This window comes from Diadema antillarum, unplaced genomic scaffold (genome assembly GCF_040938485.1).
Source record: "Diadema antillarum isolate AM-2024a unplaced genomic scaffold, OU_Dant_1.0 seq00000367_RagTag, whole genome shotgun sequence".
Classification (NCBI taxonomy): domain Eukaryota; kingdom Metazoa; phylum Echinodermata; class Echinoidea; order Diadematoida; family Diadematidae; genus Diadema; species Diadema antillarum.
Window position 1 is genome coordinate 1,841,985 of NW_027271368.1, and position 72,089 is coordinate 1,914,073.

A 72,089-nucleotide genomic window follows, 5' to 3' on the forward strand; every position below is an offset into this window, starting at 1 on the left:
AACAGTGTAAAGTACATGTTAATATTCACGATAAAACATTCAAAAAACATAAAACTTTCTTATTTGTGTTCAGTTAAAATTACTTCAGATGAAGAATCATGTCAATACGTACATACATTTATTTATAATAATGGTAGAGGTATAATTTTTGTATAATTGTTTAATTCAGGTTATGAATTTATGTTTTTAAATGTTTGTTCTGTGGTATAATTGTGAGCTTTATAGATATAACACCGTAATGCTTTTGTTTGTTGTTTAAGCAATTTGGCAGTTATTATGTACATGCAAAATAATTTGTTTGATTGTTGTAATCATGTCTTTGTTTATCAATAAAGACATGATTAGAATATCAAATTATTTTGCACGTTTATGATAGCTATCACACTCTTTGAAACAAAAAAGTAAGTATGGCTACAAAGCTCAAGTTTATACTACAGAAAAATATTAATGAAATAAAATCATGACCTGTATATGATTTATTCAATAATTATACAAAAATAAATTATAGTGCGTGTAAATGACCATACAAACAATATATTAATTGTATAATTCTGATACAAAATGTGCACGTACTAACTCATTGATTATATAGTATTTAGACACATAATTTTTGTACATTGATGAGAAACAATGATTTCAACAGAAAGGGGAAATGTGAAGTCCATGAAATATTAGCAGCGTAGTAATGAGCTACTGGGAAAAATCCTGCAGGCTAGAGTGTCATTGTTCCTAGAGTACTAGATTATATATATATATATACATATATACTCCTAGATGGGTCATTTGGAAGACATTTCCATTTGTTTTATATGCAAATTTTAAAATACATGTTCAATGGCAATTTACGCAATGGAGACACGAAAATTGTCTCCTTAATGACCAGTTGTCTCCCTAATGAAGACACTTCCCCCCAATATGTCTCCCTAAGGTGCCAACTAGGGATATATATATATACATACATATATATATAAATATATATATATACATACATATACATATATATATATGTATACACATATATATATATATATATATATATATATATATATGTATGTATATATATAAACATATATATATATATATATATATATATATATATGTGTGTGTGTGTGTGTGTGTGGTGTCCCTCATTTCGGGGCAATGATTATTAAAGCAACATTCGTTGTATCAAGGAGTTATACTAGGCTAAAAATCCCCTTGGTTTATACATCCAGTGGGGTTCCACTAGACAAGTGGCATTTGGGTGTATGTTCCCGATAAATCATATGAGAAACTAATGAATGACTCTTTCATTTACACATTATAGCGTTTTCGGCTACCTCCTTCATCTAATCCATTTCACTTCATTGCATTTCAATTTATTTTCATATTTCGCAATGAAAATACTCAGATATAACATTTAAATAGAATGATGCATATTATCCAGCTTTGATGCACAAGAAAATGTTAAAAACATAAGATTACATGACATGGTGGTTAGTGTATACAAATTTGAATCTAAGTTAAATCTGATAAGCTAATAACCCCCTTAGGCTCAATGCATTCATATCTCCATATAAGGATGCCGACATGATTACTCAAAAGCAATTTTTTACTTTACTTCATGCATTAAAAAAAATCAAAAAGAAACACGCACTGAATGGCAGAAGTTTCATCGAAATCGGACAGCAGAGAAAATTATTGAATTCTAAATCATTGCCTCTCAACCCATGAACTGCCAAAGGTGTCTTTGAAACTTCTGGTTTTGGGGTCTTTCCAACTTTTGAAATTAACTTAAAAATATCACATTTTCAGTGTCTATGACATATTATATACCATTCTGAAGAATATAAATGTAAAAGGTTTAATGAAATAACCTTATTTTGATGACAATCATGCCAATATCCAATGCCAAATATGAAATTTAAGAATTAAAAAAGAATTGAAAAATATTACAATTTTTAGTGAAAACATATATTTCTCAAATTTCACAGGTTAGTTTTCGATTTTTTTAAAAATTTAATGTTGTAGATAAAGCATTTAGGTCCTACACCATTTTAGCTTTGATATTTAATTTTTATGATGGAACTTATTTTCTTTTCTGTGTTACTTTGATAAAAAAATATATATATCCTCGGTTGAAATATCTTGAATTTATACATGAAGATACCAGCTGATATCACAAAGGTACAAAATGCACTTTTTGGACCACTTTTATGGCCCTCAGCAGTTTATGGGTTACTATTCCCTAGTTCTGTCGAGCAAGATATAAATGTCGCAATTTTGGGCGATGATTAAGTGCTGTTGTGTTCCCCTTCCCTTTCATCATATCCAAGTTACTGCAATTCGCCGACAGAAAAAGAGAAAATTTATAAAAGATTGTGTGCCAGCGAAAGGGAGACTTGCGAAACCATGACAGCACCAACTCATTTAATCGGCGTCTCTTTCGGTGATTACTATAATTATTTCAAGGAAACATTACTCTGTAAAGTACCTATCTGCTTTCCGTTCGCTGGTCGTTCTGATAGTCCAGAGGTATAGTCAAATCCAGAACTATTGTTTAGTTTCATCCAAAGCACCAAGTTTTGCACACCTGTAGACTGATACTAGCATATTCGAAACATTTAGGTTTTGAGAACTTGAGAATTCAAGCCAAGAGTGCTATGGCAGACATTTTCCAAAACGCACGCTGTTCATTAGTCAAGTAATATGGTATATGCAACTACATGTATATTTACAGTAAAGCAAGATCAGTTAGATTACCGACAAAACTGATAGGCCGAAGTGTCATTTGGTCCGCAAAAAAAAAAAAAAAAAAAAAAATGGCGGCGCAAATTACAGGCAAATATCCCGATTTAGTGAGAACTTAAGGGTCAAAATCTGACACTCAATTTATGTATTATATATCATAAACACTGGAAAACACACAAATGAACCAAGTACACGCAGAGTATGCGCAATCAAGTTCATCTGTAAGTAGGCCCTATTGGCAATATCAGTGCATATTGCCGGTAATTGTAAATAAGATATATTATGTAGATTTCACGTACTTTTCTTGAAAAAAAATAAGTCAACTTTCTATCTAAACCGAATGGTATAAACATTTCAAGAGACAAATATGCTTCTAATGATACATATTCTTCAAAAATCGCACTGGCTTTCCCTGGCAATTTTGGAAACCACTTAAGTCCAGTTTCGCTGAGAAAAGTTTAATCTACATTTTGATCTACAATTTGGAGCTTTAAGAAAAAAATTCTAGCGGCGTTTCACAATGCCGTTAGACTATATGAGAGATTTGTCCATGCATGCTAAATGGTTCGTTTATAGGTAGAGTTTACTCTATCATACAATGCCACCGTTCCATCCAAACATGGAGTAAATTTTCACTGTAAACTCTCCCAATGATATAAACTCGAACTATAACCCCATGCAGTTGGGGGCTCTAGGTTTTATTTCTGTCGTGCACATCTCCCTTTCCAATGTATCTTGACCAGAACTTTCATCTGTAACTTTAAGACAGAGGTGGAGGAGTTCAACTGGCAGAGCATGCCGGAAGAGTACACTAACAACACCGAGGAGTCTATACTTGTCAACTTTAATAAAAAGAGGTTGTTACTTTACTATCATCAATTACTGACACGTGACTGAGCCGATAAACAAGGGGTATTGTTGGATAGCAAAATTTAACATGCATGAAAGTATATGGCGAACGAGTTAAAACAATCGTTGCGCACTGTACTCTGAATACTTAGCATATTGATTTTAAAAAAATAATTCTTGCCTTACTTTGAAAAAAAAACCAGAAGTTTACAGTGTCACATATTATACTGCATTGTCAAAACAGTGATACATACCTAAATCTGATTTTGATAAAGCCTTAACTACCCCGTTCAGCCAGGCTTTGTTCTTGTCATATAAGGGAACTTGAACATGGTATGGAATGACATTTCAAGAAAAGCTTAAAGTTGTTTGCTTGCATTTATTCAGTTTCTTTAAGTTAGAACAAAATAAAATCACATCATTGCAAGAATTCAATTCATTATTAAATTACAAAGGAGCAGAAGAAAAGAACAATCTAATGTAATACTACAACAATTCTTCTAAAACGTTTATGATTATCAAAATACTATGATCTTAAAATGATGAAAGGCAGAAGGCCTACTTTCATTCAACAAAGAAGCAGGAGACGACCAACATAAGCGTGGCTTGGCAGGGCTGACGGCCTCATGGGGAATTTAGCTCAAGTTTGTCTCTCACAAGCATGGCAAGTGATTATAAAATCACCTATAAACAGATAAATGGGAAAATGTAACACATTGAAATCAATACAGAATTCATGAATATGTTGCACGACATAAGACACTTTACATGGAATTCTTTTAAACAAAAGCTAAGTTGTCTACTTTGCGATACAATTTTGTTTTCTTTCCATTGTCAATTTCTGTGTTTCTTATAACCTCCCTCATTTTACATTTATGATTAAGATGGACAAATCTCCTATTTTACTTCTGTTTTCCGTCATTTTCCTTCTTTCTTTCTTCCTCTTGGCGACAGGAACGGAAGTGTCCCCACCAGTAATTGCGCCAAGGTCCCCCAGTCTGTTTGGCTTCAGCCACTCAAAATATTCCGTAGGAAATTTGGGTAAGAAAGACGAGTACAATAATTGCTGAAGCTCCCAATCGCAGAAGTCAAGGTTTTCGGACCAATTAACTCAGCGTTCCCCACGAACCTCTGAGAATTGTGTTGTTCTTTGTAAATCGCTCCCAACCCTGCATGGTCCTTGTGGACACATCTTACATGCATAGAGGAACATGTTGGTGTATTTTTAGGTAGATATACAGTGGAAACTCAGTTGATATATAACGAGATCTTTGGGACCAAGACAATTAATTTGTTCTTTATATCAGATATCTTGTCATATCAGTAGTCAATAAACAATACAAAACAAAGGAAATTAATTCATTGGGACCGGCGAAATTAGTTTGTAATATCAGTTATTTTGTTATAGATCTCTTTATAACGAGTTTCCACTGTCAATATGACTTGTCCACTGTATAAATCTTAGCTGTCCTCTGTTGTCGATACTTAGTAGGCGTATTAGGCGTCAGCTCACAACAAGACATTCAGAAAGCATGTCACATGGGATCGTGACGAGTAAAATGAAAAATCATGTCAGCTTGTATACAGTCTTCAAATAATTCATTACTATACTTTTTAAGTGAAAGTCTCGCGCTACACATATTTTCGCATGCAAGAAGGGCCGGAGTACAGACGACGAAGAAGGTATGGTAATTTCGATTGCTTCTTGCTGTCATGCTAAAACCTTTTATTTTCTCCTTTTCACTATTGTAAATTTCTTATGTTTTGTTTTGTTTTTCACCATTGTTCTGTTGGGTACACACGACTCATCGACTCATCCATGTATTGAAGCGGCAAGCTTAGCCTTTTAGTGGACCACTCTTTTTCCATACCTACTTTATTGTTGTCCTTCAAAGCTGCCTATAGGTGTTCTCAGTTATACTTATACTCATATCATATCTTATTCTATACTATGCGATTCACTTTTAGTGTGGTATTTCTATTTCCTTGATTGAAATTAATCAAAGTATGTGATTGTTTTAAAGGGATAGTACAGTTTTGGTGGAGGTGAGAATTGGGCTTTTAACTTTTTGCGAGATACCAAGAAAACACTTATGAAATAGTACAGAGCATACCATTTTAAGAGGAAATTGAAGTTTACTTGATGGAAATCGGGTTTGGAATGACGGAAACATCCAAAAACAAGGTAAAACAAAGCGATTGTGTGAAAGTGTGGGTCCCACACTTTATTAGAATTACTCTTTTTGGATATCTCAGCTATTTCAAAACCAATTTTCATCAAATAAACGTTGAATTCCTCATAAAATTACATGCTCTTTCATATTTCATAAGAGGTTTTTCATTATCTCACCAAAAAATGTTAGAAATCTGAAGTTAGGTCTCAACCGAAACTGTACAATCCCTTTAAGCTTGCTTCATATTGTATTATACTTTGTTTCATTTGTTGTTGTTTTTTGCTTGATGAAAAAAAAATCAACTGAACTAAAGTGAAATCCTTAACATGTTGAGGTTAATAGGAAGAGTACAGTAAAACAAAACAGAACGAAAGAAAGCCTCGTCACAAACTAACAAACAATAACTAACTAACTATAACTAACTAACTAAATAGACAGATGAATAAATAAGGTGAATTTTGTTGTTGAACAGTTTGTAAATTAGACAGGGATGTAATTTTCGTAATCTAAGACACACCTAATGGTTTAAACATGAAATATCGAATAAGAGAGTTGACAGTTATACACACACACACACACACACACACACTCCTTTATAAAGTCACTATTGCTGAATGTTCACAATTTTGATAGAGATTGATGTGCAGGAGTATAGGCCTGATGCGTTCATATTGAGTCAATTTTAAAAAAGAATTTGACTGAAACATATTTGTTCAAGCGAATGGGAGACATCATGTAACTGTGACCACAACCATTATAACTATCATAAGAAACAATCTGTGGCACTTTAAATTATACAACTGCTATTTTGGGCAAGATGTTAGCAAAACTTCCAATGTTTTCTACATTGTTTTCTTAAAAGCACTATTCGTCCACAACCGTTCAAACATATTGAAGTTGATTTCCTGGTTTATCTAACACAATTCAACAATGGAATTGTAATAAAAGATATATTACGCATGAACATTTTGCCATTCACCTTCTTTTGTGTGGTTGTTTGTTTGTTTGTTTTTTGAGCTAAAATCCAGATGATATATAAATTTTGTTGTTATAAAGTATCATCTAGTATATAAAGTACCTATTTATGTACCTTTGTTATCTCTATTGTTTTGTTACGTCTGTCAATGCTATCCTTTGTTTATACATTAAGAAAGTGATAACGCATTGCTTTATAACATGTTATAAAGTCATCTAGACCATGGGATGGAATTTCACTTCAAAAACTGGAAGAAGCCATGCATGTTATTGTGGAGCAAATATTTATTTTCTTTCTTCATGATCCACGTGAAGTGAATTTTTCGTGTATTCTAAGTCAACAATGCTGAACTTCATGATTTGTCAACAGACCAGAAGAGTATATGAGAGGGATTCGTCGGGCAGTTCCGATTAAACGCTTTAATATATTTCATGAGAATTAAAGATTTCATCAAGCATGTTAAGTCTTGATGTTGAAAATGAATGTTATCCCGTGAAAGTCGCACACACTAACACTCAGTGAAAAGTGCAATATTTGCTGATTTGGGCAAAACAAATGGAACATGATTTGGGTTTGGATCTTTTTTTTTTCTTTTAAGAATCGAAAGTTTAATTTCTCAGCTGTACCTCCAGTTCAAAGTCCCCATCATCTGAGGTAAACACGGCACGACTTCAAGAGGTTATGAATTGTCATGGGGGACTTTTTATTAGGGTAAAAGTTTCGTGTTGATCTAAAATGGGAAACTTTGCTGGTTTCTTTAAAGACTGTAAGAGTGCTGTTTGTAATGTTACCTAATTTGTTCCGGTTACTTGCATCAAAATCTCTAATCTCCAGCACACTTTTGAGCGCATTCACTCTTCAACATCGATTTATTCAAACCCTTTTTCTCTTCTTTTCTTTTTATCTGGTGGTCAGCCATTCTGCTGTTCTTTACGTCCGTTTCTGGATGTGAATTGGAACAAATTATAATGATATTGGGAAGAGTAGGCTCTTGGGAGTTCAAAACTAAAATCAAACAGAGCAGTGTATATCAGTGAAGTCAGCGTTTGTAAGAAGAAAAAGGAGGACTTTGTTGCGTATATCGAGTTGTCATCGGCTGTTACCCGTGACGCCAGTGCGAACAAGTTGGAGGCTGTTTGCTAGAGTGACGCAGCCCATACCTCCATCGGCAAAGTTGGCCATTATCCTATTAATTGATCACTGCAACATGTACGCCCAAATTGACACCACCTTGATCCGCTGCATTGGGAATGCTGTTGGAATGACTGTACCGAGTGTAAAAAGACAAAGGCGAGAGATAGTAAGATCATTATAGGGAAACCCTTACCACTCGTCATGACATCGGGATCGGATTTAAGGGATGCGATTCACACTCTGACCATCTTTCAAAGGCTTGTAACCCAACGACGCCATACTGACTCGTATTGCATTTTCAGTACCCCTTTTCTCTTTCTCTGAAACTGATTTATTGAGATTATTAAATGATTACAACGAAATCACTTACCCCGACTCCCGACTACTATTCTTCCGAATTCCGGCTTAATTTTACATTTCTGCGTGGTTATAAAATTTTTTTTGTTCATTATTACACCCGTGTGGTGCAAGCACTTACTGCTACAACTTTTCAACCCTCTTTGGGGGGGGGGGGGGGGGGGCGGAGGGGGAGAAAGAGAGGGAAGAGGGACAGGGGTTAAGAGAAACGTGATAATGATTGTTGATTGGTGTCGGAAATGGGGATAGCTCCGGTAATTCAACAGGATTGCTAACAATTGCACTGGTGCACTTATTGAATCCCTGCACTGAACATCTGCTGAGTTCTGTCAAATTCGTTAAGCCATTCGTGCGAGAGAAATTATCTATTTATTACACAATCTACTCCATATTACCTTAATGCTCCTCTGATGTAGGGCCTACCTGACGCCACTGTAAAGGCAACACGACAATTACATTTTCTCGTGCAGTGATTGGTTGTACTCTATCTTGCACCGTGGCTTTTTCTCATTGACATTCTTTCTATTCGCTATAACTGCACACCGCAAAAAGTTGGATAGGAATGACAAAAGAAAAAAAAAATAGTATGTCATCAAAATATGGGTGATAAAGTGCCCAGCCTGAAGTTTGGAAACCACGAAAATTTTGTCATGATTTTTGCTTAAACTGACAAAAAAAAGAAAAGAAGAAGCTCAGTCATCATGTTTCGTCTCACATCGCCATACTCATTTTCAGAGTTCTTGACTTTTATAGTCTTCGGCAAGTAGTAAGATCTGGTTCTACGATATTAGTTTCTGTGAGCCAAGCATTCCAGTATTATTGGATATTCGCGAATTATATCTCATCTTATTTCACTTTGTCTCGGAATTAACAAAGAGTATAACACTGATATCGATGCATGAATGTGGTTGAGTGTGATACTACAGATAAGGTGTAATTCAATCAATTCTTACTTAATAGTTTCCATGATTTAATGAGGAGGGAAAATACAAGAGAGGAATGCGAGAGCATCATGCTATTAAAATGCATCAAGATGTTACTTCTCACGTGACCGCCATATGCAGCAAACCTTCGTAATAGTGTTGAAGACCTAAGAGGTAATATTATCATTATCATTATTGTTATTTTCACCATGGTCATTACATCGTCATTATTATAATGACATTGTTTTGTATAACAACACTGTGAAGGTAGTGAGCAGAAAAACGACAGGTTGCGAAGAAATACATTTCAAGTAGTGATAACGAACAAGTTGAAAGGAATGCTCGACTCGCATGAAGGGGGCGTGCCAAAGATGCCGAAAGTTCATGACCACGTGACCGCTAGCTCTTCGTAGTGGTCACCAATTCCGAAAAAAAGACGCTCTAGCCGTTACGATATGATAGAAAGGGGCGGGGTGGGGATGGATAAGGAGGGAGGGAGGGAGGAAGGGAGGGAGAGGGAGTAAGTGGATGACTGTCGACAGGAAAACGGTGTTGCACCGCAAGATGATAAAGAATATTTCATTCCTTGAGGCTCATATGCCAAGCCCACCACTGCTCCCCATCAATTCTCCGATTGTTATCTCTCACGAAGGTGAAGAGAAAAATGCTTCTGAATTTCGTCACAACTACTTATCCCACCCTCTTTTTTTCTTCTTCTGAGCTGAGTATGGCTTCTAGGACTCTTCACTCATTACCTAATGACCTACTCCCATGTTGAGGATCGTAACGGATTAAAGAAAATGCGCGCCAGTTGCTGTTCCATGACGCATTTACATTCATCCAGTATATCTAAACATAATGACAATAAATCATAAATACGTAGACAATAAAATGCAAGGCTGGAGAGCAAGCCGACAAATTACCCCCTCCCATCTCCATCCAAACCCTTCGTAAGAATAATCTCAGAGTCAAATCAACTTTTATGGATGTTCTTGACATGTAGTCTTGGTTCAAGCGCTAAAGGCCTGATTTGTTGCGAAGGCGAAGTACAATGTACCAGTAGCATTGCCATCTGATGCAGTCATCGTTCACTTCGCCAAAGGCTCGTAAACTTTTCGGCATTTACCCTGAAATACATTACCCTTGCGAAACGTAAGAACAGACCCATACATATGCGCACACACACACACACACACACACACACATACTCACAAGAGGTACATTGTGGGGGTTTTCCTGTATGTCGTTGTGGGGGTGCCATAATAGGTATAAAAACACATTGTGAGTGTATGATTTTTTGTTGGTATGGAACTGTTCTATGGGGGCAATTGTATGTATTGTGGGGGTGATTGTGTGTGGTACAGAACCGTTCTATGGGGGTAATTCTTTGTACTGTAGGGGTGATTGTGTGTGGCATGGAACCGTTCTATGGGGGTAATTCTATGTACTGTGGGGGTGATTGAGTGTGGTATGGGACTGTTCTGTGGGGGTAATTCTATGTACATGTACATGTACTGTGGGGGTAATTGTGTGTGGTATGGGACTGTTTTGTGGGGGTAATTCTAGGTACTCTGGGGGTAATTGTGTGTGGTATGGAACCGTTCTGTGGGGGTAATTCTATGTACATGTACTGTGGGGGTAATTGTGTGTGGTATGGAACTGTTTTGTGGGGGTAATTCTATGTACTCTGGGGGTAATTCTGTGTGGTATGGAACCGTTCTGTGGGGGTAATTCTATGTACATGTACATGTACTGTGGGGGTAATTGTGTGTGGTATGGAACTGTTTTGTGGGGGTAATTCTATGTACTCTGGGGGTAATTGTGTGTGGTATGGAATTGTTCTGTGGGAGTAATTCTATACATGCACATGTACATGTACATGTACATGTTGTACTGTGGGGGTTATTGTGTGTGGTATAGAATTGTTCGGTGGGGGTAATTATATGTACATGTCCATGCACTGTGGGGTGATTGTGTGTGGTATGGAAATGTTCTGCGGGGGTAATTCTATACAATGAAATACAATACAAACTTCAAAAGACTTGCATGCTCTGAATACATTTTAAGTGGATGTTACCTTCATCTGAATTTAATCCAGGGATTAAAAACAATACTTTTTTTTTCTCCAAATCTAGACATTTTCTGTTATGAGTGTAACAAGTTCTCTACCATCTAATGAAATACAATACAAACTTCAATAGATTTGCATGCTTTGAATAAATTGAACCCAACATAAAAAGGATGATCAAACTTTATGCACCATTTTCCTCTTCCAGGCTGATTTACATGTGTATGGAACATATTATACACAGAATTGCAATGTTGACTAGATTCTGGCTTATTTTTTGCTGATTTTTAATTAGATGTTATCTTCTTCTGAATTTAATCTGGGGATTAAAAACAATACTTTTCCCCTCTCAAAATCTAGACATTTTGTATCATGAGTGTACCAAGTTCTCTAAAATCTAATGCAACACAATACAAACTTCAAAAGGTCTGCATGCTCTGAATAAATTGAACCCAACGTACAAAGCATGATTAAACTTTATGCACATTTTCCTCTTCCAGGCTGATTTGCATGTGCACGGAACATAAATACAAGGAATTGCAATGTTGACTAGATTCTGGCATAATTTTAGCTGGTTTTCAAGTGGATGTTTTCATCTGAATTCAAACCAGGAATTCAAAAAAAAAAAAAAAAATCTCCACTAATCTCCAAATCTAGAGATTTTGTGTTATGAGTGTAACAAGTTCTTTGACATCTAATGAAGTACAATACAAACTTCAATAGATTTGCATGCTCTGAATATGAACCGAACATTCTGTACAAATTATGATTAAACTTTATGCACATTTTCCTCTTCCAGGCCGATTTACACGTGTATGGAACATATACAATTTATTCCTTTGTGCGCTTGCCTGTATGACAATTTTCGAAGAAATTTTCACAATAATTGGGGGGGGGGGGTTGAAATTATCTGTGCATTTCAAATATGCAGTTAGGTAAAATCATCCAGAGGACATTGTTAACCAATTATGTAAGAAATGAGTGTAAGTCATATGATATCAGGTAATTTTTTTCAAGTAGACTACCAGGTAATGTTATATTTGACACTACTCCTCTAGAAGAGGTTTCGTCTATTAAATTCTTAGGTGTTTGTGTTGATAATAAGTTATCATGGAAGTGTCACATAAACAATATTTGTAAAGTAATTGCACGTAACATAGGCATAATGAATAGATTGAAATATTATCTTCCTTCTTCGGCTTTGAGTACGCTTTATTCAAGTTTGGTATTGCCGTACTTGAATTACGGAATTCTTGCTTGGGGGAATACATATTCGACATTGTTAGATAAACTTTTTCTTCTGCAAAAGATGGCGCTCAGAATCGTTTTTACCCTTCATATCCGAGCACATACTGACAAGCTTTTCCTTGAGCACAAAATTCTGAAAATAAAAGAGTTGTATTTGTTTCAACTTGGTCAATTTATGTTTAATTACAACTGCAATCATCTACCCAAAATATTTTATTCTTTATTTCACCGTAACAGCCACGTACATAATTATCCCACCAGACAATCTAAAGAATTTCATCTTCCCTTAGTTAGAACTGTACACACTCAAAATACATTTGTTTATACCGGACCCAGATTTTGGAATAGCTTAGATAATGATCTGAAAGAATCTGTGAAGTTAATTACATTTAAATACAAACACAAAAAATATTTGTTTTCTAAATATACCAGTTAATTTTGTTCAATGAAAAAAACCCATCATGTTTCACTTTTCCTTGAGATTTTGTAGTGTGTCCACAGACCTTTTCCATCCCTCTCCTTTTCCTTCTCTATTCTTCCCTGCTCCTTTTTCCTCGTTCTTCGTTGTCCAGTATCTGTCTGAGTGCATTTCCTCAAATTCTGTTATTTCTGTGTATTGTGTTATTGTTGTTGTTGTTGTCGTCGTTATGTTTTTTGTGGCCAATTGCATATCTTCCTTTCCGTTCAATTTTCCTGGCACACCTGGCCCCATAGTGTCTGTGCCACAAATGTGATATGTTATATAGTTTATACGTTTGCATCCTAAAATCCTAGAAAGTATTGTTCATAGTATCAACATTATTATATCAATGAGTAAAATGTACAATAGTATATAGAATAATTTAAAATGAATATGTCTCATTGGTATAACAAATTGGTGCTGTTGTTGTTTTGTTCCAGTGTTCAACGTTTTACAAGCGTGTTTTCCATCATTGTGATTATTTACTATTTTTGTTGCCATGACAAAGTGCATCGTTTCTTTTTTACGACATCATTCGTGTATAATATACTTCATATTGTATTGAAAAAAAATCCTTTATCGGACGAGTGTAAGAGAAATGAAAAAAAAAATTGTATCACTTTGGATTATGTCAACTTTTTCTTTTCTTTCTTTGTGATGATGGAAATAAATAAACTATTGAATTGAATTGAATTGAAGTAAGCGTTGTTTTCTACTGGACAAGTGTTGTTAACAGCCACCAAACCTGAAAACATTTTTCCCCTTCACACTTGCATACAATGTAATTGAAATGACATGAACACGATGAAGGCAAACACACAATTCTGGGAACATTTTCATATTTGTTTTTTTTTGTAAAAATTCCATATTTTCATGGATTTACCCTTAAGTGAATGTCATTCATGATCAGGATACAAATTTGGAAAATGAAGGCAAGAGGTTACAACAGCAAATGCAGAAAAAAAAAGTCCTGAATCAGCATATTTTGCTAAATCTTTGGCTGAATATCAATAAAACTTTCAGATATCATCAGATGCACATTTCCAGTAGGCTTTTTTTTTGTATTGCAAGCATATCTTGTACTTGATTTTGATTACATAAATTTCAATGTAAATTATGTGACATATTTACTCTTTTACCTTTCAAACTAAGCTAATAATGATAATAACAGTGTATAAAAAAAAATCACGCATCCTCATGTGCCAATCAAAGATGAAATTGTGTGTGTTCATCTGACCACTGATAATAGTTTGTTGAGTACATGTATTTAAAACTGGTATTGAAGTTAATCCACTCTACAAGTGTGAATAAATTATGTAATTGGCTATTTACAATGTAGGATTTCCATGCTTGAGACTTCTAGCACAAAAACTCAAGACCTGAAAATGTAATTGTTTTGGAGAGAAATCAATACTCAACTCAATTCTGTAATCACATGAAAATATGTTATCTACATGTGAAGGAAATCTCTATTTTCAATAGTGTGTCATAAAGGCAAAAAATCTGAATTTTATAATTTCCCCGAATGGCTCTATTACCAGAGTCAGGATCAACCCTGAAATAAAACTCACATGTCTTGTGTAAGTATGGCAACTTGCTCCTCAGACAAATTAAGCAAAGTTTGTCTGCAACTCATTGCACATGTGCAATGATGCCTGGTTTAATAAGGCTCACACAAAGTGTAATGCGTGTTACCGAAAGACACTATTTTTAATATCCTAAATAACCAGATTTCAATTAAAGCCACTTATAATTTTCTTCTACTAATGCCTTAGGTAAAAATAGTAAGCAATTGTAAAATGTCCAAATCCCCACTTCACACTGAGTTGTTAAAAATCGTAACATGTGTTACCAGTAACGCCTGTTACCATACCTAATGTGGTTCCTGTTGTACCAAAAATTCAACATACACCATCAAAAAGTTAGTGTAATGATCTAGAGTAACCCACTGTTAACACATTCTGCAATTAACAAACTCCAAGGAGTAGTCAGGGAAAGCAGCACAAATCACTTGTGATCAGACCAAGATAGCAAAGCTTAAGGGAACGCTGTACACCATATTCATTCACCTGTAAAATATTGATTTTTAAGTCTACAAATAAAGTGCTAGTAAATTTTAAGTATAAGTTTGCATTTGTTGTGTAGACTTGTAAGCTACATATTTTGCACAATGCTTACTGTATCATGGGTACGTAGATATGTGGCATTCAATTGTTGCGTTTCCTTTCAATACTCTTTAAATAATTCAGTAACCACAATAATTTCAAAAGAGAAATAATGATATTTGGATTCACCGTCATACATGCTTTAAATTTATCACAAATCATTCGCTGCAATAAATAGCTACACACGTATGTGAAATAACACGAACAACACGAATAACACCAGTAAAACTCAGGCGTTTGGTACAGCGCTCCCTTAAGTGCGATTACTTATCTAGCGCTAACCCTGTTGGCAAAATTCACATCAGCCATTTCTCTCCTTAATTCCCATAAACACTCTTTTGATATGTACTTGTAATATAGCATCACAACAGGAGCTCATTTTTGGTGAGGGGATGTACAAAGTCTCAAAATGTTATGAGGTAGCTAATTTACATATTTTGCAACAAGAATCCCAATGAATCTGACCACTTGCACTTTCCCATCAAGTTACATCCCATAATACATCTCACCAGGTCTGAAAATGAGCCTCAAAGCCAGAAGGCATATCAAATGTGCAAATTAGGTCCCTACTTTACATATTTTACATCATGATACACAGCAAATCTGACCACTAGCCCTTAGCACCTTCCCACCAAGCCCGGTTCCTCAACTTGCCTTTGACTATGTGTACGCATGTGCACTCTGAATTTCAAGGAAAAGGGGATAATTTTTCAAGCCTGTATGCATTTTCGTCCGTGATATTTCAAAAATAGAGGGAAATTTGTGTCCCCAAAATTTGAGAAAGGGTGATTTTCCTAATCCAACAACATCGCAAGTACAAGCCACTCTCTCAGCCCATTCTGATTTTTACTTCCATAGTGAATAAGTTTTTAAAGATAATAAAAAGTTTTGGTACCTCAAAAGCTTCCCTGAATTTCCTTGTCTTGGTTTGTGTTTCATGTTAAAGTACGTTGTCTGTGAGAATTACTCGCCCCAAAGTGCTCTCATGTCTTAGTAATCATGCAATAATGGTTTCGTACCAGAGCCGACGCTGACCAGCGTCGATAAATATTGTACGAAACCACTGACTGCGACCAGCAGCGTGCAGCCCATTGTACGCATAGCTAACTGCGACCAGCAGCCCCATACGCATAGCGTAATGGGGCTTCGCAATGTAGCATTCAGGATCATGACAGAATTAGTATCGCGGGTAAACGTCAACTTAAAATCCAAAACATTTTTCGATTTGAAGACTTACCAATTAAGTTGAAGTATTGAAAACAGGCTTCGAACAACGTTTGGTTCTGCCAATAGTCCCTTTCTGTTCGAATTGATGACTGAATGTGACTCGGTCGAGAGGACCTTGGGAGAGCTACATACACTGGATACCATGGCCAGCGCATGCGCACACAAACATCTTATCCGTTCATGGATTTGAAATTTGTGTGCATGTGATGTGTTCGCATGCACTGGCTGTAGTATTCAGTGTACTGTATGTAGCTCTCCTAAGGTCCTGTCAACCGAGTCACATTCAGTCATCAATTCGAACAGAAAGGGACTATAGGCAGAACCAAACGTTGCCCGAAGCCTGTTTTCAATACTTCAAGTTAATTGGTAAGTCTTCAAATTGAAGAATTTATGGGATTTTAAGTTGACATTTACCCTGCGATACTAAATCTGTCATGATCCTGAATGCTACAATGCGAAGCTCGATTACGCTATGCGTATGGGACTGCTGGTCGCTATGCGTATGGGGCTGCTGATCGCAGTTAATTGCATGATTACTAAGACATGAGAGCACTTTGGGGCGAGTAAGTCTCACAGTGTTAGTTATATGAAAGGTACTTTAACCTGAAACACAAACTAAGACAAGGAAATTCAAGGACACTTTTGAGGTACCAAAACTTTTTATTATCTTTAATTTTTAACTTTGTTTTCTTAACATATCAATTGCATTTACTCACAGCTATAATAAAATAAGATTTTCATTAATAGTGTAAAACCAAATCTACCTGACTGAAAACTTTCATTATTTACGGTGTATTTGAAATATCACAAATATGGACCCATGGTTTTAAAAACTGTCCTTGAAATATTAAAAATAGGGTTATATTTTGAAGCCAATTTGTCCTTGTTTGGAGGGAAAAAAGGGTCAAAGTGAGTCCTAATGTCCTTGAAATTGACTAAAATAGGGGGTCATGTTGAAGTTTTGGAACGAGTTAGGTTACACTTTTAAATACGCATTTAAAGGGTGTGTACAGTTCTGGTCAAGGTGAGGGTTTAGCTTTTAACGTTTTGCGAGATATTCAGAAACCAATCTATGAGATGTCAAAGAGCATGCAATTCTAAGGGGTATCAAAAGTTAATTTGATGAAAATCGATTTTGAAATGGCTGAGATATCCAAAAACAAGGTGAAACAAATAGATCCTAATAAAAGGTGTGGCCTGTCGCCTTTTATCATTACAGTGCACAAACATTACAACGAACACGGTTATAACGAAATTTCGTTATATCGAGGTAAAACTTCTGGTCCCAAGATTATCGCCATCAAAGTCTAAGGTACAAAATTCGCTTATAACAAACACGGTTATAGCGAAATTTTCGTTATAACAAAGTCTTTTCCGAGCACCACTGACAAAGAAATACAAAAGAAATGTGTTCCCTTATAACGAAATGCAGATCGCTTTCAAAAATACGTAGTGGAACAAGCATTTGTAGCGTCTCTGCATGGGCGAATGCATCACATCACTGTGTGTTCACTTGGTGTGTCACGCACAGTTTCCGAGAGGAACTTTGCATTATTGTAATACAATAATCTGAAAGAGATTAACTATTTGTGTTATTGTTCACATAGCTTCCCAGTGTATGACGAGTATTCAACAAACAGAATATCATATATGCGTGGCTTCCTTGTTTTCGTTACATATTGATTTGTTCGGTTATAAGACAGAAACCTGCCGGTCCCGAGCATTTCGTTATAACGGGAGTGCACTGTATCACTTTTTTGGATATCTCAGGCATTGAAAACCAATTTTCATCAAATAAATGTTGAATCCTTCTTAAAATTACATGCTGTTTCATATTCTATAAAATGCTTCTCATTATCTCACTTTAGGAATGCTCAAAACATGAATCCCCACCTCAACCAGTACTGTACAGTCCCTTTAAGGGACCGGGCCACCAAGTTATACCTCACCATTTCTGAAAATGAGCCACAAAAAATATGCAAATTAGCTATCTTACTAGAGACCATAACCACCATTCAACCAAGTGATCTCGCTTTTCACGTTGGAAGAACCTACTGAAGAGGGGTGTAGCTGTATTAAACCAACTGACTTTTGACTTTATGTTCCCTACTTTTAGCTTCCACATATTGTGCCTCCTTTGTTTTTACTCTTTGGCTGCGCATTCTTGACTTCTTTCTCCTCTGGTGTTTTGTCCTTAGCAAAGGAGCCCGCAAAGAGTCTTTTTAACTCTTCAATTTCATTCTCTGTCCACCTATGCCGTGCCTTGCATACTCTCTTCATCTTGAAGGATTTTGCCACCACGAGCTGCAAAATAATTAAGAACAATGTTTAAATTCTTGAAGATTCAATGACTTAAATTACAAACAATAGAGCATAAAAAATCCCTCAATTACTCAACAATTGCAAAAATACTGAAAGTCTAATACTAATTTGTGTAGATAAGCTTAAAACTTCCCACCATGATTACTAAACTGCAAGAGGGAACCTAAAATTGTTTTGCTATCCTTGGAAGTCAGGTAAAAATAAACAAGACATTGATAGCGATGTAAATTATTATGCTGTTTACAATCAACTAGGCAATGTGATTACAAATAAAATTCAATTCAATTCATTTTATTTCCATACTTCTCATTTATGGACATTATAACAGAAATCAAACAAGTTCTTTCACCTTGTAAACAACATGCAAAACACAACAATATACATGGTGATAACACAGTAATTATATGTAATAACTGGTCAAATTTGAAATCGAGATGGGGTTGATCAAAGAAAAGTATGGCGGGACCTACAAAATCTTAACATCGCCTACAAACTGAACAGATATCTCTGGGTTTTAACTAGGGACGAGTGGGGAAGCTTTTTTTTATCCGACTTGAGGCAATCCAGCAGTTACCTTATGAAATCCAACCCGACCAAGCCCAATAACCTGGAGCTATTTCCTCCCGATAGCGGCAAACAGCGCCGATGGTTTACCCCTAATGGGACCAAGCTCAACCTAAAAATCTTTATAAAACGTGCCCGAACTCGACCCGATTTTGGTCCAGTCCGTGTCGGTCTGTGAAAAACAGACAAATCCGAATTACACGCGCATCTCTAGATTTAGCATGGAATGTTGCTCCAGACTACTTAAAAATTGTCTCATCATCAGTTCAATAGTGTAATGATATTACACATAAATGAACTTAGCTACATATAGTTGTGTTTTGTGTTGCAAAATATTAGCAAAGTACATGCATGCACCTAAATCATTACTGAACAGATGGCGAGACATATTTTCAGTAAAGTGACCCTTACCAGTTTCATCCACATCTTCACAGTCAGGCATGTCTGGATAATAGTCTTCTTCTGTCACTTTCTCAGGTGCTGTCACTGTCCCACATTCTTCATTTTCCAAAGACACATCCAAGATATCTAAAAACAGGGGAAGAAGTAACTTGGCTCTTATAAATGAACCTGTACCTTAAAAGATATTACTCTTATCTACTATTGACTATATTTGAAGTGATACCGTAGCCTGTAATCAAGTTTTTGAATTCTTAGACTTGACTCTGGTCTGATGATTTTGTGAGAGAATAGTGCAAAAATGAAAATTTTAGGCAATATCCAAAAAGTTTTGTTCCCAGTCAGGCTTAATTCTATTTCTTTTGCTTGTACTGTTTAAGTGTAATAAAAAAATAAAAAATAAAAAATAAATTTAGTGGATCTCCGCCTTCGCATTCGCTACATTCAGAGACCGTAAGCCATAGGCCGCTATTAAATGTCATTTCAGCCTATCTTACAACTTGACTTCAAATGAACTTTGACCTTGGTGACCTTTGACCTCATCAACAACTAAAGGTTATCATGTTGCGCCTATGATTCTAGTTAGGTACCAATTGGACTTTGCCATCTGGGTAAAGTTCACCTCTTTGTAAATGGCTGACGTCCACTAGAGCGCCGACAAGATTAGGAAGGGTTGCGGAAGCAAATTGTGTCACATCAGCATCCTTTCCGTGTCAGACATGAATAAAAGTGTGAGAATTATTGTTTCCTGCGACATGACTAGGAATATCTGCGTATTGACTGCAGACATTCCAGGGAGTGTCTTGGAAGGGCGCGAAATGTCGCGGTAAATGCTGATCCTAGCAGGACAGTGCGGACACATCTAGGATTACACCAGGAGTGGTTAAAGCAAGGACTAAAACAATCAGGATGACTTTCCGACAACCATATAGATTCCCAGACAATATGAGGACATAAGGTTATAAATTCAGCGCCGGCTCTAACGAATAAGTACACGGGTGGTGAAGACTGTGGTCACTGCTTGCATTTGCCTGAACAACCTCTGCAGATATTGTACTGTTGGTATTATAATATACAGGCTTTGGCTTTGGCTTTTTACATAACTCGGACATTCACGGGTTCTCAGAGAAAAGAGATGTTCAGCTGCGGGACTGGGATGGTGACCGTTGCTTCCCTTCTTTAACTTGTTTTATTTTGGCATAATGCTGAATTTTTAATGCTGAATTTAAGTACAGTTCGACATTGATTATCCGGCCTCCTTTTATCCGAAAATCTCTATTATCCGGACGCGTTCACGCTGTGAAGGACTTCTTTTTTTTTCATTCAAATATTGAGAAAAAACAGTGACTTTAAACTCAATTAAAATTTCTACAAAACTCACACGATTTAGCTACAATATTCTCAACAGAACTAACATAAATTCACACCACATTATCATCGTAAATGTAAGCAGTCATGATCTATCGGGACTACAATTTTGCGCAGGCTAGCATAGATTACACACCGTTGCAGGGTACGCTACCAGCCTAACTGCCAGTGCACTGGGACGGCAGCTTGGACAGTAGCTATATACATTAACATTGTGTCACCCATATCTAACTGGCCAATTCGCTTATCCGGATGAGCGCCGGTCCTGACATGGCTGGATAATCGAGGTCGAACTGTAGAATGTAAAACTTTGCTCAACATCATCTAGTCTCTTCCGTCTCTTGACTGCAAATGTTCACAGCGGCTTCATGCACTCGCTCATATAGATCCGCATCAGTTCTGCGCTTTCCTGAAACATCTGCCTGGCTTCTGCACACTTTCGCAAAGTTGCCCGCACCGCGGAGGCTCTCGGGAGCATTTGTGGGGGAGACGGCAGTCTAACAGAAAGGCGGGATGTCCTGACGACGTCCGCACAAATATGCAGACAAGTTGCCGAAGCCGTCAGGAAGTTCATTTCCGAGTCAAAATTTCGATCGAGAGCAAATTTGGAATTTTTGCTCTCTCCCGAACATGCGGAATCGCCGGGAAGGGTTTAGGAATGATCAAGACAGTGAGTGGAATCTTTCAAGAAAATGCGGATGTGTCACCGAATGAATGCGGATGTACTAAATTAGCATTCCGCGTCTTGTCCGTGCCCTAGTGCAAATGAGCTCCTTAATATGCATCTGCATAACATCAAGAGTTAGCATAGGCAAGTCATGTTCCCACCACAACCCAAATACCAAGTTTCATCAAAATCAGCCTTCTGGTCAAGTTCACCTTTTTGTAAAAATTGTGGATGACAGACATACATCCATTCTTCATCTACCCATACATATGACAACCAAACGCTAAGTGTGCCTTCCCAGCTATGCTGAAGGCCCACAAGAAGAAAACATATATTTTTCTTAAATCACAAAAAAATGGGTGCTGCATTTTTTTTTCTGGAATGAAGGGAAGATAAACAGATAAACATCAGTTCAAAATTGTCTCTTTTTTCCTCTGATGAATCTGATACATAAATACAAGTATCAATTTCAACCACACTTATCAAAAATATTCCAAAACTAACTGCAATGAATTCCATATACACTGTGCCTCTAATAGCTCTTGGTTACCACATGTAAGTTATTATGAAAAAAAATCTGAATTGGCTTCTAATGTCAATTTTCTCACCTTCCATGGTGATGTCCGCCACATTCTGTCCTCTGTATTTCCCTATCTTGCAATTGTCAAGGAGCATCAGTATTTTTGCCAGGTCTAATCTTTCGATCAGGTCGCTAGTAGATCTGTAGAAAACTCTGTGCACGTCTAGAGTATGGCCCAGGTGGTCAGTTAGATACCGTTGCTGTTGATCAGTGATATTCAGTACCTAACATGTACAATGAGAATGATAAAAGTTGTATGCTTTCTGTAGTATATTAAGGGTTTCTGACATTTGCAATCAATTTCTTGACCTCAAAAACATATATCTGGACACTTAAATCATCTTCATACTCCTTTGGATAGTGAATTTATTATTTTTTCACTATATTTTGACCGACGCACGGCAGTAATTTTGCCCTCCCCCAAAATCAGTTTTTTGGCTGACTCCATCTCATTTTTCATCTGATTTTTTACTGAAAGGTGTCAAAATGCTCAGTACGATAAGCTGCTTCAAATAAGCAGGGACCATAAGGATTTCGAAACATGACCCTTTTTACCCCCTGTATAGCCCACCACTCTTGTACGTTACAATTACTGTGTAATCTCCTCTCAATACCCCGCCATCTACAAAAAAACAAAAAACAAACACAAAAACAGAGCAAACACTCTATCAATGGATAATGAACTAGTGAACATGGCAAATAGAACATATTTTAATGAACCAACACATTGTAAGAAAATTAGCCAAAGGAATAAAGCCAGCTATGGATTCAACCTACCATGATGTTTATTGCCTCTACAGTTAACATCATGGAATAATGTCATCAAATACTCACTGTCAAAATTAAAAAAAAAAAATAACTAATTGTAACTTCTGGCATTTCCGAGTGTGAGCTACCAGGCACTTGAACTTTCCCTTGCTTCACATGACTGACAATGTTTTTATTTTAGTTGCAAACAACTATGAGATCAGCAAAGCTGTCAAAAAGTAACAAGATCTGCATGCAGGAAATATTCAAATTCATGAAATTATGTCATTGAGATGTTTTCATTGCAACTGATTGACAAATTGCCCTACATCAACGTAAATAGGCACTGAATTGATCAGTGATCAATTCAGTGCCTATTAAATTACGTCCATATAGGGCAATTTGTCAATCAGTTGCAATACAGGAAATATGTCCATGACAAATGTCTTGGATTGACAAATGTCTTGGATTGACAAAGGAAAGATTTGTATTTTTTCAACTTGGTCAGTTTATGTTTAATTACAATGTAAATGAAATGCACTTCCCATTATTTTCAATTCAATGTTCTCACGGAACCAGTCTTTTCATGATTATCCCACTAGACAATCTAATGAGTTTCATTTACCCCTCCTGAGAACTTTATTGGCCCAGAATACATTTATATACACCGGTCCTAGATTTTGGAACTCACTGAGCTGTGAAATAAAAAATTCTCCATCTTTGTATTCTTTTAAGCGCAAGTTGAAATCTTTTCTATTAAATCCTCTCTGATATGTTTTTCCCCCTTAGCTATAGGTTTCGTCAACCTCAGGGTTCATCATCCTCCCACCAATCATTCAATCATTGAATTCATTATTACGTAAAGAAGTAGCCATCACAATCCTTGCTCAGCTGCATGCAGCACCAACTCTATGAAACACATTCTCTACCATCCCCTGTTCCATTCTCCTTGTTCAGCGTGTAGGCATTCTCTCATTCTCTCTTTTTCTTTCTTTCCTCCCATACTTTTCATCTATTCTGGCAAGTTGTGTCATGTTGTTGTGTTTCTTCTGTTTTGTCCTGTCCTGTCGTATATCATATTTGTCACAAGTGTTTGTAAATAAGTAATTCATAAGCTTTATGAGTGGTTCACAATCTACAAACTTTGCTTTCTAGCGGACCTCTCTATTCTTTCTTCTTTTTTTTTTTAAACTGAAGCATGACTTTGTATTATTATTTTTTTTTAGACAGTATGCGCTCTTATGTTTATGGATATCCTTTATTTATTGCAAAGGCAAATGTTTTTTGTTTATGATGTAATACCTGATTTATCTTGTGTTATGTTTTTGTTAAAAGAAAAAAAAAGAAGAATGAAAATGAATGAATTGAATTGAATTGAATTATTCAGCTATATAAAATCTCTCAAAAAGCTTTAGAGTCTCTCTGGAATGGCCTCTTGAAAGCACTGTTTTTGTTACCCACTACAATAATCAGACCGCTCACAGCTGTAGGAGTCAGACATCAATGTGTCATTTCACCACAGCTTTTTAGATGATGTTTGCACTGCATGAATGCAATATTGGGGTGAACATCTTCAGACAACATATCAACAATCTGGAAAGAAGACACTGTTTAACCTCGTCCACAAAAGCAGTTCAGCCTTCAGATTAAAGATAAATATTGCAAAAACAGAGATTCAAGCCATCTCTAAAGAAACCACCACATATGACATTAGCATCAATGGAACTCAAGTAAATCAGGTTAAAGAATTTGTCCATCTATGAGGGAAAATCAGCCACAACAGTTCACACACACAAGATATCAAGTTATGCATTGGGAAAGTGGTTGGAGAAGTCCAAAAATTACATTCAATCTGGAGACCTAAAGAAATTTTCACCAACACAAAAATGGAACTCATGAGGTCCTTGTTCAATATCATTATACAGAGCCAAGACATGGACCATGAGAAAAGAAGACAATAACAGACTACTTACTTTCAAATTATTATGTCTTGGAAAAACTATGGGAGTAACAGAATTGGACAAAATCAGAAACAAAACAATTAGAAAATCCCTCGGCTGGAGCAGAGTTTTGAACAGAATATCCAGAAAGAGAATTAGGTAATACTTCAGCCACATGTGACCCTCACACTACCCTAAGCTACCCTGGAAACCTGGCAACAAGGGAACAAACCAAGAGGAAGACCACCTAAAAGATGACCAGACTGCCTTGACTACCCGCAATAATTACCAGTTCAAATGCTAATTTGGTAGGAAAACAGGAGGAATTTTTGTTTAAGAGATATTTTGAATGCCGAAGACAAAATTGGAATCAGTCAAGTGGAGTATGTTTAAAAAGTAACCCAATGAAACTTGTTTTTGGATATTAAATAAGCCCTTAAAAAAAAAAAAACATACTGCAAGCTGAAATCAGTTACAGTTCATGGTGACTTTTAATATCACACATACTGAACTGATTCTTTCATAGGTAAGCTGTTTTGCTGATAACTATTAAATACGTATTTCGCAAATATTATATTTGTTTGTTTGCTTTGACTATAATTATATTTACATTGCAAATTAGCCGGATTGTTTTATTACCAATTTACGTCTATTTAATAATCGTTGGTTGGTGAAATATATCATTTATCGCTGTCCTACATATTCGGAATGCAAGTGTAGACGTATATGTATCTTTTTATTTAGCGATATCCAGTATGTTATATATACTCCATACCGCGGTATCTATTTATGATTTATGATTTATTACGGAAATATTATCACGAGAGCTGGTTGTTAATTTGTAAACATACGAATATACAATGTATTTGTTTTTTTTATATGATGATTGTTTATATTCCGTCTACATGAGTTTTATTATAGCGGAACTGAACTTCTTTTATTGTGTAGGTGGCGCCTAATATGTAAACGCTAACGGATCGGCTGGCGAGGCGCCGTGGATGGTGTATTTTGCTTATTAAGGAGGGAAATATATTCTATGCGTATCTTTTACTGTAAGAGACATATCATAACATACTTATGACCTGTATTGTTATTTATTAATGTATGAGTTTGTATCATATGATAATTATTGTTTTAAATATCTTTCTGTTTTTGTTTTATATTGTACTTTCAGTTGGTTGATTCAAGATTTACATCGTAAGATTAATTATGTGTCTTGGCGTGCTGTTAGGAAATATACAAATTATTCATTTCATTCTTTTCTTATTACATATTTACAGACGTCATCTTGTGCTGTGTTGGTTTTCGCTCGTTGGTTTTCACCTTTTCCTTCTTTGAATATATTTTAAATTTTCTACGATATTTATAGTTTTCATTTTACCTGTAATTATTTTAATAAATAAGCAATAACTTGAAATTGGAAATATTGTTTGAGTTCTTCCTTTTCACCTCTTCTTCAAGTGTTTGAATCAGGGATCCCATTGTTAATGTATGTGTTGTATGGTAGTGTACGTATTTAGTCTGTCACAGTTGCAAACTCAATCCAGCTTTGTATGTCACTGTGAGGGTAAAAGCTGTGTTATTGTGGGTGTCTACAGTTAGGATTCTTAAACTAGCTTTGCAAACTCAATCCAGCTTTGTATGTCACTGTGAGGGTAAAAGTTGTGTCATTGTGGGTGTCGACAGTTAGGATTCTGAAACTAGCATTGCAAACTCAATCCAGCTTTGTATGTTACTGTGAAGGTAAAAGCTGTGTCATTATTTGTGTCTCCAGGTAGAATTCTAAAACTAGCATTGCAAACTCAATCCAGCTTTGTATGTCACTGTGAGGGTAAAAGCTGTGTCATTGTGGGTGTCTACAGTTAGGATTCTTAAACTAGCATTGCAAACTCAATCTAGCTTTGTATGTCACTGTGAGGGTAAAACCTGTGTCATTTTGGGTGTCTACAGTTAGGATTCTAAAGTTAGGATTCCTTACATACCCAGACTTCAAGAAACCCTTCATCCTTCAGACTGATGCTTCACTTGATGGATTTGGAGCAGTTCTTGTCCAAGAACAGGAAGACAAAGAGAGGGTAATCGCATATGCAAGTAGGAGTCTTCAACAAGGTGAACGGCACTACCCTGCTCATAAACTGGAATTCATGGCATTGCACTGGGCTGCTACTGTGAAATTCGGGGATTATGTTTATGGCCAACGTGTCATTGCTGTGACAGACAATAACCCGCTGATGTATGTTCTGAAATCTGCCAAGCTTGATGCTCACGGTCAACGATGGGTCAACGACCTTGCTCAGTGTGACCTGGAGATTGTATATCGCCCTGGGAAAACGAATGACAATGCAGACAGTCTTTCGAGGATCAAACGCCATGAGGTACAACGCCTGCTGGATCAAGCATCAAGAGAAGAACCCAAAGCAAAGGTTAACACTGTCCAAGCCACTAGTGATGATGACTTTTCTTCCATGCTGTCCGGAACTGACCTTGCACAAGCTCAATCTAAGGATGTGGCAATTGTTAGAGTCATCGAGTTAATCACGAAGGGGCACAAACCAACCAGGAGACAAGCTGGAAAAGAGTCCAACCACGTCCGGAAACTTCTGGGTACATGGAATCGTCTCGTCCCAGTCAAAGGAGTGCTGCACTATCAACCTAGTATGAAGGAGGGTATTGAGACTGTCCCAGTCATCCCGAAGTGCTGTAGGAAGAATGTCCTACAAAGTGTACATGACCAGATGGCCCACATGGGATATGAACGAACTCTAGACCTAGCACGAAGACGCTGCTACTGGGTAGGAATGGCCTCAGATGTCAAGAGACATCTCCACCATTGCAGGAGATGCACCCTCAGGAAGGTAGCAGAACCTCAAGGTAATACTAAGCTTACCAGCATAAAGACTTCTCGCCCACTGGAGTTAGTGTGTCTAGACTTTCTGAGCCTCGAAACTTCTGGAGGGGGTATTGATAATGTTCTGGTCATAACAGACCATTTCACGCGTCACGCCCAAGCCTTTCCAACTCGGGACCAGACGGCACTAACCGTGGCAAGGACCCTCTTCAGGAAGTACATAGTACACTACGGTATCCCAGAGAGGATTCATTCGGACCAAGGAAAGTGCTTCGAGGCAGATATCATCAAAGAGCTGTGCGAACTCCTTGGTATGGAAAAATCAAGGACGACACCATACCATCCACAAGGAAATGGTATGACGGAACGCTTCAACAGCACACTCCTGAACATGCTGGGGACTCTTCAGCCTTCCATGAAGAACAACTGGGCAGAACACGTGGAAACACTCACCCATGCATACAATTGCACAAAGCACGCCTCAACAGGGTTTTCACCGTTTTTCCTCATGTTCATGAGAGAACCCAGGATTCCACTTGACGGAAAACTTCACAGAGAGACAAAGAAGGAAAACAGAGAGGGATACTGCGATTATGTGGAACAAGTGCAAGAATCTCTCGAGGAGGCACATCACCAAGCTAACACGAATGCACAGGATTCTCGAGCAAGACAGCAGGCACACCATAACCAGAGAGTGCGGCCAGCAAAATTTTCTGCCGGGGACATTGTGCTCGTGTCAAGCAAAGGTCATCGAGGACGTCACAAGATAGCAGACAGATGGGAAGAGACCCCATACGTTATTGTTCAGAAGATCGCAGACTCTCCCGTATATGTTGTTAGGCAACAGGGCACAGAAAAGGAGCGCACCCTTCATCAGGACATGTTAATTCACTGTACCTTCAGTCTCAGTGAACAAGAGGACGACGTCAATGACTTCGCCAATGACGCAAACGACGTGGATGACGAAACAAGTTCACTCTCTTCTGATGAAGATAATCTTGCTCCTCTCCAATCCTCATAATCCCGGCCAATCTGTGTGGATACATTAGTATATGCTTCATTTAATGTACGTGTAGTTATCTTCACCATTATTGATTATATCTATGTTGCCAGGGATGGCAACCTTTAAAGCGCTGGTGAGTGTCAGGAGAAAAGATTATAATGACAACCATGTATACATGTACTATATGCTGCTATAATATTTGTGGTGTATTCTATTTTTTCGTTCATCATTGATATTGTTATGCATAATATCACGGATTCCTGGACATGTGTACGTGAGCCAATTCACTTTTATGCTTATATAAAATGCATATTTTTTTGTGTATATTATATATTCTATATTATGTAATGAGTATATGATATTATTCACTTTGCCAGGAACCGTAATTATTCCATTGGGAATGAGTGTCATGGAACAAATTTGTTGTATAGATGACATTCCTGATATTTGTGCTTGTAAGATGTGAATATTTTTTTTATTTTTTTAATCATACGATTACTATTGTTTTATGTTATATTGCCGGGGACGGCAATTATTTTAGGCGGGGGTGTGTGTGGGAGGACAGGATTGTCCCCTCCATCAGCACCATGCGGCGCAAGCCCCCGCGGTCACCATGGCGGCCTGGCCAAAGGCGCCTGTTGTTGAGGAGCGTGGTAACCGCGCGCCTTATTGTTATCACAGCGCAAAATTGTTATTACCTTCTTATACTTTAATTCATTGTTGGATTGACTCGCTAAGACTGCGGACATGAATTTTATAACACTCCATCTTGTACCGGATTTTGTCATAAACGACGAACTGATTCTTTCATAGGTAAGCTGTTTTGCTGATAACTATTAAATACGTATTTTGCAAATACTATATTTGTTTGTTTGCTTTGACTACAATTATATTTACATTGCAAATTAGCCGGATTGTTTTATTACCAACTTACGTCTATTTAATCGTTGGTTGGTGAAATATATCATTTATCACTGTCGTACACATTCAGAATGCAAGTGTAGACGTATGTATCTTTTTATTTAGCAATATCTAGTATGTTATATATACTCCGTACCGCGGTATCTATTTATGATTTATGATTTATTACGGAAATATTATCACGAGAGCTGGTTGTTAATTTGTAAACATACGAATATACAACGTATTTGTTTTTTTTATATGATGATTGTTTATATTCCGTCTACATGAGTTTTATTATAGCGGAACTGAACTTCTTTTATTGTGTAGGTGGCGCCTATTATGTAAACGCTAACGGATCGGCTGGCGAGGCGCCGTGGATGGTGTATTTTGCTTATTGAGGAGGTAAATATATTCTATGCGTATCTTTTACTATAAGAGACATATCATAACATACTTATGACCTGTATTGTTATTTATTAATGTATGAGTTTGTATCATATGATAATTATTGTTTTAAATATCTTTCTGTTTTTGTTTTATATTGTACTTTCAGTTGGTTGATTCAAGATTTACATCGTAAGATTAATTATGTGTCTTGGCGTGCTGTTAGGAAATATACAAATTATTCATTTCATTCTTTTTTTATTACATATTTACAGACGTCATCTCGTGCTGTGTTGGTTTTCGCTCGTTGGTTTTCACCTTTTCCTTCTTTGAATATATTTTAAATTTTCTACGATATTTATAGCTTTCATTTTACCTGTAATTATTTTAATAAATAAGCAATAATTTGAAATTGGAAATATTGTTTGAGTTCTTCCTTTTCACCAAGTGTTTGAATCAGGGATCCCATTGTTAATGTATGTGTTGTATGGTAGTGTACGTATTTAGTCTGTCACAATTGCAAACTCAATCCAGCTTTGTATGTCACTGTGAGGGTAAAAGCTGTGTTATTGTGGCTGTCTACAGTTAGGATTCTTAAACTAGCATTGCAAACTCAATCCAGCTTTGTATGTCACTGTGAGGGTAAAAGTTGTGTCATTGTGGGTGTCGACAGTTAGGATTCTGAAACTAGTATTGCAAACTCAATCCAGCTTTGTATATCACTGTGAGGGTAAAAGCTGTGTTATTGTGGGTGTATACAGTTAGGATTCTAAAACTAGCATTGCAAACTCAATCCAGCTTTGTATGTTACTGTGAAGGTAAAAGCTGTGTCATTATTGGTGTCTCCAGGTAGAATTCTGAAACTAGCATTGCAAACTCAATCCAGCTTTGTATGTCACTGTGAGGGTAAAAGCTGTGTCATTGTGGGTGTCTACAGTTTGGATTCTTAAACTAGCATTGCAAACTCAATCTAGCTTTGTATGTCACTGTGAGGGTAAAACCTGTGTCATTTTGGGTGTCTACAGTTAGGATTCTAAAGTTAGGATTCCTTACATACCCAGACTTCAAGAAACCCTTCATCCTTCAGACTGATGCTTCACTTGATGGATTTGGAGCAGTTCTTGTCCAAGAACAGGAAGACAAAGAGAGGGTAATCGCATATGCAAGTAGGAGTCTTCAACAAGGTGAACGGCACTACCCTGCTCATAAACTGGAATTCAAGGCATTGCACTGGGCTGCTACTGTGAAATTCGGGGATTATGTTTATGGCCAACGTGTCATTGCTGTGACAGACAATAACCCGCTGACGTATGTTCTGAAATCTGCCAAGCTTGATGCTCACGGTCAACGATGGGTCAACGACCTTGCTCAGTGTGACCTGGAGATTGTATATCGCCCTGGGAAAACGAATGACAATGCAGACAGTCTTTCGAGGATCAAACGCCATGAGGTACAACGCCTGCTGGATCAAGCATCAAGAGAAGAACCCAAAGCAAAGGTTAACACTGTCCAAGCCACTAGTGATGATGACTTTTCTTCCATGCTGTCTGGAACTGACCTTGCACAAGCTCAATCTAAGGATGTGGCAATTGTTAGAGTCATCGAGTTAATCACGAAGGGGCACAAACCAACCAGGAGACAAGCTGGAAAAGAGTCCAACCACGTCCGGAAACTTCTGGGTAGATGGAATCGTCTCGTCCTAGTCAAAGAAGTGCTGCACTATCAACCTAGTATGAAGGAGGGTATTGAGACTGTCCCAGTCATCCCGAAGTGCTGTAGGAAGAATGTCCTACAAAGTGTACATGACCAGATGGCCCACATGGGATATGAACGAACTCTAGACCTAGCACGAAGACGCTGCTACTGGGTAGGAATGGCCTCAGATGTCAAGAGACATCTCCACCATTGCAGGAGATGCACCCTCAGGAAGGTAGCAGAACCTCAAGGTAATACTAAGCTTACCAGCATAAAAACTTCTCGCCCACTGGAGTTAGTGTGTCTAGACTTTCTGAGCCTCGAAACTTCTGGAGGGGGTATTGATAATGTTCTGGTCATAACAGACCATTTCACGCGTCACGCCCAAGCCTTTCCAACTCGGGACCAGACGGCACTAACCGTGGCAAGGACCCTCTTCAGGAAGTACATAGTACACTACGGTATCCCAGAGAGGATTCATTCGGACCAAGGAAAGTGCTTCGAGGCAGATATCATCAAAGAGCTGTGCGAACTCCTTGGTATGGAAAAATCAAGGACGACACCATACCATCCACAAGGAAATGGTATGACGGAACGCTTCAACAGCACACTCCTGAACATGCTGGGGACTCTTCAGCCTTCCATGAAGAACAACTGGGCAGAACACGTGGAAACACTCACCCATGCATACAATTGCACAAAGCACGCCTCAACAGTTAGGATTCTAAAACTAGCATTGCAAACTCAATCCAGCTTTGTATGTCACTGTGAGGGTAAAAGTTGTGTCATTGTGGGTGTCTACTGTTTATAGGATTCTAAAACTAGCATTGCAAACTCAATCCAGCTTTGTATGTCACTGTGAGTGTCTACTGTTAAAGGGACATTCCAGTCAATTTTCATAATTTCACATCATGTACATTGTAGTACATAAATCGACAAATTCATGTACAGATATGTGGAATTTATTGTGGTTCTTTAGCAGAGAAACAATACTTAAACAAATTACACTGAACAAGGATTATGACATATAGGAGGTTTCAGAAATGTAGTTTTGTGGGTGTCTACAGTTAGGATTCTTAAACTAGCATTGCAAAATCAATCCAATCCAATAAACAAACAAGAGGATGCTTTGAAACTGGAATTTTCAGGCTTATTTCTACGAGACCCTGTATATCTCCCTGTACCTTAAAAAATGCTCTGTGTACACAACTAACCTTTAGAATCTCCTGACATCTCATATGGTCCTATTGGACAAACTGCATAGCCATCACAAAGGGGTTTGCATTTCCAGGTTCTGGCCCTTTCTGGGCCTCCATGTTTCCCTCCACAAACACAATCGCCTTGTATCTCAAAGCCTTCCTCTCCATGTAGTTCCCCAGTCCGTAGGCAGGATTCCACCCCTATACACAACATTTTGGTAAATAGGAAAATTTGTTAGTCATTTCAAAATAGGCAAAAGAAATTTCCAACTGGAAAAGGGCAATTCCACGATAAAGTGGACATGACCATCAAATTTTCAAATAGTCAAATCTCATTCATTTTGGTATCAAATGAAAGCTTAAGGTCTGAATTTTTCATATCTGACCATGTTGTTAGAAAATTACATTTAATTAACTTTGCAATTAATGTGCATAAAATCTACCTAATTTAATTTGAGATAAATATCTGAGATATAAAATGAAGTTAAATGGACGTAGCATGAGAAAATGAAAAAGGAGGTAAAAACTTTGCTTTTGTTTTCAGAGTTTTAGGGTTGAACATCATTACAAATTCATCAAAGTGTAAGATTTTCTATGCGTTATGCTTCAGCAAACATCGCAAATACCATAATCAATAATGTCACGGTGTTACAGTAAAACTGAAATTTTTAGAATTGTTTTAAAATTACAAACACAAAAGAAATTATTTTGATGGCCCAAATCATGACCACATATACCTACCACATACAAGTTCTAAAATGATGGTAACTCATTTTGTTTATTGATTAAAGCTGATTAAAATGTGTTACGGTGTTACAGTAATTCTAACACCGTGACTGAAACACCGTGACTTGCATTGCAATAACACAGGACTCATACCGGATTACCAACAACTAACCGTTGAAGTGACTATCTGATTCTCTGTCACATTTATTCAAAAGATATCTGGGTTTTGAAGGATTGTTCATAACAGATGGGTCAAGCCATATCCACAAAGATTATGAATTGTACTTGATGCCAAGCATCATTCAATTTTAACCCTTTTTGTGCCAAAAATCTAGAACTGAGTTTACAATGTCATGGGGTTTGATATGTTAATCAACACTCAGAGCACATGGAGGTTTAAAATGGCAGCAGTCCACTTACATTGTTCCACCTACCAGATTTACAACCAGAGAAATTATTTCTGAAGGTTTTGAACTTTAAATCAAGGCAACAGCTTCAGTTGAGTTAAAACCTTTGCTTAATATTCTTATCATAATTAACCATTTTATCACTTGGTTTGATTCTTCTTTTGTAGACTAAAATAGCAGAAAAATAAAAGTTATTGTCCACAATGCTTTCTTTACTCTGCAAACTGCAATTATAGCTACACTGTCCACTTTATATTTTCTAGCATTATATCCAAACGCCAAAGGTTGAAACAAAAAGGGGGCAGGAGACTATGTAGTCATTGCTATACACAGTTTTGTATGCAATCATCAGAATTTGGTCCATTTACGAGTGTATTTCTTTTTTTTTTATTGTAAAAAGTGTTCTGTCTATTTCAAGAACAAGTTGATGTTGGATTCTGCCATAAATTCTTTTTTTTTCTTAAATCTTTTGAACAGCTTCTTTAGTCTAATGGTGAATGCCATGGACTGATAATTTGCATGCAGACTGATGCTAGTATTTAAAAGGTAATCATGAACTGGTCATTTGTCATGCTCTGTGCGTTAATCACGCATTTCAGCGTGTTCCTAACATGATAAAGGGTCTGAAGTCTTGCTGCAGCTTCCCTGGTATCCTAAAGAATTGTACACTTAGGGTATACTGAAGCTAAGATCAATGTGACCACCAAAATTAATCTCACTGGAATACTACATGTGTACTCTCCTGTGCATGGTGCTGTGCGCAATCTCACACGTTTCACCATAAAAAGGGCCACACTCACTGTAATTTATGTGTATGAATGGGAATTTGCATTATTCATAATCATTTTGATGTATTCATTCCCCAGTACATCTTGGAAAAAGAAGAATAAGTGTTATACATTTTGTGCCACACAAGTTGCTTAGATTGATTTTTTTTATCGTTACTGAAATTGCCACGAGTGGGTTCACCTGGCTTCACGACCAAAGGTATTCAAATCAAAGTTTCAGATTTGTATGTCATCTTTAATATACAAATTGGACGTTTAAAGAGTAGCTGTATAATGTAAACCCTAAAAAATCACTCATAAATATTTAACAAGCTTTCAATGATGATAGAGGGAATCATGTCTCAAAACATAAAGTATATTTTACTGATAGAGCAGTGTTCCTGACTGTAACATGTACAAACGTTAGATATGACATGTCACGGTGTTACAGTGCATAATTTTTCTTTATTTAATTGTTTTTGTTAATCTGTTATGATTTCAATAATTTTTTGTTTCATCTATGTGTTATAATGTGATGTCAGGCATTCATCATGAATTATCATTTCATTCTACCTCAAGGAGAAACACCATGGCCCGAATTCACGAAGGTGGTATAAATACATCTGTAAAACCACGGTTTAAACCATGGAGCGCCAAGTGTCGCATGGAATATTTCGTTACAAAATCAGTCATTTCGTCGATGAAATGATTATTTTATAACGAAATGACAATATTTTGTAACTAAATGAACATTTCGTCCACAAAATGATAATTTCATTGACCCAACGGTCATTTTGTTGACAAGATGACCAATTTCTTGACGAAACATTTCGTGTGACACTTGGCACTCTATGGTTTTTATCCACGGTTTAAACCATGGTTTCATTTGTACCACCTTCGTGAATTCAGGCCTATGAGTTGTAAAGACAACAAGATTCTCCAAAGGTGTTCTACACACATTTCAGAGGTCACGGTATTACAGTCACGGTGTTACGGTGCACTTATCTATAATCTATGTCATAGTTTTCCTGTCAATTGATTCTCTAATCAAATTTTACTTTGTTATTGTCATTGAGTCTCCAGTACATCCAATGAACAGATCCACTTATCAAAATGTTCACTAACTTCACAGAGTTTGGTCAGTAAACAAAGTGCACAAAAACCCATGTCCATTTTGCCTCACGGTGTTACAGTGCTAATTAATTATGCATAACTCATTGACCCAAGCAATATTTCTTTCTTTCTTTTCTTTTCAAAGTTGCTTGTGATGATATGCATAAATACACAATGAAAAATTTTTTCTCAAGTGTTACATTTTGTTTGTTATTCACATTTGATGAGTGAAATTATACTCAGAGTGTCACGGTGTTATCGAGAAATTGCCCTATTATAAAGTCTAAGAATGATTAGTCTAGATCTAACAATAGGCCTAACAGTGCAATTGTCGGTCAAACGAGCAGGGGTACGCAATGCTACAACCTGTATATATACAGACTGTAACGACTAACTGCGACCAGCAGCAACAAACGCGTATTTAGCCTACCTTGAATTTACCTTGAAGGCCACACCTCGCTGTTACGGTCAGTCATGGTAGTACATTTCTGCAGGATAATGTGGTGTGGCGGGGTTAAGGGGGTCCCACAGGACCCATTTAAAAACCCAGTTGCATTAATTGTGTTTTGAAACTTAGGAGTGTGGGGGCATCAATGGCGATTTGTGGTAGTTTATTCCAGCCCTTGACAACTCTCTGGCTATAGAAGTTCTTCCTAATGTCCAGGCGGCTTCTCGTTTTGATTAGTTTCTTGGAGTGACCTCTTGTTTTACTCGTTGTGGCAAGCTCAAAATAGTTATCTGGTTTGGATTTGTCGATCCTGGAAGTTTGAAGTAGATCTCCTCTCTCTCTTCTTTTCTCCAGAGTAGTTAGTTTCAGTTTTACTACATGTAGTCGTTCTTCATACGGTAGATGCTGAATGTTTGGGATGAGTTTTGTGGCTCTTGCTTGGACTTTTTCCAACAACTTTTTGTTTTTTTCAAGGTACAGTGTATGGACTCCACGTCTGCATGGCATAGTCTAGATGGGGTCTGACATTACGCGAAACGTAATGGGGCTGCAGACTGTAGCATTCAGGATCATGACAGGGGTAGTACCCAGATTGTAAATCAACTTAAAATTGAAAAATTTCTTCAATTTGAAGACTTACAGGTGAAGCTGAAGTGTTGACAGCAGGTAATGTGCAACTTTAGGTCCTGTCAATATAGTCCCTTTCTGTTCGAAAGTTGCACATTACCTGTTGTCAACACTTCAACTACACCTTTATCAGTCTTCAAATTGAAGAAATTTTTCGATTTTAAGTTGATATTTATCCACGATACTACCCCTGTCATGATCCTAAATGCTACAGTCCGCAGCCCCATTACGCTACGCGTTTGGGGCTGCTGGTCATAGTTACCTAACAACTAACGTTACGCAATGCTGATATCTATCCATGATACTACCCCTGTCATGATCCTGAATGCTACAGTCCGCAGCCTCATTACGCTACGCGTTTGGGGCTGCTGGTCGCAGTTATGTACCTTACGACTAACGTTACACAATGCTAACTTGGACAGAGGCAAATTTGACATGTTTTACAAAATTGATCGTTGTGCAGCCATCCGGGGTCACAAATGAATAAACCATCTATAAAACTAGAAATATCACTTAAGGTGATTAATACCCCCGCCCCGTGACGACAGTCTTACCCAAGGAATGATCTTTCCTTGATCTTCTGCCATTTAAATGCTGTTACCATGGCAACGCAGCTTCTGACACGTCCGAAAAATATGTCTTGCACATCTTCCCACCAAGACTATTGTGTGTGCGACATTTCATAAGCTTTTTTCAAAAACTGAGGAAGTAGTTCAATCCACAAGATCTTTCCTTGATCTTCCGCCATTAATATGCCGTTACTATGGCAACGCAGCTTCCGACACGTCGAAAAAATATGTCTTGCACATCTTCCCACCAAGACCAATGTGTGTGCCACATTTCATGAGCTTCAGTCGAATACAGAGGAAGTAGTTCAATCCGCAAGATCTTTCCTTGATCTTCTGCCATTTATATGCCGTTACCATGGCAACACAGCTTCCGACACGTCCGAAAAATATGTCTTCCACATCTTCCCACCAAGATCAAGGTGTGTGCCACATTTCATAAGCTTTGGTCAAAAAACTGAGGAAGTAGTTAAATCCGCAAGATCTTTCCTTGATCTTCTGCCATTAATATGCCGTTACCATGGCAACATACTTTCGGGTACTGTCAAAAAATGCGTCTTGCACATCTACAACCAAAGGCACACATCTGTACCAAGTTTCATGGAAATTGGGCAAAAACTGAGGAAGTAGTTTGCAACACAAAATTTTCCATCATTTTGGCTCATAATATGTGAGCTGTTACCATGGCAACATACTTTTTGTCACTGTCAAGAAATGTGTCATGCTGACCTATATCCTAAGACAAACATTCAATATGAATTCCATGAGAATTGGAAGAACACTGATCAAGCAGTTTTGCCATGAAGCATTTTGCCCTATATTTTACCAATAACATGCCGTTACCATGGCAACGCACTTTTTGCCACTGCGGAAATATGTGTCTTGCACATTAACATATTCAGATGAACATCTGTACCTAATTTCATAAAAATTGATCAAAAACTGTGGGAGGAGTTCGCGACGCAAGATTTGTACCCATTTTTGCCCATGATATGCCGTTACCATGGCAACGTACTTTTGGGTACTGTCAAAAAATAAGTCTTGCAGATCTACAACCCAAGGCACACATCTGTGCCAAGTTTTATGGGAATCCGTTGAAAACTGAGGAAGTAGTTCGCGACGCAAGATTTGCAACGGACCGACCGCCCGACCGACCGCCCGACCGCCCGCCCGACCGCCCGACCGTCCACTGATTCCTATATACCCCCTTCAAACTTCGTTTGGCGGGGGTATAATGAAAGAAGGATCCTACATCTACACATCTGGTCGGCTTCTAAAACTAGCATTGCAAACTCAATCCAGCTTTGTATGTATTGATCACTGTGAGGACAAAACCTGTGTCACTGTGGGTGTCTACTGTTAGGCTTCTAAGACTAGCATTGCAAACTCAATCCAGCTTTGTATGTCACTGTGAGGGTAAAAGCTGTGTCATTGTGGGTGTCTACAGCTAGGATTCTAAAACTAGCATTGCAAACTCAATCCAGCTTTGTATGTCACTGTGAGGGTAAAAGCTGTGTCATTGTGGGTGTCTACAGTTAGGATTCTAAAACTAGCATTGCAAAGTCAATCCAGCTGTGTATATCACTGTGACGGTAAAAGCTGTGTCATTGTGGGTGTCTACAGTTAGGATTCTTAAACTAGCATTGTAAACTCAATCCAGCTTCGTATGACACTGTGAGGGTAAAACCTGTGTCATTGTGGGTGTCTACAGTTAGGATTCTAAAACTAGCATTGCAAACCCAATCCAGCTTTGTATGTCACTGTGAGGGTAAAAGCTGTGTCATTGTGGGTGTCTACAGTTAGGATTCTAAAACTAGCATTATTGCAAACTCAATCCAGCTTTGTATGTCACTGTGAGGGTAAAAGCTGTGTCATTGTGGGTGTCTACTGTTTATAGGATTCTAAAACTAGCATTGTAAACTCAATCCAGCTTTGTATGTCACTGTGAGGGTAAAAGCTGTGTCACTGTGGGTGTCTACAGTTAGGATTCTAAAACTAGCATTGTAAACTCAATCCAGCTTTGTATGTCACTGTGAGGGTAAAAGCTGTGTCATTGTGGGTGTCTACAGTTAGGATTCTAAAACTAGCATTGTAAGCTCAATCCAGCTTTGTATGTCACTGTGAGGGTAAAAGCTGTGTCATTGTGGGTGTCTACAGTTAGGATTCTTAAACTAGCATTGTAAACTCAATCCAGCTTCGTATGACACTGTGAGGGTAAAACCTGTGTCATTGTGGGTGTCTACAGTTAGGATTCTAAAACTAGCATTGCAAACCCAATCCAGCTTTGTATGTCACTGTGAGGGTAAAAGCTGTGTCATTGTGGGTGTCTACAGTTAGGATTCTAAAACTAGCATTATTGCAAACTCAATCCAGCTTTGTATGTCACTGTGGGGGTAAAAGCTGTGTCATTGTGGGTGTCTACTGTTTATAGGATTCTAAAACTAGCATTGTAAACTCAATCCAGCTTTGTATGTCACTGTGAGGGTAAAAGCTGTGTCACTGTGGGTGTCTACAGTTAGGATTCTAAAACTAGCATTGTAAACTCAATCCAGCTTTGTATGTCACTGTGAGGGTAAAAGCTGTGTCATTGTGGGTGTCTACAGTTAGGATTCTAAAACTAGCATTGTAAGCTCAATCCAGCTTTGTATGTCACTGTGAGGGTAAAAGCTGTGTCATTGTGGGTGTCTACAGTTAGGATTCTAAAACTAGCATTGCAAACTCAATCCAGCTTTGTATGTCACTGTGAGGGTAAAAGTTGTGTCATTGTGGGTGTCTACTGTTTATAGGATTCTAAAACTAGCATTGTAAACTCAATCCAGCTTGGTATGTCACTGTGAGGGTAAAACCTGTGTCATTGTGGGTGTCTACAGTTAGGATTCTAAAACTAGCATTGCAAACTCAATCCAGCTTTGTATGTCACTGTGAGGGTAAAAGCTGTGTCATTGTGGGTGTCTACAGTTAGGATTCTAAAACTAGCATTGCAAACTCAATCCAGCTTTGTATGTCACTGTGAGGGTAAAAGTTGTGTCATTGTGGGTGTCTACTGTTTATAGGATTCTAAAACTAGCATTGCAAACTCAATCCAGCTTTGTATGTCACTGTGAGGGTAAAAGTTGTGTCATTGTGGGTGTCTACTGTTTATAGGATTCTAAAACTAGCATTGCAAACTCAATCCAGCTTTGTATGTCACTGTGAGTGTCTACTGTTAAAGGGACATTCCAGTCAATTTTCATAATTTCACATCATGTACATTGTAGTACATAAATCGACAAATTCATGTACAGATATGTGGAATTTATTGTGGTTCTTTAGCAGAGAAACAATACTTAAACAAATTACACTGAACAAGGATTATGACATAGGAGGTTTCAGAAATGTAGTTTTCTGGGTGTCTACAGTTAGGATTCTTAAACTAGCATTGCAAAATCAATCCAATCCAATAAACAAACAAGAGGATGCTTTGAAACTGGAATTTTCAGGCTTATTTCTACGAGACCCTGTATATCTCCCTGTACCTTAAAAAATGCTCTGTGTACACAACTAACCTTCAAAATCTCCTGACATCTCATATGGTCCTATTGGACAAACTGCATAGCCATCACAAAGGGGTTTGCATTTCCAGGTTCTGGCCCTTTCTGGGCCTCCATGTTTCCCTCCACAAACACAATCGCCTTGTATCTCAAAGCCTTCCTCTCCATGTAGTTCCCCAGTCCGTAGGCAGGATTCCACCCCTATACACAACATTTTGGTAAATAGGAAAATTTGTTAGTCATTTCAAAATAGGCAAAAGAAATTTCCAACTGGAAAAGGGCAATTCCACGATAAAGTGGACATGACCATCAAATTTTCAAATAGTCAAATCTCATTCATTTTGGTATCAAATGAAAGCTTAAGGTCTGAATTTTTCATATCTGACCATGTTGTTAGAAAATTACATTTAATTAACTTTGCAATTAATGTGCATAAAATCTACCTAATTTAATTTGAGATAAATATCTGAGATATAAAATGAAGTTAAATGGACGTAGCATGAGAAAATGAAAAAGGAGGTAAAAACTTTGCTTTTGTTTTCAGAGTTTTAGGGTTGAACATCATTACAAATTCATCAAAGTGCAAGATTTTCTATGCGTTATGCTTCAGCAAACATCGCAAATACCATAATCAATAATGTCACGGTGTTACAGTAAAACTGAAGTTTTTAGAATTGTTTTAAAATTACAAACACAAAAGAAATTATTTTGATGGCCCAAATCATGACCACATACATGTATACCTACCACATACAAGTTCTAAAATGATGGTTACTCATTTTGTTTATTGATTAAAGCTGATTAAAATGTGTTACGGTGTTACAGTAATTCTAACACCGTGACTGAAACACCGTGACTTGCATTGCAATAACACAGGACTCATACCGGATTACCAACAACTAACCGTTGAAGTGACTATCTGATTCTCTGTCACATTTATTCAAAAGATATCTGGGTTTTGAAGGATTGTTCATAACAGATGGGTCAAGCCATATCCACAAAGATTATGAATTGTACTTGATGCCAAGCATCATTCAATTTTAACCCTTTTTGTGCCAAAAATCTAGAACTGAGTTTACAATGTCATGGGGTTTGATATGTCAATCAACACTCAGAGCACATGGAGGTTTAAAATGGCAGCAGTCCACTTACATTGTGCCACCTACCAGATTTACAACCAGAGAAATTATTTCTGAAGGTTTTGAACTTTAAATCAAGGCAACAGCTTCAGTTGAGTTAAAACCTTTGCTTAATATTCTTATCATAATTAACCATTTTATCACTTGGTTTGATTCTTCTTTTGTAGACTAAAATAGTAGAAAAATAAAAGTTATTGTCCACAATGCTTTTTTTACTCTGCAAACTGCAATTATAGCTACACTGTCCACTTTATATTTTCTAGCATTATATCCAAACGCCAAAGGTTGAAACAAAAAGGGGGCAGGAGACTATGTAGTCATTGCTATACACAGTTTTGTATGCAATCATCAGAATTTGGTCCATTTACGAGTGTATTTCTTTTTTTTTATTGTAAAAAGTGTTCTGTCTATTTCAAGAACAAGTTGATGTTGGATTCTGCCATAGATTCTTTTTTTTTTTAATCTTTTGAACAGCTTCTTTAGTCTAATGGTGAATGCCATGGACTGATAATTTGCATGCAGACTGATGCTAGTATTTAAAAGGTAATCATGAACTGGTCATTTGTCATGCTCTGTGCGTTAATCACGCATTTCAGCGTGTTCCTAACATGATAAAGGGTCTGAAGTCTTGCTGCAGCTTCCCTGGTATCCTAAAGAATTGTACACTTAGGGTATACTGAAGCTAAGATCAATGTGACCACCAAAATTAATCTCACTGGAATACTACACGTGTACTTTCCTGTGCATGGTGCTGTGCGCAATGTCACAAGTTTCACCATAAAAAGGGCCACACTCACTGTAATTTATGTGTATGAATGGAAATTTGCATTATTCATAATCATTTTTATGTATTCATTCCCCAGTACATCTTGGAAAAAGAAGAATAAGTGTTATACATTTTGTACATGTTGTACCACACAAGTTGCTTAGATTGATTTTTTTATTGTTACTGAAATTGCCACGAGTGGGTTCACCTGGCTTCACGACCAAAGGTATTAAAATCAAAGTTTCAGATTTGTATGTTATCTTTAATACACAAATTGGACGTTTAAAGAGTAGTTGTATTTAATAATGTAAACCCTAAAAAATCACTCAGAAATATTTAACAAGCTTTCAATGATGATAGAGGGAATCATGTCTCAAAACATAAAGTATATTTTACTGAAAGAGCAGAGTTCCTGACTGTAACATGTACAAACGTATATGACATGTCACGGTGTTACAGTGCATAATTTTTCTTTATTTAATTGTTTTTGTTAATCTGTTATGATTTCAATAATTTTTTGTTTCATCTATGTGTTATAATGTGATGTCAAGCATTCATCATGAATTATCATTTCACTCACCTAAAGGAGAAACACCATGGCCCGAATTCACGAAGGTGGTACAAATAAAACCACGGTTTAAACCATGGAGCGCCACGTGTCACATGGAATATTTTGTTACAAAATCAGTCATTTCGTTGATGAAATGATTACCGGTATTTTATGATGAAATGACAATATTTTGTAACTAAATGAACATTTCGTCCCCAAAATGATAATTTCATTGACCATACGGTCATTTTTTCGACAAAATGACCAATTTCTTGACGAAACATTCCGTGCGACACTTGGCGCTCTATGGTTTTTGTCCATGGTTCAAACCATGGTTTCATTTGTACTGGTCACCTTCATGAATTCGGGCCTATGAGTTGTAAGTAAGACAACAAGATTCTCCAAAGGTGTTCTACACACATTTCAGAGGTCAAGGTGTTACGGTGCACTTATCTATAATCTATGTCATAGTTTTCCTGTCAATTGATTCTCTAATCAAATTTTACTTTATTATTGTCATTCAGTCTCTAGTACATCCAATGAACAGATCCACTTATCAAAATGTTCACTAATTTCACAGAGTTTGGTCAGTAAACAAAGTGCACAAAAACTCGCGTCCATTTTTGACTCACGGTGTTACAGTGCTTATTAATTATGCATAACTCATTGACCCAAGCAATATTTCTTTCTTTCTTTTCTTTTCAAAGTTGCTTATGATGATATGCATAAATAAACAATGAAACATTTTTCTCAAGTGTTACATTTTGTTTGTTATTTACATATTTGATGAGTAAAATTATACTCAGAGTGTCACGGTGTTATCGTGAAATTGCCCTATTATAAAGTCTAAGAATGATTAGTCTAGATCTAACAACAGGCCTAACAGTGCAATTGTCGGTCAAACGAGCAGGGGTACGCAATGCTACAACCTATACAGACTGTAACGACTAACTGCGACCAGCAGCAACAAACGCGTATTTAGCCTACCTTGAATTTACCTTGAAGGCCACACCTCGCTATTACGGTCAGTCATGGTAGTATATTTCTGCAGGATAATGTGGTGTGGCAGGGTTAAGGGGGTCCCATAGGAACCATTTAAAAACCCAGTTGCGTTAATTGTGTTTTGAAACTTAGGAGTGTGGGGGCGTCAATGGCGATTTGTGGTAGTTTATTCCAGCCGTTGACAACTCTCTGGCTATAGAAGTTCTTCCTAATGTCCAGGCGGCTTCTCGTTTTGATTAGTTTCTTGGAGTAACCTCTTGTTTTACTCGTTGTGGCAAGCTCAAAATAGTCATCTGGTTTGGATTTGTCGATTTGTTTCATTATCCTGTAAGTTTGAAGTAGATCTCCTCTCTCTCTTCTTTTCTCCAGAGTAGTTAGTTTCAGTTTTACTACATGTAGTCGTTCTTTATACGGTAGATGCTGAATGTTTGGGATGAGTTTTGTGGCTCTTGCTTGGACTTTTTCGAACACCTTTTTGTCTTTTTCAAGGTATGAACTCGATCCACGTCTGCATGGCATAGTCTAGATGGGGTCTGACATGTACGCGAAACGTACCATTGGGCTGCAGACTGTAGCATTCAGGATCATGACAGGGGTAGTACCCAGATTGTAAATCAACTTAAAATTGAAAAATTTCTTCAATTTGAAGACTTACAGGTGAAGTTGAAGTGTCGGCAATAGGTAACATGCAACTTTTGGTCCTGTCAATATAGTCCCTTTCTGTTCGAAAGTTGCACATTTCCTGTGAGTGTTGTCAACACTTCGACTTCATGCACCTTTATCAGTCTTCAAATTGAAGAAATTTTTCGATTTTAAGTTGATATTTATCCACGATACTACCCCTGTCATGATCCTAAATGCTACATTCCGCAGCCCCACTACGCTACGCGTTTGGGGCTGCTGGTCATGGTTACCTAACAACTAACGTTACGCAATGCTGATATCTATCCATGATACTACCCCTGTCATGATCCTGAATGCTACAGTCCGCAGCCTCATTACGCTACGCGTTTGGGGCTGCTGGTTGCAGTTACCTTACGACTAGCGTTACACAATGCTAACTTGGACAGAGGCAAATTTGACATGTTTTACGAAATTGATCATTGCCATGTGCAGCCATCCGCGGTCACAAATGAATAAACCATCTATAAAATGAAAGAAGGATCCTACATCTTCATATATATCTACGTCGGTACTCGGCAAAGTCCAATTCTGGATATGATGCTAAGGATGAAACTTGAGTATGTGATGACGGTGGAAGGTTGTGCAAATATCTGCATGGTGAGAGTAAAAAAAAAAAAAAAAAAAAAAAAACTCCAGTGTGGAGCTAGCATGCAGAGATGCGAGTCCTGAAGACGCCCAGTGATGTGGCGGTGAGGGCGTCTGCAGGGAGTGCATTCTACTAATAGCCTTACTGAGTACTGTTCGCATGAAGGAGTACCTATTATACATCTTAATGTTGATAAGTTAGTGGAGTGAGTTGTCAGATGTTGGTAGTTGGAAGGATGGTAATTCCGCAATCTGGTGTCTGTCATTGGTTTCAGACAGAGTCTAGTTCACGTGTCTTTCGACTTTCCTTAATTGTTGATGGCTATACTGTTCAGACTGTATGCAGTAATTATTTACTGTATATAATAGGTTATTAGTGATTTTGTACTACATCATTGTCTTGATAACTGGATAAGTAGAACTATGCTATCACCCACTGAAATCAGTGTCTTTACATATTTTCTCACTTTTGAGATATTTTGAGTCAAACTCGGGTTTCCTTTTTTAACTCACACTAACGTTATGTCGTTAGACAGGTTCTAACCATTAGGAATATGGTCCACTTACTGCATAGACCCTGGCCCTAGGTGTGCGCTTAACGCTTTACCTTACTGCGCTGTTCATATCGTATCTGCAATGCATGCTGAAATCTGCGAACAAGGTGGCCTTTTCGATCCAAGAAAACATTTATTTGATCAGGAATAGTCATACTTAATACGCATGTAAACATATGGTGCGCATACAACGCGTGCATTTGAAGTTTGACTTTTCATTTTCTCTATATATTAGTCTATTATATAGCGTATCGTGGCCCTGCCCCTGGGGTGGTATTCTGAAATCCTTCCTAGGAAGAAATTTCTTCCTAACAAGTCAGGATTTTTTCCTAAGTGGTATTCTGAAAATCTTCCTAAGTTTCTTCCTAAGTAGATCTACTTAGGAAGAAACTTAGGAAGGGGGAGGGAATATGCAAATTTCTGACTTAGGAAGAAGTTGGTATTCTAGAATGCACTTAGGAAAGAATTTTAGGAAAATATTTAGGAAAGCTCCACCCCTGTCCTACAAAGTACGTTGTTAAGAATAGCAAACTGCAAGCATCGTGATAGGCGCGCTTGTCAGTCATTGCGCGCACATGTACTTTGATGAGCGAAATGAGCGTGAGAAAGGGGACATGCCGCGCACTCGTATATTTGACCCTACGTCATAGTAATATGCGATTGTCATTGGCAGACATCGGTTAGTTCCTTATGATACAGCATTTCGTATTGGCTTAGGAAAGGACGTGGGCGGGAATAAGGATGGCCTAATTTGCATTAAGAAGTGCCTAGGAAGAAATTTCAGAATATTTTGTCTTTCCTAGGCACTTCCTTAGTTTCTGACTTCGGAAGAAACTTAGGAAGAAACTTAGCTAGGAAGATTTTCAGAATACCACCCCTGGTTTCTAACGTTGGTGATCATGAAGAATAGTGAAAAACTGCTTCAATCATGGAACTCTAAATTTTGTCTGACCTGAGGCGGTAATTTTTATCAATGTACCATCGACCAATGTAAGTAACAGTTTGATCTATTCCTGAAAATTTCCAGGGAGATCTCACTCAGCATTGCAAATACAGTTAACGTTTAAACATGTACGATACAGCGCAGCCGGGCGGCAGCCGCCACGGGTGGCGACTGTCGCAAGGCTTTACCATGTTCGTGCTTGTCATTTATTCCGAGCTTGCATGACCATTATAACTAAGAAAACAAGACACTGTACAGTACATTTTTATATTCTAAAATTAAACATTTTAGCTTCCTACCTCCATGAGCTCCACTCACCACCAACCGGGCCGGAGAACTAGCAACTTTACAGGACACCGTCAACTCCCGTGCTTCGCTAGTGATAGATGGCGTGATCGCCTGGCTGGCTCCTCCGCTTCCGGCTGCTGCATGCATGCTGCGCTGGTGGGTTGGTTCCGCCCGTCCCTGCTGCATACGTGGTTACCGGGTACCGGTATAGCGGTACCGCTGCCGGCCGCGCCCGAGCCCGAGCCCTTGCACTGGCATGGCCGTACTGCATGCAGACATTACCCGCGTACTGTGTACTGTACTGCATGCTTCCTCGCGCGCGCTCCCCTGAGGCCTGCATACGCCATCACGCAAGTCTAAATTTTCGCAAACGCGAATTCGCGACGACTTCGCGAGTAGTGCGTCACATTCACATCAGGAGCAGAGTCAATGTTTTCGCGTGTCTTTAATTTCGCGGTTAGCACCTGACCACTCTACGCCAAAAGCTGGCGCTAGTCACAAAAGTGGACAGACAGACTTCGACAGAGGCAGGACACACAACACACAAAAGACACACAATGTCATTGTGGGGGTAAAATTGCGGTTCACTTTAGCACGCCCATTAGGTTGTTTTAAACCATTTTAGAATGTTTCATTGCGGGGGTACCCCCACAATGCTGAAATACACCCACAATGCAACCTCATACTGATACATACACCCACAATGTACCTCCTGCAAACTCACACACACACACACACACACAAACAAACACACATATGCCCATATTATACATACGAATACACATAGGCCCTACATGAGTTTGTGAGCACTTTTCTGTTCGTACCACAGGGAATTCCCTTCAGTGGGATCAACGTCAGGTCAAATCCACCCTTTACCTTTTGACAGTCTATAGCCTCAAAAAGGCGCTCACGGCGGCTTCAGATATTTGACCAAAAATCACACGAAATGGACCCCGAACTGCAAATCGCATTTTCCCTGTCGCCCTCGGTCAGTTTAGAGTGGCGCAGTGACATCCCACCTCGCCCAAACCCCGCCTCCACGCGAGAGAAGTGTCCCTCGTGGCGCACTCCTTTTCTCTCTCCCTCTCCTCTTTTCCTGTGATTTTTTTTTCTCCTCCTCCTTCTTTTTTTCCGATCTCCCCGGTAAGCACGCTCACTCCCTGAGCAAACGTCATAAAGTAGTTGACATTTGTATCATCAAAATAACGTGTGTCGAATCGAAGCTTGGACTGCCTACCCGTTGAGCGTTCACGATTTGGAATACACACTCAGTGGGAATACATCTCACGCATGCGTATATCCATTTTGTTTTCATTTTGGTTTCTAAGAATGTGAATTGGCTGATCTCTTTCTCGTCTTCCTCTTCTCAGATTAAAAGCACAGTTTACCTTTGGGAGCAGTGATTTTTAAAAGTTTCCGAGTTATTGCATTTGATGCCTGTATGTAGGTCAGTTGTATCACAAAACATCCTATCATATAACAATTTTGCAATAAAACCTGAAAGATAGGGAGATACCACTGTGTTTCTCATTAAACCATAACTGTAGACGGTTTAGTCTAGAAACAATTTTATTATAACTATTGTTCACATTTTGTATATCTAACAACACTTAACATTAATCATACTGATTCAAGTTTTTACATTGGTTGTTTCTTTCCCTAACGCACATTTCAGAACTATTTTGGAGCACTAAAGCTGGGTTTTTATTTCATCTGCAAATGGTAAATTATGCCTTTAAGCGAAAAGGTAAGTAAACGTGTGACACCCTTATAATGAAGAAACAAGAATATAAAGATACATGATTGTTTCACAAAACCCTCGACCCCTCTTATGCCGAATATTTCACATAGCAATTAGAGAAATGTAATCGTGGATGTCTTTTTGTTCTTCAAAAGTAGCGACTTATCACGTTAGAGCTGCGATTGTTTATCTTTTGAACGGGATAATCCAAGATACATTCGTTACGTCTGAAAGGGTCAAATGACGCGAAGGCGAAGTATCCAATGTTATTGCTTTATCTAATTAGGTAGTTTTTTTCCACAATTAACTTATCTATATACCTGTAGGTTGATTTAATCCTACTCTCCCATCATAATTATATCACGGAAGGATTTAACGGTGGTAGTGAGTATAAGATGGTTACCCCGAGAAAAAGAAGGAAAAAAAGATGGTTACCGTGTACATCAATAGACCGACATATTTTACAAGTTATCCCCATTTGACCCCGAATTAGGAATAAACCTGGGTCATGTTCACGTCATATTAGTTACCAACCGTCGGAGATTTATGACTCGCTTCCACAGAGTTTCCACCATGCGCGGCATATCAAACGAATGGTGACCCCGCCATATTGAGGTGGCGATGAAAAGCACCTTAACGCTGTCACTATCGGGCCATGCCGTTCCTCTTCTCTGTATCTTTTAGCTCCATTACCCCTTTCACACTTAAAACATCGGCCGTGGTACGCATATCATGCCAACATCAAAAGTCAGCGTCAACATTAAACGTCTGGTCGGTTTTGTCATTGCTGACAACTTTACAGCATGAGTTACATTTTATGTGACTTGGTATCATTAGCAATGTACCACAAAAGCTCCATGGATTATATACCGTCATCTGATTGGTCTCATCTCATCCTCCGCATCATCCCTATTCACCTTCCTTGGTTCCTAGAATGAGATCAAAGTCTCTTCCAAGGAATGATATAGCATTGGTTGACGTGAGGATTCAGCTTTTAACTTTTGCGAGATACTTAGCAATCACTTTATGTTAAAGCGCATACAATTCTAAGCAGAATTCAAGGTTTATTAGATGAAAAATCGCTTTTGAAATGGCTGACCTATCCAAAAACTAAAGTAAAACAAAGCGATCTTGATTCATGTTGGGTCCCATCTTTTATTAGGATTGCTTTATTTTTGATATCTCAGTCATTTCAAAACTAATTTTTATCGAGTATATTTTGAATTCCTCTTATATGCTCTTCCATATTTCATAAGAAGTTTCTAATTATCATGAAAAATCTTCATCAAAAAACGTTGGAAACCTGAAGTCTCATCTCATCCGAAACTGTACCATCCCTTTAAAGTGAAATTCCTACTCTGCGTCGAAGTTAACGACACACTTAACAAACAGCAAAGAAAATTTTAATAACCGTATGGCAAATCATCCAGACTTTGTAGACTTTTAAAGTTCCACATGTTTCCCTGTGTTATCAATCAGAAATACAAAAGCAAGTTGTTTGGATCACTGACGTCCCTTTCTAAAATTGGTTTTTATAGTTACATTTCCATATCATAAGCAACTTAACAGCCCCATTTTAAAATGAAAAGAAATTGGTAAGAACGTGAGAAAGTGAGAGAAGAGGGAGTGAGAGAAAATAATGAATTTACCTCTGAAGGCAACAATAAAAAAAAAAAAACACTTTTGATTTCACGAGAGGAATTGTGGGAAGAATTTCTGTGCAGGCCATCGGTAGATGTATATGAAGAGATGGGAGAGAGAGGAGGGTTGACACATTCTACTGTTCTGCTCACATCTATAAAATGATATGTACAAGAGCAGATTGTCAATAGAATAGACGCATTATGAGGCCATTACATCATCACCTCATCGCCGAGTTTGACAAGGTGGACAGTACATCACTGTTGTGGGAAATGTCTGATTGCAATATAGAGTTTTCATCGTCACGATAATTTGATATGTCCTAACCCAAAATTCAAACTAAACGCAGCATTGATTTCACATCAGAATAATAAAAAAACAACACTTCATATGATTTTCCTCTTCAAGTCGACAAGCCCCTGATATTCTTTATTTTTTTTTATTCGACTAAAACAACATACCTACCCCGACATCCATCCATACACACACAACACAAACACACACACACACACACACACGCACACACACACACACACACACACACCAACGCATACTCACAAACACACACACGCACCTATAAAGTACACAAACACGAATATAGTTACTCCTCATCAGGCTAAAAGCACATGCATGAAACTAACAAAAATTTCATATGCACCGTCTGTCTCGAGCAACAGAGCGCACTATTTTTAGGGGAAATTCATCACCATGGAAACGGGCACTCCGCACCGCCGCCGTTTGGTGATGCGACTGTGTTGGCCATAGTATGATGGAAACTTCTGAAACTCTCGATTGCCTTCCTCCGCCAATTTACAACCCTTTTAAAATTTCGGTTGGGGAATGAAATAACCTGAAATTCGACCATCGAGATGAACGATAACCCCTTTTTACTCGATAAAAATTTCTGCGCGACCGGGATAGTGATCGGCATTGCCGACTGTAAAAAAGTTAACGCGAACTTTAGACGTGCGTGCCAGGATTTCCGTTGTGTTTGTGGTGTGGGATTCCGTTTATATATCGCTATACTCCATTAGTTTACTGCTTAGCCTAATATTCGAATAGTGAGTACTAGTTGTGCTTCTGTTGGTATGCTTACAATTCTGACTAAACGGTAAGCGTACGTATAGTTTAAACTTCTGCTGTTTTCGCATTAATCCATGTTCCTTTGAACTCAAACTTTCAGACTTTAATGTATCTATTCTTACATAGTCCAAAGAGGGAATTATAAAAAGGCTGAAAAAATAGGTAAATGGGAATGAATAGAAACACTAAGAAATAGAGAAAAGATAAAAATGCAGAATAGAGGAAGTGTGCGATCTTTCTGTTTATTTTTTTTCCTTGAGATGTTTTGTTTAATGGGTTTTTTTTTGCCACTGGTGTCCTATCCACTTCGGATAGATGTGTATCAATAGATACACATCTGTCGGAAATGTATAATGACACGCTCCTCGAAACATCGCATACATAACAATACTGTATAGACAAATGTAATAGGCAACGTATTTAGAGACACACTATTAATTCTTAGTCAGTGTTCAGAGTCAATACTTGAAATTACGTTAAAGTGTCTTAATATCAAAGTCATTTTCACTTTAGATCCATTGTTGGTGTTTTGATTCTGTCTATGAAACCGAGTTCTTCTTTAAATGAAACATTTTCAACAGGAAACACCAGAGAAAACCATCTAATAACCCGTAATAGTATGTCATAGTTTATGCCTACTTTTCTAAGCTATTTCTGTAATAACATGAGAGGCGTCTTATGAGGTTTAGATTTTCATTGCTTCTCTCTCTTACTTCATAGGCCAAAAAAAATGAACATCCCTTTCTGCAATATTCCCTTTGAAATTACTACTAGTATTAATTGTTTATATAGAAAAGGAAGCATCCAATCAACAGCCAAATTAAATGTGGAAGGCTGCAGTTCTGTGACTTTGTACAGTGGCGACGGAAACAGCCGAATTAAATGAGGTTGAAGGCTGCAGTTCTGTAACTTTGTACAGTGGTAACAGAATATCAACACTAGAAATAGATTATTTAAAAATACTGGCAAAAGACTCGAGAGGCATCTAGCATTTACGGCCGTGCCGAGTGCGTAAAAGTGGGTTGGTAGACACTGGCACGCCATTACGTCTTGACACATGACGCATGATTACGCACATAATAGACTAGATGAATGCACCGTAAAATGAGCTCGTGTGACCCAATCATCGACCTTCACCCTGCCAATATGTTGACCTCTGACACGCGCGTGACCCCTGCCAGGTGGATGCTCGGAAGGATGCATGGGCTCGCAGAGGATTATGGGTCTCAGTAGGTCAAAAGAAAGAAGGCTTGTCTCCAACTTATCTTTAGCACCTCAGTGCCTCCCCCTTACCCCCTTTTCCTTCCCCGTTCTATTCATTGCAACGCCAGAACTTCGCTATAGTTTCAAGTTGCGGGTGAAGGTAGAGATTTCACAACACGTCTGTGACCGCACATCACCCCTCTTCAGTCCCAGGATAAGGCGTTTGAGTCGAGGGTAATCATCCCCAATTACGCGGGCGGCTCAGCTGAAAGGGTTTCGAAAGCACCGTCACGGCCCATGAAGGGACGCCTCTTGTCACCAGCTCGATTCCCCTTCGCCCCCCAAAAACCTCTCCCTAGTTTGTACCGCTTTTTGTTGTTATTATATCGATTTATTTTATTTTTTTTGCTAATTTTGTTGTTGTTGTTGCTATACTGCTTCATATTTTTATTTCGTTTCAGGCATCACTTCACTCAAGTTTTAAGCGGAAGACATGCATCCTGTTGAGAAGAAGTCTGCGTATGAATAGATGCATAATTAGATTAATTTGATTGTTACATTTTGATAAGGTAATTCTTATCTACCTCCGGGTAGCCAAGGCCGATGGAATGAATATTGCTTATAGTCAGTTCTTTAAATTATTACTATTTCATGTACCTTATTTTACATCTTTCGAAATTCCACTCAATGACACCGCATATGATAACGACAGTAATGGTAATAATAATGATAATTGTACCGATATTACTTTTGATCGTGATGATAATTATGATATCAACAAAAATGCAAATCATATCAATGATAAACTTACAATAATCATGACCTCATTATCATCATCACAAATCTATCATATTTTACTATTATCATTACTGTTGTTATCATCGTTGCTCTACTATTGTAATAATCAGTAGCACAATGTATCATAACCAAGATTATCATAGGCTGTAACAACGAACCTAGAAATGATATTGCTTCTAACTGACGATAGCATATATCAACGAAGATTATAAAAAGTGGGAGAAAAAGAAGATTCACTACAATAAGAGAGGATCCATGATCAACATAACTGATAACAGTAAAATCACCACTCCACATTCTTTTACTTGAGATTTTCTTGCAAATTTCTTTGCCAGTGTCATGGAGTATTAAACCTCAGACATGAAATCAATCCTCATTTCTCACCAGTCCTGCCCCTACTTTAGAACCCCGGGGTCATCCCACGAGACCGACACCCACGAGTCGTACGATCCACGAGTCATACAGCCCGTGAGACATACCAGGGAGGTACGTTTTGTCTCACCTCCCTGGACATACACAGGGCATGAGTTCAACTCCTGGGGCCCGTTGCATAAAACTCCAACCAGACTTTTTTCCGGTTGAAATCACATAATTCCGGTTGGAAGCTCCCAACCAGAGTTTTTATGCAACGGATTTTACATTCTTATGTTAGCAACCTTAGAAAATTCAGGTTGGGTAAATCCCAACCTGAATTTTTTAAGGTTGCTAAAAAAGTTTTATGCAACGGGACCCAGGCAAATTTCCAAGATTTATGAGTCCGATACTAGGCAAACGAGCTAGTCCCACGAGTTCGACACTAAGCAAAAAAAGGACAATGGTCGAGTTCGACACAATAGGCAAAAAGAGCCCGTGGAATCGAACTTTCCTCACAGGGCCTAATGTGTCGGTCTCGCGGGTCTTGCTTCCTCAGTGTCAAACTCGTGGGCCTTCTTTGCCTTTGGAGTGTCGAACTCATAGGCCTTTATTCTTGCTTACTGTCGAATTCATGGGCTGTATGACTCATGGGCTGTAAGATTCGTTGGTGTCAAACTCGGGACGTGCACCCAGAACCCCTATGACTTTATGAGTTTGCATATCACTATGTGATTGTTACTTCTATTCTCAGTCATGTGAAGTAGACTTTATAAAATTAAGTATGAATACAATCAAACTAATCGAATGGTAAATGTTTCATCATGATAGGGAAAAAGAATCGTCGCAAACCTGTGGTATTAGAAACCACAGGAAGTAATGATTAATTTTATCATCTCACGACCAGTCGTTCCCTATTGATCCCTGCACAAATATCCACAAAATCTTGTTTTCCACATGAACTTATCCAGAATCCGTTGTATCCTTACCATCATCTGATTGTAGTCTAATAACAATGATTAAGCAAACATGACTTTAAGGCGTAAATGGTTGCTTTACTAAATTTGTCGACCCGAAAATTATCTAATTCATTTCATTTTATAATCATGTTACCTTGAAAGACCAGAATGACGATTTCGTTGAGCTCTGAGGATGAAGATGAAAGACCGACGGAAAGCAAATGCAGCAAATTGTCATGGCAACCTGGACACGAAGCCGCGAAATGATTTTACTAAAGGAAAAAAAATGTCTGCAATCTTTGTGCCTATAATTATGTATATGAAGTATGTATGTGTGTATGCATGTATGTACAGTATGTATGGGTATGTGTACGTGTAATTATAACCGTTATGGGTGACTTCAGCTGACCTATTGATCTCGATGGTGGCGTATTTGGTTATTTATCTTTCGCGTCACTGCCATGCCGGGCATCATCTCTCATCCCCGACCGCTCTCAGTCAATTATGATCACCTCCGTCGGAGCGGCTCGGAGCAACATCAAAAAACATCGCCGCCACGGAATGCAAAAGGAAAATATATTCAGCATACATATCTCCTCCCGTGATTATTCTCCAAAATTCGTCTCTATACGCTCTATTTTCTAAGGACAAACAACTTTGACCAAAAACTGTACACAAAGACAAAAGAAGGAATGGAACGCGCAGAGGAATTTCCCCTGATTCCTTCCGTAAGTCGCTTCGATTCTTCCAGTGGTATTTTCTCCAGGCGTGTTTATACTCCTTTGTTTATTATCAGAGTGCGTTTCACTGTGTTCCTCAACCGGCCCGATTGCTCCGAGGGGTGAATCAATCGTTAAACTCAATATCTTTGACACTCAGCCGCGTTCATCTCGTCTCTAAAGTTTAACCCTTTCGGCGCTGATCAAAGCGATACATCCCGATTAGATATTCCTGTCTGGTGGTAGACAAGGTAGATGACAAATATTCTCGTTATTCTTTGGATGTCGGTAATTAAAGTGCATGTAATATGTTGTTAGGGTGGGTTGAACAGCAAACAACCCACTGTGAAAAACGAGGAAGGTTTAAGTTGCCTTTAATGTCTATTGAGGTACTGCAACAGAATCATAATGTTGCCTTGTTCAAAAGAGATGTTATAATAAATCAAAAAAAAATTAGTGATTATTGTTTATGTACTTGCGCGAAGATCCGTATCCGAAGGACGAGTGGAAGTTCATGTAGTTGTAGCTTTGATTGCAAAGTCGAATCTGAGACAGCCTTTTCCCAAATTACCCAAAGCCACTCTCTAAACATACAATGAACTCAATCCATTTGTGGTCCTATAATATGTCGAAACAAAGTTATAGATCCACCGGATGATGAGACGGATAACACTATCATTCGGCTTCCAGTCCAATCATGGACCACATTACATCTTGCCGAGCTGGCATTCCGCACATCTTAATAAAATACATTCAGTGCTGCAGACTGAACAGGGTCTGAAAAGTCCACTTCATCCACTTATTTTTCGCCTCTCATGCTGTTCAGGAATCGGAAATAATATGGCGCCACAATCGGTGATATCCAACTCTTTACATCGAAGCGTAGCGACGCCCTCTACGATGAAGAATTGACTGCACCTACGCAGGGGCTCTCCGTGCCCTGAGGGGAAGCAAAATTAGCATTAGACTTGCATTATGAAATTCACTTTAAGCATAGAATTTAATTTGATTAATATCTTCAAACAACTGTAATTGTAAGGATGTTGTTAATTTTGCCCCTGTATCTACATGTCCGTTTGTGTGTGTTACTTTTACGGTTTGTTTTTAAAATAATCAATCACTTTTTAAGTGTCATTGTTTTTATAACTTTGAATAAAGTATTAAGGATAGTTAATGTGCTTTTTAATCTCACTCAGCCAAGAAAGAGCAGCCTTTATGATTATGGCTGTCATGATATCAAAGTGATCACCTGTAATAACCCTTAAACATCTTTGCCGGCGCATCGCTCTGATGATATTGATCACGTTTCTGTACAACAATAATTTTGCAGAGCAGAAAATTGTCAAAACTCTGTCTCTTGTATATTGTTAAGACATTTTTTTTTTTGAGAGAGAGAGAGGGAGAGAGGGACTGATGACGAAACCTACAAATCTTCATCCAAGCCTCTATTTTTAGCAGGCTATATGGAACTAGTGCCTATATTGTATGTTCAAGTCTACATTTTACAACTTGTGACCCTGCTTGTTATCTCGACCGCTTATTAAACATTGGCTGAACTAACTCTTGAACACGATAAGAGACTGAGTGTTACCCTATGGTGTACACTATTTTGGTGTGGTGTCTGGAGTAGGACTGCCCAAGCACCAAGTAGGTAAGCCACTGAAGGATTGTTTCTCAGAGTTTCAGGAGGAATGCGGTACAGTGTATGGAAAAAGCATACAATGTCGTGTCCTAACATTATGACGGCCGGAGGAGAAGAAAAGAGAAAGAAAGTGAAAAGATAGAGAAGAAAATAGAAAGATGATAATGAAGAAGAGGAGGAGATGAAGAAGGAAAATGGGATGAAGAATCAGAATGACCAAAAAAAAACAACAACAAACAAACAAACAAAAAACAAGAGAAAAAAACGAAATATTTTGCAAGTGAACTAACCCCTTCTAAATATAATTGAATTTCACTAAGCTTTTTAACATTAGCCGTACTTTACATCGGCACAAAGTGAAGTATAAAAACATACATGTATGTTTGTTTCACTTGTTCGTCAAAATCGTGATGGGGAGCAATGAAATACCTTTGAGCAGACCGTTCTTTGGCAAGCCTTGACGCTCACAGGAAGAGACGAAAGATATGACAATGTTGGGGTTGAATTTCGTCTTTGTATTCCCTTGATAATCTGTTTGATGAACTGTTTGAAGTTTATCAAGATCATAGTATCCTTCATGGAAGATGTTACGCTACTATTAAAGATAAAGTAGTATCTTAACTCCGCTGTGACCTAAAAGAAAAAAAAAAAGAAAAGAAAAGAAATTACCGGTATAGGCCAACAATAACAACGAGGGTTCTTGCAGACCAGAATTTCACATTGTGTGACCCTGGATCTGCAGCTTTGGATCTTTCAATTTTCGTCCTCAAATCTCAAAATTGACAAGCTATGATTGACGTTCGAGTGCATCCGCATCCCTTGATAGGCGGGCGACGACGGAGGAACGATGACAAAATTATACCTTCGCTCCCTACCATGACGGCTCCGCCGCCGGGCCGGCTCCGGCGGCCCGCCTTTCATCTTATCTGACGACCGCCAAGACACGGCTCAACCCGAGAAGGCAGCTATGCTGGATTTCCAGCGGAGACCTTCCGCCAACTCCCGCCGGATCGCAGGGGCGAAAAGCGACAATAAAACACGATAGGCCCGAGGGACTTCCCGTCATCACAGGTGCACGGAAATGTGATTTTTCTTTCTGGGCTCCGTCATTACGGAGGAATTTTTCCATCCCAAACTCGTCCTGCCTGATAAATCAATCGCGCTATGCAGGTGAACACAGGTACGACTGTCCTTCGGAACGAGAGCTTGAAATAGAAGCAAAATTTAGGAGGAAATGAGAAATGATAATCAAGCAGCTGCTCTCATGCCACTTAGGACAAATTAGTGATGGTGTTAGGGAAGGAGTGATCGTCGAAGTGTCCACGATTTCTTCCTTGATATTTTAGCCTTGGAAAAAACATTCATAACAATACAATAAATCAGAATATAAACCTGCAAGACAGCCGGGGCATTTGCTTTTCTTTCAGCAGGCTCACCGCCACCTACTTCGGTTCGACGTCTCCTAGTTCACCTGCCTCCAGTGTTTCTTAATTTTTAATATCTTATTTCATCTGTTGCTCTCACATTTTCTTTCCTCTCATCTTTCGTCTTCTCTCTTTTACTTCCACATGTTCAATTTCTCCACCCTGTTTACATTGATGTGGTGATCATAATTATACGCTAAAGATTTTACTTCCGTTGGCGCCAAAGTGTGTGACTGACTTTTCCATTCTGAGCAGTTTTGACTTCGTTAGGCAATGAAAATAGTTTGAAAGATAAGAGAAGAAGGTGAAGCAAATCGTCGGCTTGGAACCAGAAGACGATTGATGCCAAGATCAAATTTATGTATTAGTCAAAATGTATTTGTCAAAATGTATTTGTCAAAATGTATACCATGCATGATGTATCACCTTTTTTTTCTGGATGGAAATAAAGTAAGCTATAATTGAACTGGGGGAAAATGGTCTGTATGGATGATACGTCTATTAAGGCTGGAGTATTTTGACAAGAAACCAAAAAATGACAAGTGAAAACCACTTCCTTGGAGCTTTTTAGAAATAATATATATCATTTGCGATTTCAGAGGATCTTAATTTCTTGTGACTTTAATCACGCAATGTCAGCTTCCGAAAAAAAGTCATCATTGCAATGTGTTAACTATGACAAGGACGTTGTGTCTTCGCAGAAAAGTTTAAAGACTTGCTCCTGTATCATCATTATCTATAGCCACTTTTACTTTCAAGTTTGAAGACAACCATGGCGGAAAAAATAAGAATTAGAGGAAAAAAATGAATATTCCATTTTCATAGAAGAATCATTAATCATAATATAGACTTGCTGCGGAAAGGTGCCACCATCGAAGGAGAAAAAGAAAGTGCGTAGTGGACAATAATCCTGTCCTCAAGGACAAGATGGAGTATAGGGAATCCAAAGCATGATAGCAAAGTCGTACTTTTTTTTTTTTTACAGTTACATGACCCTGTCAGGACCCTAACAAGATAATTTTTTGAAAAGGAAATCCACCCCCCCCCCCCAAAAAAAAAAAAATGAATTAACTTCAAAGAAAGTAAAATATATTCTTGCTACAGAACGATAGAAAAAACACACAAAATGGATAAAAAACAAGGAAGATATGACATTTCAAAATGTCCCATTTTTTATGAAGACATTTCTAGACCAGCCCTTATGAATATTCAAATCAGGAAGTTGACGATGTCATGCCCTCACAATTTCTTATTCATTTCACTTACAGATATGACAAAAATCTCATATTTGATTTGATTTGATTTTATTGGTTCCTGCATTATATCATTGCTCATGCAGATACATGCACATATATATCATATACATTGATGGTACCATACAATAAATGGATATACATAAACATTAGTTGCTAACAAAGTAAGTTTCTTCATTACCTATACAGCAATACAGTTTCTTCATTGCTTTTACAATGTACAAAAGAACATATCAGCGATGCAATGAATAACGCAGAAGGGCTACAGCTTAAGCAATGCTTGATTTGCATGCAGCCCTCGTACATAATACATAATTATAGGAAAATAGGGGAGGGATGACTTGCATAGAGATAGGATAGGAGAAAGGAGAGGGGAGAGGTCTGTCTGCTTTCGCAAATACACAAAATTAGATCACCTGGATTACTGAATAGTAAAGTATTTTCTTACCGAGGTACAGGTGAACAGTTACAGGTCATGGTCGGTTACATAACATTACGCAAGAAATTCAGAACGGCGATAATTCCACGAGGGAATTTCATATACAATACAATTGCAATGACATTATAAGATCACTGATATCCAGAAAGCAGCATTGTCTTTACAGCTTTCTTGAAAGAATACATAGACTTTAAAGTTCGAATTTCTGAAGAAAGAGAGTTCCAAATATCAGGTCCAGTGTGTCTGATAGATTTCAGAGCCATAACCGTTTTTGGATTTTGTAGATGAAATTTATCAGATTGCCTTGTGGGATAAGAATGTATATCCTTGTTTAAATGAAATAATGAGAAAAAAGAAGATGGCAACTGACCGTTATACAAACGAAACATAAAAAGTGAATTTTGCAAAAAGTTAATATCATTTACCTTTAGTGTTTTTAATTCTACAAACAAAGGATCTGAATGGTCCCGATGACCTGATTTCAGCTGTATAAATATAACATTTGTCCTAACCAAAATAAAAAAGAACAAGTGTGATATATCTTCGTATGGGAACATGCTTTTACTTGTATTAGCTAAAAATAACAATTTTCCAAATTTCATAAGTAAACATACATGAAAAATTGTGAGAGTATGTCATCATCGACTCACTCATTTGAATATTCACAAGGACTGGTCAAGAAATGTTTTCCGGGGAAAAAATGTGAAATTTCAAAATGTCATATCTTCCTCATTTCTTAGCAGACTTTTGCTATTTTTGTATCATTCTGTAATAGGGAATATTTTTCTCTTCCCTGTGAGGTTTATTCATTTTTAGGGTGGATTTTTTCTTTAAAGAGCTCAGAAAGTTCGTTGTATGAACAAACAGCGGATGCATTCTTTCCTGATAGATACTTATGATTAATCTGTATGCAACCTGGCGTCGGTTAAATGAGGTCTCTTGAAATGTATTGCCATAAAAGTAACTTAATACGAGCGTTTTGATATCTGTTGAAAGCTGTAAGAGGAATTCAAATGACATTCAATTTCTAATCATACCTTGGAAATCTTACCTCGGAAGTGAGCTTAAAATGTATACCTCATTACTCTAGTTTTCATTTTAATACAATTGTTATTTTTACATCATAATTATCTATATTATGTCGTGAAAAGTGGACTATTATATTCTCCACAAAATTTACATATCGATCTACGTTCTTATACTTGTATTTTCTTTATATTCTCCACAAAATTTATATTTCGATTTACGTTCTTATACTTGTATTTTCTTTATATTCTCCACAAAATGTACATTTCGATTTATGTTCTTATACTTGTATTTTCTTTATATTCTCCACAAAATGTACATTTCGATTTACGTTCTTATACTTGTATTTTCTTTGTGCCCTTGAAAAAAATAAAGGTACACACTCATTAAAGGGATCGTACAGTTTTGGTTGAGACCTAATTTCAGGTTTATAACATTTTTTGATGAGATAATGAGAAACCTCTTATGAAATATGAAAGAGCATGTAATTTTATGAGGAATTCAACGTTTATTTGATGAAAATTGGTTTTGAAATGGCTCAGATATCCAAAAAAGAGCGATTCTAATAAAGTGTGGGACCCACACTTTATTACGATGGCTTTGTTTTACTTTGTTTTTGGATGTTTCTGTCATTCCAAACCCGATTTTCATCACATAAACTTTGAATTCCTCTTAAAATGGTATGCTCTTTACTATATCACTTCTTGGTATCTCGCAAAAAAAAAATAGAAGCCCAATTCTCATCTCCACCAATACTGTACAATCCCTTTAAATCAAATCAAATCATCTAAATTCAACTCAACAACAACAAAAAAGTCAAAATATAGATACAAAAACCAAATGGTATTCTGCAGGGATATGATTTGATTTGAAAGGGTATTTATTGATAAACATCCATTGCAGCCCGCAGGCTGAATTGCGGACATTTTACAGAAATAAGTACGATATACTATAAAATAATTATGTACAAGGTTGTAATAGATACATAGAATGAAAGAAAAAAGGATATCAAACATATTCATTGCACAATATTAACATTTACAGCAAAGCAAACACACATTATACATTTACAATTTCTAACACCACTCTTCTCATCATCACAAATAATCACAATTACAAATGCACTTAAAAATATACCCTGTAAATTCAACTTCTTTCTCATATTCTTCTTTTTCTGCTTCATTGGGACTTTCAATCGTCATCCATCCCTACTAGCTCTTCTATCTCCTTCCTTGGTCCATCACCAGCCAGTCGGTCATTGTATCCAAGAGAGATACCTGTATGGGAGTCCCCTCCCCCTCCCCTCTCCCCCTCCCCCCACCGGGGAATAGTGAAAAGAGAGACCGCTATGTACAGTTGAAAGTCTCCGTTGTCATCTCATTTTCTGCCACCTTGAAGGAACAAGAGTCCTTGTCTCGTCATCCCGCTTTCTAAAAACGAAAAACGATGCTACAATTACTATTCATTATCACAACGAACCCGGTGAAGTGGTCCCTCCTCATATCCAACTGGACCCCATGGAAGACCAGCTTATTAGCATAGCTGAACATATGGGCTATCCAGCCATCTTCTCAGATGAAAAATGCATAAAAAAGCAAACAAACAAACAAACAAACAAACAATACTACGTCTACTACTACTACTGCTGCTGCTGCTGCTGCTGCTACTACTACTACTACTACTACTACTACTACTACTAATTAATACTACTACTACATCTACTACTATTTTTGCTACGCGGTAGAGTAATTCGTTTGAAGTCTAACTATGCGTATCTGGACTACGTCATAATTATCATGGATACCCGGTTTTTCATATAAGCCGGAATTTAATGTTGCGGAGAGAAAATAAAGTTAAATATGCATTTCTGTTCGTTTCTTATTCATTCATTCTCATTGTCTGGACAATGATAATGAGGACACATTCATTCAATCATTCATTCATTCATTCATTCATCGCATTCATTCATTCATTCATTTATCCATCCAATCATTCATTCATTCATTCATTCATTCATTCATTCATTCATCGCATTCATTCATTCATTCATGTATCCATCCATTCATTCATTCATTCATTCATTCATTCATTCATTCATTCATTCACTCACTCATTCATTCATTCTTTCATTCACTCACTCATTTCTGTGTTCCTGGATTGTGATTTGTGTGCGTTTCTCTGAAGTACGATGGGCGGTTGCTGTTGTCATGTTTTTCTTTAATCTTTTCAGCAAGGCGTGTGCAGTAGATGCTTGACAAGGAGATATATCTGCATGTAGGAATTTATACAACATTACGGAATTAAACTTCTTTGAAACGTCATCTTATAAATCAATTTGCTCATAGGCATGGGGGGGGGGGAGGGGGTCAAATCACATTCCAATCCATCGAATAAGGAGGACAAAGTGGTGTCCAGTAAGTGAGTTTTGCCGAGACTTGGCGGTCACCTCGTTCTGATTCTCACCTCTTTAGCTTGTCCTCTCAATAGAGGTGCATGTATGGCGGATACAGTCTTGGCCTTTCTCATGTGGGCGGACACAATTCACACCCGTCCTGGCTTTTCAAGTGACATTTTCGTACATGACGGACTCCCTCAGTCTTCATTCGTGTACAATAACGTGTAATTATGATATCACAGCAAAGCATTCTCGAGGTGTAGCCCCGCGATCGTTTACGACCCCGCGGTACGCCAGCGAGCGGGCGCAGTGATTGACGCCGCACCGGCCGGGGTGGAGAGAGACGCCAGAGCGGAGTAAGATGTCAAATAGGTATGGAATGGAAACCGTTGGTACAAGAGCAGAGTAGGGGTCGGATGAAAGAAGGGCTATCAGACTTCAGTAACACAATCGATTATCAACTAATATGAGAGCAAAACTTCTGATAAATAGAACCAGTACTATTTCTGTGCCGACGTATATGAACGGTAAGAGGCGCGCAATATTTCCGAAGAGAAGCCAAGTCGTGGCGCGTCATCACTCGGTCTGCGATCAGATTCACCGTGCATGAAGTTGGGCTTAACTCTTCAAATCCTGTGGACAACATGTTTAGGCCCTACAGACAATATCAATATCAGTGGCGGATCCAGAGGGGGCGCAAGAGGCGCACGCTCCCCTTTATCTATAGTTAAAAACAAAAGAAAAAATGAAATGAAACCCGGAAGTGGCACCAGAAATATTAGTTGCGCCCCCCTTTACAGAATTCCTGGATCCGCCCCTGAACATGACATTAAGCTGTTGGGACTGAGAGGCTGAAAACTTTTATAATGATTACAAACATGCTGATTTAAGAGGTTGTCTCACTGAGCAGCGGATGTTGGCGAACGTAGCGAATTGAACATAGCTGAAGATTTCTTTGCGACATAAAAAACTGTTTGCAACAATGAAAGCTATTACGAATTTGATTGCAACTACTTACGTATCCTGACGAGTGACGACACCTGAAATTTGCTTAAATTATCTTCGTTCGCAAACGTTCGCAGCTCAGTGATATATCCCCTTTACAACTGCAAAATTAGCAATACAAAAAGCGTTAACAGTAGTTATAGATAATAGTTTGTTTCAACGTTTTACTAAAAGAGAGAATTGATGAATGGAAAGATGAAATCAGTATTTCTGGTAGAAAAGAAGTAAAAATATACGCGGAGGTGAAAACAAGATTTGTTGTGGTTGTAATACGGTTCTCGTGGTATTAGCAGCAGAGACATTATTATACTTGACAGGAATATCTGTTGCATGTACACTAACAGTATGTACTATACGCATGTACACTATGAGCAGATAAAAGTCTGCAACACAACTATATACAGTTATTTAAGGAATAATCTCAAACATAGGAAGAATTATGGAACTTCGAAACAACTTGGAAGCAAAGGTATTTAAACAAAAAGAGTAGAAAATTATTCAGAATCGTATCATGAAGAAGAATTATTTCCTGTCGATGTATTACCCATGCGAAAACGTTCGTGTTTAAAAGAAGAGTAGAAAATGACTCAGAATCGTATCATCAAGAAGAATTATTTGAAAACGTTCGTATCACCCACCTTTTGCGGTTTGTTGTAAGGTGGACGGATGAATGAACGAATGAATGATCAAGCGAATGAATGAATGGAAGTTGCATGATTGACAGGAGGTTGGCCTGAAACCGGGTGACCGAGGTCAAAGGTCAAGTTTAGAGAAAAGTATCAACTCGGCGAGCGTCGACTTCAATTGGGGCCAACATCCCCGCCAGTCATTTACGTACGCCGTGACGCACTCGCTGCCTCTCCACAGAGAGGGAGCTCGGCCGGGTCTAAAAACACGCAGGGAGAGCTGAGCAGTCGGTAACTTTGGGAATCCTATCTTGTAATCGAATCTCACTAATGTAGAATGGAACTCTGTATATCTTTTTTTCTCTCTCGATCAATTTCAGCTATCGGTAGAATTGTGTTTTGTTTCAGAGAAGGAAAGATGAATATCATGGCGTTAAAAATTGATAAGCCAATCCAAATGAATTAGTAGGCCTACTTCGACAGGAAGAGCGTTACTGTGGCAGAAGCGTAAATGTAGGCTAGATGATAATTTAAGTATTCTATATACTCTAGGCCTACTCTTAGTGCTGAGGTCATTTAAAAACTAAGGGGTCTTTGAACAGCTAATATAAACGCATTCATTACGAGTTCATTAATACACGTTCCATAGGGAACACACGGAGGTATAAGAGACATTGGTATTATGAAGCATTCAAAATGCTCACAAGAGGTAAGGCTAGATGCCATGGTTATCTTTGTGTCCTTTGTTTTCTATCGATTTTTCTGTTTACTTCTTGCTGTGACGTGTAACAGACCTTAACTGTTACATTGCCCCATTATTATCTTATAACTTCACAAACGCTCCAAATTAATTTACATCACTACATGCGGCTTGGGAGTAGACTAGTTTCCTCCTCTCGTACAGGAAGTCAACGGGAAGGACGAAGAAAAAAAGAAGACCAAAAAGGGGAGGAACGAGGAGGAGAAAGGGGGAAGATAGAAGAGGAGGAATGGAAGGAAAGAGAAATTTGAGATGGAGAGGAGGGAGAGAGGGAGGGAGGAAGAGGATGTCCCCTTCAGAGCTTGGTCCGTGTCTCTGGGATGTTGCCACAGGTGGACAGCGGACTCCCCGGCGAGAAGTAGAGAGTGGGATGGCGTGCATCCTCTCTCGATTGTCACGTCACCAGCGAGTCTTGAAAATAGCCTAAGGGATGAACACGTAGTCTTGTGCGCAAACGTTCTTGTGGGCTTCGTATTACACGCGCCATGTGTTTGTGTTAACATATTTTGTACAAAAACGTTTTTCCAGTTTGGTCTCGTCCGTTATTGAGAGAACCTGATCATTGTACCACTAAAATGTCGGGGGGGGGGGGGGGGGGGGTGGGGACAGGATATTGTGCCAATTTTGTAGTTTACAGTGTGTCACCCAGGTAGTTTCCCTAAGAAAACATGCGTTTGAAGAGCACAGAAAAGAATCCCCTCAGATTCAAAGTTTGTTTGTTTTTTTGAGGAGGTGTCCGTGCTAAATGTGATTCATCTATTTTATTTATTTCACATCTTTAAAAAGGGTGATCCAAGTCGGCATTGGCTGGGTTTCAGCGGGGCCCTATAATAGACAGCACATAAATCATTGCAGAATTACAGTTACTAAGCAAAAAGGAAAAAAAAGAAAAAGAAAGAAAAAGAAAAAATGCATACATTTAAATACAACAAAAAATATAACGTTGATACAATTTCAAAGACATGTAAAATACTACAACAGTTTCTGATAAAGAAAATGAAATTATTTGGGAAAAACGATGAACAATACCATCTATTGCACAAATTAAACAACAGATAAAATTGTGTGGGTATTAGTCATTGAATAAGAATATTTCTTGATATATAAGGCACACGCATCATAATCTACCTTTCAACAATCCTAAGTTAGGGGAACAGCGTGTCTCCAATGGCAAATTATTCCAGTAAGTGCCACTGAGCATAACATACAAACTGATGGCAGTTTGTAGAGTGAAACTCAAGTATTATCATTATTACTATTATTGTTATTATTATTATTATTATTATCCTCATTTTTCCAATAAGGATCGGTCTGCCTAGCGCGCATATAACTGCTGTTGAACATTAATTTCAGAATGGAAAAGAAAAAGAGACGACAGTAGTACGTGCAAAGACCGATACACGTCGGTACAAAAGTGCCAGATTACGCTGCTGCTTCGAACTGGCCCAAGAGATGGCGGCATTCACCTACTAGGAGTGTATGAAATGCAGTTGTATAAACGCATTCATATTTTAATTGTAATGCGTACATTCGTCGATGCAGTTCTATAGGGTTAATGAAAGAGTGATATAAAGACGAATTTGCACAGGCTTGGATGAAGAAAAAAAGGCAATTAAGTGTTGTCAAGCTTTTCTCTGTAGACAAAGTTTGATAGATTGAATGAACAGCAGTTTGGTGTTCGAGAATTAACTTCGATCTTCGATCGCCGGCTTTGAAACGTAGTACATTACAATGTTAAAGAGATAATTATAGTAGAGTATTGGTTGAGGGGAATCCAGTCCAAATATAAGTTAGTATGATAAGAAGGAGTAAAATATTAAGAGTTCAACGGTACGAATTTAATTGAAATCGGATGAAAAATAAGGAAGTTGTGACATTTTGAAGTTTCGTTATTTTTGGGGAAACAGTTCTTGACCAGTCAACATGAATTATGCAAATGGCAAAGTGAGCATGTTATTCCCTCACAACTTACCACATAGTTTGTACATAGAATTTGGATTTTTCAAGCGCAAATATGCTCGGGGCTCAAATCCTCATACATATCTAACTGATCACTATTCTGAAGTTATTTAACCAGAAATCAATGATTTCAATGACAGAAATATGGAATTTTCGTCATTGTTTGTAAAATGATAAATGAAAAATTGTGAGGGTATGATATGTTAGCTCACTCACTTGCATGTTCATACCCATTGTACAACAACTGTTTTGGAGAAATTATCAAAACTTCAAAATTTCATAACTTCCCTATTTTCTATCCGATTTCAGTCCAATTTTTACCGTTGAAATCGTAAAATTTCACTCTTTTTTATCAGCCTAACTTATACTAGCATTTTGGACTGGATTTCCTCTTTATCTATTTGCAACATACATTGTACTTAGAAACCACTTTACAATTCTAGAGGAATTCAAAGTTTATTTGATGACAATCGGTTTTGACGTGGCTGAGATATACAAAAAACAAAATGAAACAAAGCGATCCTAATAAAAGGTGGGTTCCACCCCTTTTATTAGGATCGCTTTGTTTAGCATACAAGTAGTATTTCAGTCATTTCAAAACCAATTTTCATCAAATAAACTTTAAACTCTCTTAAAACTACTAGTATACGCTCTTCCATATCTTATAAGAGGTCTTTCATTATCTGAAAACATCATAAAAACAATGAAAACCTGAAGCCACATCTCAACCAAAACTGTACTATGCTTTACCCAAATCCTAAATGGAATATTATGATGTACTAAAAACCGTCAACCACCATTACTTCTCGACCGCATTCATTACAGCGCCCTCTTGCGGTCTAAATATTCCATTGTGTAAAGATGATATCGGCTTGATGATTGTGTCCAAAGATTTAACGTGGTTCACAGGCTAGGGAAATGATACTAGTCATATGAATGGAAACATTTGGAACATTTTAAAGTATGTAAACTTTGTCATTTTGAAAAATTACAATCGTATGTGATGAAATATAATCGAAACAAAACAGACAAAAAAGCAGCTTCTTTTTTGTGTGTGCTAAAAAACAAAAACAGAGGCACTCCTAGTTTAGAAGGCCGAGGTCATGCGTCTGAAAGATCTGTCAGCGGCTACTGTATGGTAATCATTTATATGCCGTTTCTTTATCGAGTTTTGCAATTCAGTGCAATGCAATTCAATTCAAAATGATTTTATTTCCATGTAAAGTAAAACAAAGATATTAATTGGTTTGTGTGTGAACAGGTGGTAAGTTGTACATGTACATCATGCATTTCTTACGATATGAATGTATGAAGGAATGAATGAATACAAAATTCATGTGATATACCTTTGAAATGTTCAGGTTAAGCAAAAATGAACACTACCTGTAATTGTGTCTGCATTCTATAAAGGCATAACTAAAATCTTCTTAAACATTACTGTTTGTGTATAGCTCATCTTCAGATGCCTTTTACAAGAAACATGTAGAAGAATAATGTGACAATTAAGTTTCCTTTACGTATGCTATATTGTTTATCTATAAGCACATCCAATCTGATTCATACCAATTAACATCAAAGTAAATTATAAGTTTATTTTCCCGATACAAAAAAAAATAAACATAAATTATGATGTCAAATGCATTTCATGAGCAAATTAGTTCATAAGTTCTTATTAATTACTGTAATATGTCTCTTGGTTGCAAAGTTGATATCAACTTGGAACTTACAATTGATTTCGTGTCATGGTAAAGGAAACCCAAACCCAAACAGAAATGTAGATTGACGGAGAGCAGCAACATTAGGAGAACACATCAGTGAAAGTTGGAGAAAATCGGACAATCGATGCAAAAGTTATGAATTTTTAAAGTTTTGTGTTGGACCCGCTGGATGAGGAGACTACTTGAGTTGAAATCCTGTGTCGACAAATGAAAGAAAGTTAAAAATGATTTCACTTTTCTAGCATAATGGAGGAGCACTTGACTAACCTCTTTCAGAAAGAAGGGGGAATAATAATTACTACCCTTATTTTGTCAATATGAAGTTGATGGAACGTATAATTTGTAAATATAAAATGATTTTTTTTCTTTATATTGTCCACACATGACGTCATGAACTCTAGTAGTCTCCTCATCCAGCGGTTCATACATTAAAACTTTACAAATTCATAACTTCTGCATCGATTGTCTGATTTTCCTCAAACTTTCACGGATGTGTTCTTCTAATGTTGCTGCTTTCACTCAATCCACACTACTCTTTGGGTTTTGGTTTCCTTTAAACACTTTCATTTCACTATGTTATCACAGTTAGTAAACGCAAATGACTGAGAGATGCAAATTGCAAATGAGAGCTGTTTTTCTTTTCTATTTATTTAAATACATAAAAAAGACTGAATATGTAGACTAAAAACTATGTTCATGTAATAATATCAATACTGGACATATGAAAATAAACATTTTTTTTCTCAAATGACGATGAAAGTACAATGTACATACAAATGCAATCAAATTCAATTGGAGTTAAAACTATACCATTCAACAGTGAACTCAATACTTTGTGACTTCTAGCCATCAGCTGACATGGATTGTATGTTATGAGGTGATCATAATGCATGTACAGTGGACTCCCATTATAACGAAGTCCTCGGGACCGACAGTTTTCTTTCATAACACAATAGCAAAATTTCGTTATAACTGAACAAATAAACAATAAAAATCATGAAGTGGATAATGTTGCGGCCTGAATTTAAACTTCGCTGTAACCGGTACTTCGTTATAACCTTGTTCGTTATAACGGGAGGGCACTGTATCAAAATTGTGTTATAACCGAACAAATAAACAATAAAAATCATAAAATGGGTACTGCTGCGGCCTGAATCATCGAGGCAGAGGTTGCACAGGCCACTTCTTCTTAGAGTTAAGTTTGACTTTTTTTGGATGTCCCATGTTAGTGTGAAGTTTACGCGTTTTTCTTTCACGCAGTAGTGCATATACCTGAATGATACATATGAAGTCATCATTGCGCATTACCCCAGACACTGATTTCAGTGTTTTTGCATCTACAATTTGTATTCGTCTACTGGCAGTGTTTTTGCATCTACGTGTATTCCGTTTACGGGCATCAGAGCTGCTCCTAATCTTTGATGGTTTTCTCCTTTTCTACGCTTGTTTTACATTTCTTTGCATGCTGGTCCAATGTTATCTTCTTGTACAGGCCTTTGCATCCCGAGCAGAAATTATAGATATTCATGTTGTGACTTCCCCCAAAGTTTGGCCTTCTGTGGACCACCAATGGACCTTCTTCTGACCCTTCTAATACCCGAGAGTTATGCTCATAGTCTCCATTTTTTTTCTTAATGTAACGATGCGGCTTGTCCGCTCTTTGCTTCCTTTAGGCAGCACCGTGATGCTACGAACCTCTACTTCATTACTGTGTTTCACAAA

General features: G+C 37.8%; 1 protein-coding gene across 1 annotated transcript; it reads right to left on the reverse strand.

The window, feature by feature from the left end:
- Positions 1-17,091: 17,091 nt before the first annotated feature.
- LOC139731250 (uncharacterized) lies at positions 17,092-47,749 on the reverse strand. Its single transcript, XM_071642137.1, has 6 exons — positions 47,637-47,749; positions 41,130-41,315; positions 32,946-33,131; positions 22,240-22,435; positions 19,609-19,725; positions 17,092-18,615 (listed from the first exon to the last, which is right to left on the reverse strand). The coding sequence occupies exons 3-6, from the start codon at positions 32,967-32,969 to the stop codon at positions 18,563-18,565; spliced, it is 390 nt and encodes a 129-aa protein (XP_071498238.1). The 5' UTR covers positions 32,970-33,131; positions 41,130-41,315; positions 47,637-47,749; the 3' UTR covers positions 17,092-18,562.
- Between the last annotated feature and the right edge of the window lie 24,340 nt (positions 47,750-72,089).

Bases quoted from the DNA above. Each gene is read 5' to 3' on its own strand.
- LOC139731250 (XM_071642137.1), bottom strand. From the start codon at position 32,969: ATGAGATGTCAGGAGATTCTAAAG. The intron at 19,726-22,239 runs GTGAGAAAATTG...CCCTGTTTTTAG, and splicing joins GGCGGACATCACCATGGAAG to ATATCTTGGATGTGTCTTTG. The intron at 18,616-19,608 runs GTAAGGGTCACT...ATTATTTTGCAG, and splicing joins TGAAGATGTGGATGAAACTG to CTCGTGGTGGCAAAATCCTT.